Genomic DNA, 50,481 nt, shown 5'->3' with positions numbered 1-50,481 from the left:
AAGGAGATCACGAGTGCCATTTTCCGGCTGAAATTCCTCACCTGATCCGCACAGATACAAAGGAGGGGTCAGAGGGGTGGCAGCTGCAGACAGCCCTGGTGAAACCACAGCTTGTCTGTCACAGCCTGTTCTCAACTTTGCGTTTTTCGGAGCATTTTGGATGAGTTTGAAGGCTGGAAAACCTGCCCCCCAAACTGGGAAGCTCAAGGGAATCCCTGCAGGAAGGAAGGAGCTGGGCGGACTGGGGTCTGCACCTGGTGCCTCAAACGGACCTGGAATCCAGCAGCGACGGCGTAAGATCCGGCAGCTGCAAATTGAAGCTGGAAAAGTTCAAATGGGAAATAAATTACAGGTTTTTAATTAGGAGTACAATTACCTTCCCGAGGGACGTGGTAGATTCACCACCTTTCAAGTCTTTCGACACAGACGAGGAGTCTTTCTCAAAAAAAAACTCCGCTCCAGCTCAACCGCAGGGTTATTAGCTCTGACGCAAGAGCTGCAGATGCCACTGCCTGGGCTGGGCGAGCAGGAGCTGGGGGCAGAGGGGACCTTCCTGGCGTTCTCTGAATCAGTGATGAGGTTTGAACTCCAGCCCGGCTGATCCGAAGGCGTTTGGGCTGGGCCAGTATTGGGGTGCAAGGTTTAGGGGGTGCCGCTGCAGGACAGTGCATCGTTAGCACCTTTGCGAACGCCCAGCTGGACGTGGACCTGCGGGGACTGGTGGGACCGGCTTCGACGCCTGTCCTCGGCGCTGGTGGCACCTGGGGTGTCGTTGCAAGCGCAGGGCATGACCCTGCTGTCCCCAAGCACGTTGCATGCTACGCCGTTCCTCCTCCTGCGTCCCCAGGCATGGCTGGAGATCGCCGCCGGCCCCGGCTGCAATTACAGGGGTGGATGAAACAGCCGCCCGGCTTCTATTCACCCATCTTGAATCGCTGGGCACTTCATAAGCAGGGGTTTGTCGCCTGCTCCGAGGCCTTCCAGCGCAGGAGCGCTGCAGAAGCAGGAATGGAAATTTGGGTTCGCTCGGCATCAAGATCTGACAGGGTGGGAAGGCATGGGGCTGGGCAGGGAGCCCACGGACCCCCCGCGGGCTGCGAGGAAGGGACCAGAGGTCACCTTCTCTTCAGTGGCAGGGCACGGGGACCTCTCGGGAGCACATCGCCATTTCTTCTGTGACCTCTCAGTGCCTGCCAGCGTGGCTCCTCTCGCCTGCGCCTCCTCCGTCTGCCTGAGCCGCTCTCCTCGGACCCGGCAGGCTCTTTGCTGGAGGAGTGTATCTGAAAAACCAGAGGCAGCTGTAACCGCCGGGTCGAGGCAGAGGGAATCATCGCAGGTAGAGCGAAGCGTCCCGGCCGAGCCCGAGCGCTCCCACAAATGTCAGCAAGGGTACTGGATTTTTGGCACCCCTGGAAGGCCGCTCCGCGTTGCCGGGGTGCTGTAGGTAATCCTGCGGGTTTGCAGGTGGAGGAAGGCAAAGCTGGTGGAGGGAGAGGGAGGGAGGCACGGGTGCATCCCAGACCTCACCGGACATGCTGGGATCTTTGCCGCTGCAGGGCCGTGCCAGGCTTGGTTTGGAAATTCACCCACAGCAGGACGGGGAGTCCCCCGTGTCCCCAGCACAGCAATCTGGGGGGAAATCACCGAGAGAGCCAGCGGGGACCCCCTCGCCTTTGTCTGTACAAAACCTGCTTCTCCTTTCCCCTCTCTCCTGATGCTTCCCAGCCAAGAGACTGACTTTCCCCTGAGCATCCCTGTGCGCTGAAGGGCACCGGCGTGCCCTCACAGCTCCAAGCCGGGTGCAGGATCGGGCCCCTCTCTCCGCCTGCCCCGGGCTTCCCCCTTTGCCCTTGGGCTTGTGGCACTCGTTTTCCTCCCTGCAAAATGGCAGATGGACTTGGCCCTGTATGTTTGCCTTCCCCTGCCTTCCCCTGCCCCCAGGGTTTCGCTGTCTTTATCTTCCTGCGCCGCCATACAGCACGGCAGCACAGGCGGCGCGAAGGCTGCCGTGGAGGGGATGAGGAGAAGGACAGCCCCTCGCTACCGACATCTTCTAGCCTTTCATGGAGGAGGGTAGCGAAGCCCTCTCCACCAGCAGACAACTATTTCTGCGGGCTGCAGGCGCTCGTGCTTGATGGGAACGGGCGAGCGTGACCCCGATGGGCACAGCACCAGCACTGGCACCGGCCGATGGAGCGGCACAATCCAAACGAATCCAGTGGCCCGATGAATTAATCAGCCGATGGACTCTAACTCAGGAGCCAAAGGGATGAGTAAACAAAGGCCAAGCTACATGAGGCGGTATTTAGGTGCAGAGTAGCTGACGGTGAACTATTACGAGTTCCAGATTAATTCTAGGTGTTGCTGCTTTTCCTGTTGCACAGGCAGCCACCAGCCTGCCCCGCTGCGCTGCCGGTGTGCCGGCGCCTCGGCCAGGCTCCGCTCCCACCTCCAACAGCTTTTGGTTCAACTGTATTGAGGTCTCGCTGCTGCGATGGCTCCATGGACACGGAGACATCCTCCCCCCCCGTTTCCTCCCTTAGTTCTACACGTGCTGGATACACCGAGGTTACCGAGCAGACCCTGATGTACACGATGTGGTGCATGGAAGCTCAGTTTTTTTTCGGGTTTTGAGGGTGCAACCATCCCACAAATGCTGGTTGTGGCATCTGTGCATCCCCCCAGGCTTCCATGGTGTCCCGTGACAACTGATGCACAAGGTTTCCTTTGCTTTTGGGACCTCTGGGATGAGCACCTCCAAGCCGGCTGGTCACATAGCAGTGTGGCCACCCTGACGAGCCTCCGGCTGCTTTTTGGGGTTTTCTCTGCTGTAGGGGGATGGGATGGGACACGACCCCACTGTAGGGCACTGCCGGACCCCCCCCGCCCTGGGAAAGGGCCCACTGCTGGGGGGCAGAGCATCATGACCACGACCTGGGGCTTCCACCGCACCCCACACTGTCAGCGGACCAGTGACCCACTGGTACTGGTTCAGTACACTGAGGGTATTGAGTAGACCCTGATGTACGCGATGCGGTGTGTGGAAGCTCAGGCTGCTTCTGGTTTTGAGGGTGCAACAGCCCCACAAACACCAATTATGGCACCTGTGTGCCCCTCCAGGCATCGGTGGTGGCTCAGCACCAGTACACCAGTCCAGCAACAGCGCAGCACCAGTCAGTCCACCGGGGCAGAGAACCCAGTACGCGGGCAGGGCACGCAGTACAGTAACTACTGCAGAGCAGATGGCACAGCGGGGCAACACCAGTGCCCCAGCGCAGTACCAGTAAGCCAGTACAGAGCACCCAGTACAGGACCAGTGCAGAGCACCAGGGCTGCAGTGGGTGCGCTGGTGTCGGTGTCGGTGTCGGTGTCGGTGTCGGTGTCGGTGTCGGTGTCGGTGTCGGTGTCGGTGTCGGTGTGAGGCCCCTCCGCTGGGGCGCGGCGGGGCCGGGCGGTGCGCTGCCCCTTTAAGAGCCGGGTCGGCCGTACCAAAACAAAACAGCGGCGCACCCATTGGCTGGGGCGCGGGCACGTGGCGCACAGCTGGTTTCCTGCGGCCGCGCGCCGGTCGCTGGCAGCCCCGCGGCGCTGCCGCCGCCACGGCCCGGCCCCGGCCCCGCTCCCCCTCCCCCGCCCGCCGCTGCTACCTCCTCTCCCTCCCCCGCCTCCGGCATTCCGGGGCGGGACCCGGTGCTACCGGGGCTCCCCGTCGTTGTACGGCCCGGCCCGGCCCGGTCATGGCGCACTCGGCGCCGCTCGGCCTCCTGGAACAGGGCTGCCCCATCCAGGTGGAGCACGATCGGAAGAGGCGGCAGTTCACCGTGCGGCTGAACGGTAAGGGACGGCGGCCCGGGGCTCTCCGGTACCTTCCCGGCTCCTCTCTCACCCCGGTTCTACCTCCCTGTGGCGTCCCAGTGCCTACAGTCCCCCGTGCCCCCCACCCAGCCCTCCCCCCCCCCGTGTCCCACAGCACCTTCCGCTGTACCCCCCACCCTGCCACCGTGTCACCCCCCCAGTGCTCCCCCCACATATTCTTATGAGCCCCCACCCCCGTACCTTCCCCGGTGCCCCGGTTCCTGCTGGTGCCCCCCATCCTTCCTGCCCCCCTAAAAGCTTGGCCCAGGAGATCTGGGGGTCTCTTGGCTCCCTTGGTTGGTGGTGGGGTGCGGGAGTGCTGTGCTGGCCTAGGTAGGTTTTGGGGGGACTAGCTCAGCCCCCCCCCCCAGGAGCAGGTGCCTTTGGATGACACGGAGGTGCCACAGCAGGTCGGGGGGGGATATTCTCCCGTTTGGGACCCCCCCCCCCCGGTGGCTTTTCGGGTGGGATTCCTGCTGGGAAGCCCCTCAGGGGGGTGGGCGGCTCGTGGGGGCCCCGGTGCTGTGGGATCCTACCTGGTTTGGTGCTGTGAGCGTCTGTGGGACCAGGGCTGCGGGGGTCTGGTGGCATGGTGACCCCCCAACAGCTCTGTCACATATTGGACAGATTGAACGGAAAAGTAGATGCCACTAAAATTCCTTTATGGCACGCTGATTCCTTTCCAGCCATCCTCTTAATGGTTAATCCCAAATACTTAACGATCCTATGTCTCTTCCCTCTCTCTTTGTCATGCGGAGAACTCTGAGGAAAACAGGCTGCCTCGCTGCCCTATGGAAATTGCAGGGTTGTTGCCTTTAAAAATAAATAAATAAATAAAATGCGTAGTTCAGAAATTATACGGACTGTAGGAGGCATTCTCAATAAAACAACAGGAATAGTCTGGATTTTATTTTAGACTGTTCTCTCCCCCCTCTCTTTTTTTTTTTTTTTTTTTTTTTTATTTCAACCACTAATTACAAAGTGCAGGCTGGAGGCTCGGCAGTGGTGGAGCAAGGAAGGAGGAGACGTGTGCGCTGGGTGCGGAGAAAACAATTTCACCAACTGCTTATTTCAAACAGAGAGAGAGATCAAACGAGGTCCCAGGTGACGGGTCCCCAGTGCCATCGCGAGAGCGGTAACGCAGCATTGTCGCTGTCGGCAAAGTTTGTACGTGCACGGAAGAGAGGGAAGAGCTGAGGACCAACAGTTATTAGGGCAATGTAATCTTTTTATCGTGGTTTGACGAATAAAACCTCTGCCAGCCACGCCGTGGGCTGAGTAGCGTTTGGCGGCTGAGTGGGGATGAGTCGGGTCTGGAGAGGATGAACTTTGAGAGAATCAACTGTGGGACCTGTGACGGGAGTCAAGTGTGAATCGGCACAAAACCTCCTGCTTCATGAGGAGACCGCTGCGGCTCAGTGGACCCGCGGCCTTCCCGGGGTTGTAGGTGGATCCCTGTGATCAGGGTTGGCTTTTTTTCTGGGAGTTCAGGGATACTGAACACTTTTTTTGTGAGTTCAGTGCTGGCTGTGTAAGGAAGCCGAGCTGTGCGGTGTCCTGGTGTGACGGTGTTCCTGCCGCTGGGCTGACTAACATCCATGCGGGGCAGGTCATCTAGCTCTCCTCCTCCTCGTTAGGCATTTGCTGATAATAACCAAGCCCTGGAAGGTGGTCAGAAGATAACCATGTCCGTGGGAGTGCGTGGCGGGGTGTTTATTTCCTGGGCTGCTCTCTTCGTCGCTCCTGCTCCTGGCACGATGAGCATCAGTGGTACTGAATGCTCTGGCAGGTTTTCCCTGCTGAAGAAATGGGCCAGGCACAGATTATAGCTTCAGCGTGACCCACATGTCCCTCTGAGAGCACTCTTGTCCTGTGCTACTGCACTCCGGCAGAGATGAACCCACAACTCACCAGTGGGCTCCAGGGTCAGCTTGTCTCTGGTGTCTTGGTCTTAACTTCAGCTAGATGCTGAGTGTGGGTGATGCTCTGGGCAAACACGGGTGCGTCGGGCTCGTGGACCAAGGAGCCAGGCTTCGCTCAGCTCCGGTAATAGCTGGTCACTGGGCTGGTGGCTTGGTGGTTTACGGTAGCGTGATGTTGGGGAGAAAACCTTCTGTGGTGATATTATTATGGAAATCACTGTCACCAGAGGCGGAGACACCATGAAAGCTGTGAATTAGTTGTGAATGTGTTTGTTTTCAGCATCACCCTGTGTTCACCTCTGTGCCCCCATGTAACCTCGTGTCAGGACTCCCTCCTCGGACACAAGAAAGATGAATTGTGTGTGGTGTTTTCTGGGTTGCTCTGTCTTTCCCTTCTCTGAGCCCTCATTGCTGCACGTGGCTCCTAAAAATCTGATAGAAACAGCTGCTTCACTTTAACACATTCCTTTTTTCCTTGCATCCCAAACACAGAAGCATTGAGAAGCTGAAAGTACAGCTGAGTATAACCAGACTTCACCGAGCTTCATTATCCCCCTGAGAGGAGGGTAGAAAGAAGGCCAACTGGATTTGTAAAGGGTTAAGATGTGACTAACAGCACGAGCTGGCCAGAAACCTCCTCAGGCAGCGACTTTGTTGGAAAACATCAATTTGTCAAAGCTAGAAGCTTCCATGGGAATCACATAGGCCAGTTTTGACAGGAATAGTTGGAGGGGTTTTTTTGATCAGAGATAAAATTTCTGGTCAAAACAAGAAACCCAAAGAGACCCCCACACACACCCCAGCGCAGTCGGCCGGTGGGTCCAGCTGCTGGCACAGCTGCTGGGGGCAGGGGAACACACATCAGGCTCTCTGGTGGGAGATGGGCTCACCGCATGCACCGAGCGGCTCCAGTTCCTCGGGGTTGCGTGGGCTTCTTGCACACCCGCGCTCCCATTCATTCAATGCATGGGTGCAGCAAGCCACGCTTCCCAAACCTCCTGCTCCTCCCCAGCTAGGTTTGGGCAGGATCCAGTGGCTGGAAGCTCCTGCATTGCCTGCTGCCGATCCGAGTCTCGGGAGCTCCTTGTCAGGAGTCCAGGCTTGGGTTTATTAGGAAAATTGGAGCAGGTCATGCCTTGGTGCTTTCTTCCCTGCTGGGGCAGATGCCCTCCAGGAGGGAAAAGCCACCGAGTTTGCAGCAGCAATGAAGGGACTTGGTTACTGGACACCGAATCAAGATGTCCTCATTCTTCTCCTGTGCCGCAGTCGCCTCAAGAGAGCTCCTAAACAGGAAACTGCTTCAAACCAGAGCGTTCCCCCACCGCCACTCCTGTGAGTGAGGCCCCTCCGTGACGGTTGCGCCGTCTCCGCTCGATGCTGTCTGTTGTGCTCTGTTGTGTTTTCTCTCCGTAGTAACATGCCAGTGGCTCCCTGGGGAGCAAGGCCAGCCCGCGGCATGCAGCGAGCCCTGGCCTGGGATGCACACACTCCTCGGGACATCTCGTCCGCTTGGCTTGCCCCACTCGCAGCTTTTGGTGGCCACCTTTTGGCTCAGCAGCCAGAATAGCCAAGCTGCTGCCTGCCTCTGGGCTTTCCTGGGTCTGAGAGTGGAAAATGGGGCTGGCGTCTCTTCTCTTCCCCCCCGCCTTTGCTCTCGGGGAATGGCTTTGCAGCAGTGCCCTAAGGAGGCTGGAGCTCAGGGGCTGCCTCCGAAGGCTGGCAACTGAGCGCAGGAGTTGGCTTGCAGGCAGCCAGCCCTCCCCGAGCCCCTGCCCTACTCGGGTCCTGGGCACACAATTCTGTGTTGTGGGCTGGGGATGGCACAGAGGGACAGGGAGAAGGGCTCGGGCTGGAGGGATGGGTCCTGCTGTGCTGCCAGTGCTGTAGCATCCCCTCGCTGGGCAGGTACTGTGTGTGCCCTGGGAGAGGGGGCAGCAAAGGATGGGATGGAGTGAGGTGCCTGCGTCTTCCCGGATGCCTGATGTGCTCGGGGCTGGGGCTGGGCTCGCTGCTTGTCCCCCCGAGGCTCACAAGCCGCCTGGCCTTGGGGCTTGTGTCTGGTGGTGTGGCTGAGCCTGCGGCACAGGGGCCTCGTCTGCTGCCCAAAGCTGTCCACCCTGCTCGGGTGGATGCTCTGTACCACTGGTCCCGGTGGAAACCCTCCATGGAGAGCAAGTTTAGACCTGGTCCCTCTCCTACCTCCTGGAAAAGCTTCCCCTTCCCTGCGCACCCTGCGATTTGAGGGAGAGAGGGAGGGCTGGGGACCAGCTGTGCTGCCATTGCTGCCATTTCCACGGTGCAGCCTCCTCTTAACTCTTCTTTCTTGCTGCGCTGATTTGCATTGACTCAGACTTCCTCGCTTGCGGTGTCCTCAAAGCCGAGGTGCTGCGCAGGGGAGTGTCTGCGAGTCAAACATCATCGGGCTCACGGGGCGCTGCTCGGGCCGGCCAAGACCTAAGCCTGTTTTGCCAAGCTCGGTCCGTGCAGGCTGATAAAATCACTGCCCTGAAGTCTACAGGCACGAGACAGGGGGGAGGGTGTCTTGCGGCGTCCCTCTTATGCCATGTTTTGGTGTGGTTTCTGCTTGCGTGCCCTCTCTTTGGGGGAGACTGCGACAAGCCGGGGCTGGGCTGCTCCTGCGAGGAGGGGTCAACGCTGCTTCCAGTCCCCCCCAGCTTTGCAACAGTCCCTTTGCTGGGAGCAGCCCCCCCCCATGCCCAAGATACCACATATTGTAGCAAAGCGCCTCTGCTCCCTCATTGCCTCCCTCTGGCCCCGGGGAGGCTTTTTTGGTGGGAAAACATGGGTTATGCCTGCAGAGCCCAGGACCAGTCCTGGTCTGGGGGTACAGCCTGCTTTGCCCTACTTTTCCCAGAGGCTCTGGGCCCCAGTGAGGACGGTGTGGAGAGGATGTGCAGAGCAGCTGTTTGTGAAGGAAATGGGCTTTCCGCTGGCCGGTCCTTCCCCTCCCTTTGCGAGCCATTGGCCACCTCCAGTCTTACTCAGTGGAGGAAGAGGGATCTCAATCTCCAGGAGAGGCTGTTCCTGCAGGATGTGTGCTGTGAGCTGGCGTCTCAGTGCAGGCAGAGCTGCTACGAGCGCACAGCCTGACAGCAGACAGTGGAGAATCTGAGCAGAATGCTCTCTCACAAGACTGAAATCCTTTTGGATCCTGGCTTGTTCCTCCTTTGCTGACCTGGGCTTTTTCCCACCTCTGGCCCACGTGGCAGTGCAGTCCCGTGCATCCAGCTGTGCCCAGCTTATGGGTTTGGTTTGACACGTTCTTGCCTGGAGAGGCTGTAGGGTGTATTTACAGTGACCTCTATGCATAACCACTCACCTCTGGCTGTCCCCCTCCGTCAGCTCCTCTTGCAGTCTGGATGCAAAAAAACCTGATTTGTGGCTCTGCATCACCCACCATCCTGCAGGGGGGAGCTGGAGATGGGAGACTGGGAGACGCTCCGCGTAGCCCAGCCCAGCCCCAGGGCTGCGCAGGAGTGGGGACACAACAGCAATCTCCTCCCAAGCCATTGGTGTCACCTGCAGGGCCTGCACCAAACCCTATGGCACGAGTGTCCTGGATTTCACATGCTGGGTGGCTCAGGGTCCCATCACCAAGGTGAGCACGTACAGATGCATTTATGTACTTGGCTGTTTTTCTGAACTGGGACCAGTTTCCCGCAGCACTGGCTTGCTCTGCAGAGCCAGTTGTAAAATCCTTTGGGCTCTGCTTGTGTCTGTCTGTACGCTGGTGGCACCCTGCAGCTCCCATCCCAGCTGGGGTTCTGTGGTGCTACTGCAATACAGTGAATATCAAGGGAAAGTCTGTCCAGGGCAGATCTGAGATTTTTTCAGAGTGCATCATCTTCTGCTTTAAAATGCATTTTTGTGGGTGATATTTCTATATGGATCATATATATAAAAATATATAAAAGTATATTTAAAAAAAAAAAACAAAAACAAAACAAACACAGTCTTTTGCTCTGTCATCACTTGGTATTTAATTTTGATCTTACCAAAATGTCAGGCAGAGTCTATGGGAAGTTTTGGCCTGGGAGGAGAGCAGAGTGGCAGGTCTGGAGCACGTGAAAGCCACCATTATAAGAGCGTTTTACAGCTTTCGGTGCTGCTAGCTCTGCCGATAGCACCTCTAAGAGAGCTGCTGCCGAACGTGACCCTTCTGATGGGAGGGTGAGGGCACCCGGCTTTGCCTGTGCCCCGACCTGGGTGGGCTTTCTCTCGGGGGAGGTGGGTCTGTGCTGCTGGGGAAGAGCTGGGCTCGCAGCTGCTCCCTTGGCTCTTGGCTTTTTTGGGATGCCTGGATCCACACAGGGAAGTGCTGCGGTTCTCCCGCAAAGATTTGTGGCTGTAAAATGGGGCTATAAGATCTCTTGTGCACTGGTTTTGCTAACAGGGAAGAGGCAAGCGCCCCTTCAGCCCCTTCCTCACCCCTTTACCTCTGCCTGTCCCAGCAGGTCACCCCAAACCCTCTGACCTGAGACAGAGGTGGGGATCTGGGATCTGTAGAGAGACCAAAAGAGCCTGGCTTTTTGGTGAACTAGAGGCTGAGAGGGACAGGACTGATGCCTGTAAATACTTGGGGTATGGTAGGGAGGGAAATTATTTACGTCCACCCAAGAACAATGTTGGCAGAAGAATGAGCGGGTAGAAACCAGCAGGAATAAACTCGGGCTGGAAATGCAAAGGTTTCCATCCAATGCAGGAGGATTGAGTCTCTGCCTAAAAAGAGCAGAAAGAGAAACTTGAGCTGCTGCTCTCGAAACACAAATTCAAATAGGCTCATTTCTAGTGCCTCTCAAATGCAGGGATCAGGGGAACTGGGCTGGAGTTGTCAGCTGAAACGCAATAAAATAAAGGGTATCGAGCTCAGCTAAAGCATGTAGTAAATGCAGGTGAACCTCGTGGTCCTTCACCTTCTGGTAACCATTGGAGGGAAAGGAAAGGTTTCCATTATTTTAATCGAGCTTGCCTCTTTGATTGGAAGCTTGCATTTCTGAAACTCGCTTTTAAATACAGAAACCCTCTAGAAATGGAATGTTTGCTTTTGTGTTGAAGACAGTAGCTCAGGTTCGGCAGATGAAGCCAGAGGGGTGTTATGAGCTCTCCTCTGATTTACACATGTGCTGACGTTTTTTTTTATCCTGCAACTGAACTGCTGTGAGAAAGGTCAGGGTGTCACAACAGGAAGCCTGTGTGTGTGTGTGCGCGTGTGTGTGTGTGCATGTAAATGTGTGTGCACGTAAATGTGTGTGCACAAACCCCCTTCCACGCCTGTGTGCGCTTTCCTGTCTGTTTGTGGGATTCACCTCTGCCCAGCATCTTCCCCAAAATGCATCTGTGCAAATGCTCTGACACCATGCCAAGAAGTCCTTGTCCTGTTTTATGTGCCATGGCAAAAAAACTCTGTGCTGTAGAGAGGAAGGAGTTGGCTGTTACCTGGGTCAGCTTTGGCCTGTTCTTCCTCCTCCTCTTTTGGCTCACTCCCCCATGAACACATCCCACCCCTCCCCACCAGCTGCTTTCCTACCCTAAATGTGTCGTGTTGGCACCTCGGCCCTTGATTCAGAGCTGGGAAGAGAAGGTCCAGAGGCTTTGTAAAGCTGCACAGATCCACCTTTTCTTGCTCCTCGGAGGAAGGACAACCGACAGGGATGTCCATGTGTCACCAAAAGCAAAATCTCTGCTGAGACTTTCCACTGCGTGAGACCACCCAGCGCCACAGGCGTTCCTGTGGGTGTGAGGAGCCGTGCGAGGGCTGTTGTAGCAGTCCAGCGGTGGGGTGGGAGCCTGGGGACATCCCGAGCCTCACCCCTCTCTCGCATCCCCCAGGTTGCCATGACAAGGCGGTGCTGCTCTACGAATACGTGGGGAAGCGGATTGTGGACTTGCAGCACACAGAAGTACCGGATGCCTACCGAGGGAGAGGGATAGCCAAGCACCTCGCGAAGGTACGGCCTCAGCCACCCCTTCTGCCCTGGGCAGAAGCTGTCACTGTCCCAGCCGTGGCTGGAGACCCTGGCTGAAGCCAGGCCCCATTGCACTGGCATTGCCCCACGAGAACCATCCCCATTTCGATGGTGGGGCAGATGGAAATCCGTGGTCAGCTATTCCTACTTCTGGCAGCCAGAGGGGCTGGGTGAGTGTCAGCACATCCAGCCGCTCGGCCCTTTCCTCCGCACAGCGAACAGCCCTCCTGCCTACCTTGCAGGGGCTGATGTAGCGCCTCTCCCAGGGACTGGACCCCCTCACCTCAAAGATTTAAGGTCCTCATGAGCCCTTCTCCTACCTTGGGCAACGCTTTTGAGGTCTGCAGCCATGCAGGGAGAGCTGATGAGCCACGAGCACAGTGCGGAGTGGGGGGGAGGGGCTACAGGGTGGTGGTTTGGGGTTACAGCTGCTCCCTGGCCCTGTAAGCCATGGCAAATGGGTGACAAAGGTGGCCTTCACGTGATGTGGCTTGGTGTCCTGCCTCACACAGCAGGTCCGTGAGGGCAATCTGCTGCTTCCCCCATCTGTGCATGGGGTACGGGAGGCTTCTCCAGGAGGCTTCTGAGGAGAGCACAGGCTGGCGGTGCTGGTTGTAACCCTTTTGTCCTCTCTGGTTTGTTGCAGGCAGCCCTGGACTTCGTGGTGGAGGAGGACCTGAAAGCTCACCTGACGTGCTGGTACATTCAGAAATACGTCAAGGAGAACCCACTGCCGCAGTACCTGGAACACTTGCAGCCTTAAGGCAGGACTGCTCTGACACCAGCGCGCCTGTCCCTGACTGTTGAACGCGGCCTTTGCTTCTCTGCGGTCTCAGGAAACCCCTCTCCCACACTCATAAGTCCCATTTTTTTAAGAGCATCCATGTGGTGCATGAGTGTGGGCACAAACTCTTCCTCTCTGCCCATGTGTGAGCATGGCTATGGCCCTTGGGCCAGGCTGGCTGCAGGCACGCATGGTGCCCCCCAGTGCTCTTCTTCCCAAGTTAGGGGGTGGAAGAGGATGATGTTTCCACCAAACTCCATCACAAGACCAGGGGATGACTTGCTCTCCGCCTTATCCTCTCCCCTCTGCTTGGCAACAGCTGTGAACTTGCTGGGGGATGTTGGTTAGGGGTGGTCATGGGGTACCAGCCCCCCCTTTCCTCCCAGCAGCTGGGGGAGATGCCGTGCATTAAGCTTTGTGGGACAGAGGGAGGTGCTGGAGGAGCCCCAGCCCTCTGGTAGGTTCATCCCCTGCAGCATCTGCTGGGCACTGGGCCTTATCCAAGCCCATGTGGGGCACAAGTGAGAACATGTGGGCCATGGTGGTGCCTCGGGGGCTTTGCTGCACTGGCTGTGGAGATGCTGGGCTGGTGACACCTTCGAGCCTCGAGACAGGAGCCCTGTGAGGAGTGGGCTTTGGCCATGGGGGCTGTGGCAGAGCATACCCAGCACGAGCGTGCAGAGGAAGAAAGGTGGCTGAGTGGCAGATGCTGCTCCCTGGAGATGCCAGCTCCTGCCCAGCCTTCTGTACATAGCCCCAGCGTGACACCCCCACAGGGTCACCACCATTCCTGTCTCTGCTCCCTGCTATCAGTGTTGTCTGTGCTGGTGTGGACACAGCCTGCACAGGAGAAGAGCATCAGCCTCGATGGCCAGCCCTGGCCTAAGCAATGAGGGGACGTCCCATGCTTTTGCAGGCACCAGGGTGGTTTCCTGCAGCTGAAGAGGAAGGCTCCCCCCATCTCCCTTGACTCCAGCTCTGCACCTCAGATCATACGGTCTGACCTGTCAACCCATCCTTAGAGCAACGGGGGCAAGGCCTCTGTGACCTGGTCCTGGCCCTTCTTCAGGGCTTGATGCTAGCCCTGCCTTCCTCCACGTGAATGCTGATCACTTCTCTTTGTGGCCTTTGGAAAGAAGCCCTAGCTCAGGGCACTATCCGTCTGCTCACTGGCCTCCTCGCAGCTCCAAGCCCTCGGTGCTGGCAGCGTTGTGGGGTCCTCGGCCAGCAGCAGGGAAGAACACCCTCCCATTGCGTTGTTACCTCTGCAGATGATGACCTCGTAGCACAGCTCAGCATTGCCACAGTCAGATGTTGAGGTAACACTGTGATGGCAGGGCACTGCCTGGCTCCTGTCCTGCCTTGCCCAGGCTTTCCAGGGCCTGAGCTAGACCCCAGCACATCTTCCCCCAAGCTGCTGGGATTTTGCAGTGTCCCAGGGCTGGGCTGTGGTGGGGAAGGCAGTGCTGCTGGCACGCCAGCCCTGAGCAGCCACTGGGGGCTGCAGCCAGGCAGAAGGAGCTAAAGAGCCTTTCGCCTGGAGGCCAAATCCAGGCCTAGCTTATCTCTCAGCAGGGACTAAAGTTTACAATCTGCCACGGACTGAATGAAGCCCCGGCCAAGAGGCAGCTCAGCCCTCTCCTGGAGCCCAGTGCAAAGTCCACGGAGGCAAAGGCAAAAGTTCCTACAACCTTCTCTCCTGGTAGGGTTGGTCAGGGATGGAGACCCTGTGCCTGATCTCAGCCAGGGACACCCTGAGCTGTTCCTCCTGGCCACCGGCTCGAGGCGAAGCCCTGCTGCCTGCCTGTGCTTTTGGGCTGCCCACTGCCGACATAACACAGCCCTCTGCCCACAAGCTTGAGTAAAACCTCTCAAACTCCATCCCCGCCCTGCCACACCACAGGCTGTGAGACATGCCCACCACCTGCCTGGGGAGGGACCTGTGCCCAGCGGCAGACCCATCTCCAGCTTGTGCTGCTCAGGAAAGGCATCAGGCTCAGCCCTGCCGCTGCCTCGTGCTTCTGCCCTCTTGCTGCCTGTTTCGGCCTGGCTGTGACCTTCAGGATGGCTTAGAGGGACTGGGAAAGGGTCACAGGTAACAAACTGAAGAAAAGGGGCTCAGGAAGAAGACTCGGCTGCTAAATGTTCACTCTTTAACATGCAAAACACTTCAACATTTAGTTACAGGAGTGAGGCTGGCTCCGTTATAGCCAAGTGATGACAGAACCATCCCTGCTTTTGATCCTAAAGTAAAGCTGAAGCGTCTCCTCTCCTGCAAGCCAAGATAAGACACCGTTGTATCTCTGTCGCAGCGGAGCTGGGTGCCTCGTGGGAGCAATAGCGTGAGCCCAGCACCGCACGTCTCTGCCCTGTTTTTGTGCTCATTTCCACTGTGTGACAGTTCCCAGAAGTACCATGTCATGTCCAGCGCATGAGAGCGGCTTGCAGGAGGGTGTGCTGTGGTCACTGCACCGGCAGGGTCCCAGCATCCAAGCCCAGCCCTGGAGCCCTTTGTGCTGCTCTGGCAAGAACCTCGTGCTTCCTGGCGCTGGATCACAAGTGGCAACTGCTGCCTTAAATCAGGCACAGCACACGGTTTTGCTGCTGCTTCCCTTCGAGGTGCTACAATCCCTCTGGTGTCTGACCTGACGGAGACGTGTGCCAGTGTCTGTGCCAACCGTTTCACTGCTGTACCCATCTTCTGCCCCGGCCTTTCCTTCCCTGTGGTCTTTGATGTCGGTGAATAGCAATACCCACAGGTCACCAGCGATGCCGTGGTCCACAGTGCTCCTGTGATCTGGCAGTGCCGGGTGGGAGATGGCTCGGGGTCCCTCAGCGTTGGGCAGCCCTCCTTCCTGCCTCTCCACCAGCTGCCCCTTCCCAGCTCGTCTCTGAAGGATGGAGCTTTGAGTCCTGCGCTGCCCCTTGGTGCTGACTAAGCCTGGAGGAGTTGGGGATTTTGGACTCTCTCCAGCAATGGCAGTGTGGAAGTGGTTTGGTTAAATATTGAGGTCCCCAAACCCATTTGAACTACAGACCTTGGTGGGTGGGGAAATGCAGATTGCTGTCAAACCTGCTTCCACGTTGCCCAACTTGAAACACCCCCTCCCTCATCCCCTTTCCAGCATTGTCTTCCTCTGTCCAAGGTTTCCATTCTGTTGAATTCAGTGGTTACGATGTGCCTTTCCTTCTCAGGACCTGTTACAAATGACCTTTCTGCTTTTGTTTATGTCTAACGTTTATCTTTATCCCTCCCTCTGTCATACTATAAAACATGAACATATTGCATGGAATACAATACAATAAAAAGTGTGGCTTAACTGACCCGCAGTGGTTTGCTGCGCTGCACTTGGTGGGAGGCAGGAGGAGGTGCTTGCAGGACATGGAGACCTCAGGCATCCCCTCATTGTCATCACCGGGCTGGGTCGCTTTGGCAGACAGCCTGTTTCACAGGTTCTGTCAAACAACTCTTCTCTCCAGTCCGTGTCATGATTTTTGCTGCCTTGTTGCTGCGTTTTAATTTTCTACATAAGTGTAAACCATCTTTTTCTCATCCCCAAAAAGCACATCCTGTAACAACTCTAACCCCAAATCTCTCGGACAGTCACTACAATGCATGTGTCTGTGTCTTGGAGGTGAGAGAAAAGGCAGAAGTTGGCAGATGTGCATGTTGTGCACTCATCAGCTACTCTCCTGCCTAACCTTCCCCTCCAAAAAATGGAGAAAATGCTGCTTCTTTCCTTCATGAGGAAGAGGATCTTGTGCAAGAAGGACCCCATCCAGGCAGTGAGGATAATGGAGGGTCTGTAAGACCCTGGCTAGGTGCAGGACAAAGGAGTCCTGGTCCCAGTGCTGGCCATGGCTCCTTGTGACCTGCAGGCAGCCGCTCTTGTCTTTCCATCACCTAACCTGGGTGCTACCTGCAGCACCCTTCTCCCATCATGGAGCACCTCGGAGCCCAGGCAAGCCTGGCATGCTCCCATTGCATGGGCTGAAGCTATTGGATTTTATTTGAGGTCATAGGGCTGGCTGACCTTGCGATGACTGCGTAGAGCTTGGGGTGAGTGGGATCACAACTGGTTCCTCTCCTTAGCTAGTCCTGCCTTGAGATTTCAGGCCAAACACTCCTCGGGAGTTATACTGCAAATGTAGCCTCTTGTGAGCAGGCATTCAATGTTTGTGTTCATCAGTTTAAGGTGTTTGAAAACATTTTTTAAAACATTAAGTCATGAAAAGGTTTAAATAGCTAGCCAGCCGGTGGAGCTGTTCCCTGCTGTGTTGGTCCACAGCAAGGCGGGCAGGCAGGTGGCTCAGAGGAACATAAGGCACTTCCCTGCCGGGGCCAGCGCTCCACAGCCCTGGGAGCACAGCCCGAGCACTTGGGATCCCAGCACAGCGTATTTACATTGCTCCCTAAGGCCGGGTGCAAGCCAGGGAGGCTGAGGCCGGAGTTTCAATAGAGGAAAATGCCAGGGCTGCGGGGGAGGGTGGGGAGAAGGGGCACAGCTTATTTACAGTTATGATTTGATCCAACATGACAAGTGACAAGTGGCCCCTGGGCTGCAATTCGAGCAGGCAGGAGCATGGGTTTTGCTCCTCCCAAGAGACAGCACGGTAGGTTTGGGTTGTAGCACGAAGCCGGGCTGTTGCTGGTAACACGCTCTGTTTACATTCCACATTCCAGACAGTCCGATGCTCCGGCCTGTTCCAGCAATGCCGCCGCTCGGCCGCACGCTCTGCCAGCCTGGGCACGCTTCCCAAACGCCTCTTGTTTGTGTAAATGTACCGTTTACACTTCCACCAAAAGAGCTGACCCCCAAATTACTGCGGAGAAAACCGGGGTGCTGGAGGGTGCCGCAGTCTGGAAGCGCAGCCTTGCAATGCCTGGCAAGGTGGAGGCAGCCATGGGTTTATTCTTTTTAGTTACATTACATCACTTGGCAATAACGTGGTCAAAAAGAGGTATTTTCTAGGAACGGGAAATGCAGAAACGGTGCCGCTTTCTTCTGAAATGCACTGGCAGGCTGGAGGAGGGCTAGTTGTGCTGAGGACAGCTGGCAGCGCCTCGTATCTCCAGGAAAGGGGACGCTGCGGAGCAAGGAGCTGCTGTTTGTTGGGGGAAAACTAATTCCTGAGAGAAAGTCTCCTCTCCTGGGAGGCGTCAGAACTGGGAGCCAGAGAGGTCCCTGGAGAGGCCCAAGCGTGCTGGAGATACACCATCTACGCACCCACGGACAGGTCCCCTTTGGTGGCCCTGCTGTGCTGGGGGGTGGCCCCTGGGGCAGAGGCTGAGGATGAGGTGGGTCCTGGGACACCCCCCCAAAACCTCCAGCATCAACTGCCCTGGAGCAACAGCAGCTCGGAAACCTGTAACAGTGGCAAAGCTGCACTTAGTTTTCTAGTGAAGCGTTTGGCTATAAACTGTTACTCCTCAGAGAAGCAGCGGTGGCAGAGCCTCCCCATACCCTGCTCCTCTTTCAGAATTGATTAAAGGGGTTAAATTCACCCCAACAAAGCCCAATCCCTCTTCCCCGGGGAGGTGCTGCTCCGTAGAGGTCCTCCATCCCTCCTCCACCCGCCAGCAGGAACCGTGGGTTTCTTTTCGAGCAGGAAAACAAGGCGACGCTCAGGCTCTGGAGGATTTCTGCACCTCGCCAAGAGCCCACCCCGCTCCTCTCCACAGCCACGTCCTGGCCCCGGCCCAGGCCTCCTCGCCCGCGGCGGAGGCCGCATCCCCGGCCTCACCCCTCCACCACACGCCCCATGGCGGGGCCGCGGGGCAGGCCGGGATGGCAGCGGCGCTCCTCCCATGGCCGGTCCCGCTCCCCCGGGAGCGCGCCAGCGGAAGAGGCCGGGAGTAGGGGCCGACCCCAGGGACACGGGGCTGCTCTGGCCGCCGCAGCCCAGCGCCGGTGACAGGAGGGCCCCATCCGTGCTCCCGCCCTGCTCCCCGCCGCCCCCACACCCGCCCAGGGGACTACCCGTCCCAGGCGCCCCCGCGGCCGAGTGGTGGCGCGGGGTACTGTGGGACTTGTAGTCCGGAGGTGGACTAGCCCCCGCCGCTGAGTGGTTCCGGCCGCCCCTCGCGAACTACATTTCCCGTCGGGCGTCGCGGCGGGCCCGGGGTCTGTTGGCGGAGACATTTGCGAGCCGAGTGTCTCCAAGATGGCGGCGTGGGGAAGGAGGCGCGCTGGCCCCGGCAGCACCAACAGCGGTGGCGGTCGGGAGAGGTGAGCCGCGGCCGGGGTGGAGGGCGCGGGGCTGCTGGGGCGCCTCGGGCGGGCGGGGAGCGGGAGGAGGTGGGCTGCAGCCGCCCGGGCCTCCCCCGCGACCCCGGGGCAAGGGCGGGGGCCGCGCTGAGGGGAGCGTGGCCAGGCAGGGCGGGTGGGGGAGGCGGCCCCGCTGAGGTGGGGCTGAGGCGGTGGGGCTGGCCGGGGCCGGCGGTCCTCCGCTGCGGCTGGGCGCGGGGATGGGGCGGCGGAGGGGGAGCCGGGCCCGGGGAAGGTCAGCGCGGCCCGCGGGGTGGCGGCGGCGGCCGCCGCAGCCCTTCCCGCCTCGGAGATGCGGCGCTCGGGGCCGGGGTGGAGGAGGGCCAGCCCTGGGGAGGCTCCTTCCACGGCTATTTTTAAAGGCGGTAAGGGCAGCGACGAGTCCTCCAGGGTGACCTCCTCCTGCGGGCGGCCGCCTGGGGGGTCAGCGCAGAGCCGCCGCGCTCCCCCCACGGTCGGCGGGGCCGGGGCGGGAGGGAGAGGCCGGGGCGGGCGGCGGCGGCCGCCTCGGCGCTCGCAGAGAGCTCTGTAACGCTCTCTCTTTGCCTCTGTCAGGACGGAGGAGCAGCTAGGACGTGCTGGAACTGCCCGCGGAGTAGCTGTAGAAGCTTGGGAATCGTAGCTTTAAAACAGGAAAATGAGACAGAGGAAAATCTTGTTGAACTGCTTTAAACTCTGTGTGCGCAGTTCCTTACCTGCTTAAAATGTCTAGCTAAGTCCTGTATTTCCTTACGCTGGTGTTTTCCCTGTTTTGCCCCAGGGCTGACTGATGTAACCAGCTGCTGCCTTTTTATTGTGAGTTTTCTTTTGTCCTGCCGCCTTACCTAGAGACTCTGAGATCTCTCTTAATTTTTGCTGTGGCTTTTGCTTCATTTTGATCCCTTGCTGTAATTCAACAGTATTCTTTTTGATGGTGTTGAATTTACGTAGCCAAGGAGAGCTGCAAGTAGCCCTTAAAATTCTGGCGCTAATGTGAATTGCAGGAATGCTGTCTGTGCTCAGGGAATTTAAAAGTAATTGAACTGGAAGAGCCAATGGAATTACTGCATCAGTATAGTTTATATAAACGACTAAGAATACCACAGAGCTCAGTGGCATAGTGGTAAAGCTGTCTGCACCCAGTGCTGGCACCTGCCCCAGTGCTAAGCACATGAGGTGTGGAGTTTTCATGTGGTAGACCTGTCCTCCCAGCAGAAGTGAAGAAAAAAATATGGAAAAGAGCACTTAATAACTTCAATGAAAATTTTTCTACCAGGATGAAAATTGATGCAGACTTAAAAGTGAGTTGTTACCTTATAACTTAATCTGTGAACTATATAATAATCTAATTGTAGTTTGAGGTGACTTTTTGAGCTATGATTACTCTTGATCTTATGATCAAAATTACTTATTCATAAACACGAGTTACTTCATGGACCTGCTGCATATATTATTTTTCCTTTGGAGAAATGTATAGCTAAGTATAAGAAAGCACATAAGTGATATAGAACAACAGATACACCATTGACCAGTGTTTCACAATCCTTATCAAAAGATGGTGGTTCTTTTTGGTGTCATCCTGTACGAATGTGACAAAAGATCATACTTCTAATGGGTGTCGGGTGATGTCAGCTGGATACTACTTCTTCCTTGCAATTGCAGAGCTGGAGATACGCATGGCTGGGCCTCTGCTTCTCTCCATCAGTGGCTCATCTGCAATCGCACCTACCGATCTTGTTTGACTGCTGGCTACGTGAGTTGTGTAAAAGGCAGTGCTGACAGACCTGATGTCATCAAATGATGACATAGGCTTTTTATACAGTGAATACAGTTTTCTTACACTGAGCCGGATTCTTGTCCAAAGACACATTCCTTTGAACTGAATGCGCTAATCCAGCCTTCCTCATAAATGAGCTGCTTCAAGGAGTTTCTACAGTTGTCAGCCAGCTAGTCTAAAAGGCATCTATGTGTTGGAAGGTGGTGTGAGGAGTCTCAGTAATGAATAAAATACTGTCTGCTATTAGACTAGACCAGTTTTCATTAAAAAAAAAAAAAAAAGACCCAGCAACTTTATCTGTGGAGACTGTATCCCTTCATAAATGACTTTATTGATACAAGGAAATCTGTAATTGGTCAAAAAGTGCTTTCCTCAGTAGGATTAAATGTAAGGACGTTAATTTCAAAGGATGTTGGCTGTGAACTCCAGCTGGTGCTCTAGTGGTGAAATAATAAGGTTAAACAAAATAACCCAAAACACTGAAGAGAACCAACTAAATGTTTGTTTTGCTTCATTCTGGATAGACTCTTTGATGGAGACTGTCTAAAAGGAATTGTTAATCTGTAGACCAAAACAACTTTTTTATACAGAACAGGCACTGAATTGTACTTAGTGTTTTTGTATAAAATTCAGCACGATGACCGCCAGAACACAAGACAGAATGCCACTTGTTCCCCTGGGAGATGTTCTAACAAACTCCAGAAAGAACAGCCTTAATGTCATCACTGCTGCTTGTATTGGCTTCTCTGCGCCCTTAAAGAGGTCTCTCCTTTCGCTACCTGCACTGCTCAGATTTCTGGTACTCTGTTTGCTTACAGCAATGATTGACCGATTTCCATTAGCCTGGCTAATCATTAGTTGACTTAAAATTGACACCTCTTTTTGCTCTAGTGGTGGGAGCTTTTTGTTATGGTCTGGTGATGTTTTCCTTAGTGTTGTCTTCCCTTGTCGAGGCTGTTTGAAGATCTCACCAATGTTCTCCTGCTCTCTTTTCTATTTATATTTAAGGTACATCTTTTGAACAGAAGTCTTGCTTTATTGCTGCAATTTTACCGTTCTTCCTCCACTTTAACGCATGCATTGACAACCTGTTCAAAATGGCCTTTAAGAAGCCATAGGCCTGACAGCTGTGCCTAATGGCCTGACACTGGTAGATTGGGTGGATGTTCAGCAGAGAAACCATTCTTCAGGTGCTTAAGCTTGGATGTGTTAGTACGTTCTGTATGCCATATCCTGGAGCTCTATTTGAGTAGGAAAATACACTTGAATATGACTTTGAGGTAGAGTATTTCCACTGAGAATTAAAGCCAGAACACAGCTCATTTCTTAATCTTGAAATTAAATTAAATTTCAAGAAGGATTTATGTGGGGGGTGGGAAGTTTAGTTTTTTAATTTGTCATGCCTTGACTTTATTGACTTACTTAAGCTTGGCTGAGATGCTAATAACGACCGCAGACGCTGCGCCTTGGCCATCGGTAACGTCCTTTTTGTGCAGTTCACTTGCACAGCTGGCATGGAGTCCCTCTGTTGCATTGCTAAACTAGATTTTGTGTGTGTGTGCGCTGCTTGTGACAGCTGTTATCACACTGCTGCAAGCTTCTCCTTTCTTATTTTTTTAGCTACTAATCAGACTGGTCTTCATTGACAGTTAATCTGAATGTATGTTTGGTGCTCTGAGCAATACTGTTGTTCAGGAACGTTCTTCTTTGAAAAACAACAAACAAAACTTGACCTACCTGTTGTGTGGAGGGGTTTAAAAAACCCTCTTTTTGCACAGAACTGTACCTGTGCTTTGTGCAGATTGTGATTCTTTCTAATTGTGATTCTGAACATTTTGCAGAACTGAGATAGTTGGATGACACTAAACTTTCACCAAAAGTCTATCTGGCAGACCAAGGAACACCATTAGGCTGAGGGCAGCAAACTCAGTCATTCTCCCCTGCAAGTGGACAGTGGTAAAAGGATATTGGGGTTTCTTCCAGGATGTTGTCTGCCCTTTTTTCAGCACTCTGGTCATTTGTTTCTCTTTTTGCCAGTTGGCACCTGGCAAAACTTAAGGTCTTTTCACATTGAGTGGCATTGTGCCTCCTCCTTAGAAGGGTATTTATTTCTTCATCCATAAAGACTATCCCATTGAAACTTATATTTAACAGACAGGCTGCTGCTTTCAAGAGGCAGCTAGGAGACCTCTTCCAAGTCAGAGGCAGAGAAATGGAGCTGCTTTGAGGGCTGTAACTGGGAAGCTGATGGAGTTGCTATTGTTCAGCCAGTTGCAGCACCCCTCTCCTGGTGCCCTCTGATATTCCCATGTTAGGAAGATAATCCAAATGTAATTTGAAGCTTGCCCTATAGCTAAGACAGACACTTCTGCCCCTCCTGCTGGTGGTAGCTCTGCTAACAACCAATTCCTTATTTATAACTTTGGCAATACCCAAATTTTACATGAGTGATTTTAAATGATTTTCGTCTTGCTATGCTGAAGAGTTGAGAGTACTGTCACGTTCCCCCATCTATGCATTCATTTGGCACCAGGAATGAGGCACTTAAAATTTCTGAAGTATAGAATGCGTGAAGCTGCAGTACAATCAACTGTTTGGATATAAGGTCCAGAACTATTCTTGCAGAACAGCTGTACAACTCTTTAACTTAGTCCTCTTTTTTGGGGTGGGGAGACAGATCTTGGAAAATCATTTGACTGAATAATATTAACAACTGCTTTTAGGTTCTGGTCTGCCTAGTAAATAACACGCTGGGGTTCTGCACATGTGGCAGCATTTTATGACTTCTGGAACTAGATCCTCTCTGACACTGGTTATTTAGTATTCTTTTAAGTAAAATGGAATTTACATAAAATCATTACACTTCATAACCAGTGGATGCCAGCTTGGAGTTGTTTGCATAGCTCTGCATTTTTGTTTGTCATTGCTGAGGGGAGGGGGACAGGCTCCAAAAAGCAAACTCCATAGCCTCCAGCGTTTGAGCAAATCCAATTGCTTTGACTGGATTTGTTCATGTGCAGCTGCTGTGTTCAATGGAAAGGCTGTGTCAGGAGAGATTGCCTCTGTGGATTGAGGTCCTCAGTCATTATCTGCATGCCAACAAGGTCTAAAACCTTCTCAAGCCCACGTATCTCATCTGTGTCTCTTTCTATTTTGTCTGAAAACAAACCAGTTTTCAGCTTTTCTCCTCCAGGGACAGCCAGTTCTTGTGTGGAAATAATACGTGATAAACCCTGCTTCCTCTGTTACAGAAATGGAGGCTTTCTGCTTGCATTGCTGACTCTTCATGTGTCCTATTGTTCGAGTAGCTGATTTTTCATTCTTTGTTTTTTGGATTACCCATTTTGCCATTTGTAGCTTCAGCACTGTGATAGAGATTTATTCCCATATTACAGGACTAATTTAGAGAAACAGCATGGTTAGGGGGCAGACCCTATCAGAGATGAAGCCTTTGTGCGGTTTATTTCTCCAGTGATTTTTCAACAGAATATATTTTAGGTTCTGCTTGTTTTGGCTTAGAAGGACTGTGCTTTTCTTGGTTTTGTTATAAAGCCCCAGAGCCTGGCAAGCCAAAAGAGTCCAGAAGAGATGGCCAGTACTGCCTTAGGCCAAAGTCTGTTGGATTTCTGCTCACTTTGACAGGTGGCTGTTGCTTGTGGTATGGCTCTGTTTGTGTACATTAACAGTGAAAGGAAAGAAGGGGTATTCAGAGGGAAGAACAGGCAACACCTGAGCGAGGAGAAATGAGGCTGATTGGTTAGTGCCACCTGTCCTGATGCTGATCCTGGAGAAATCCTGTGAAATGTAGTTACTTCACTCAATTCCTAGAATTAGAAGCTCAGTTCCCCATGGCTTTTCTACAGGCAGAGAAACAGGCTTGCTTCAGCCTTGTTTTCCCAGTGATGGCAGGGAGACCCTAGGGTGACTAGGCTATTGTGTTGTTCCTAAGCCTCTGCGGAGTTGAGTTGAATGTGGATTCTGCTTGTCTGTTTTGCAGATCCACGCTGCGTGTTCTTAGGTGTTACAAAAGGCTGAAAATCCTCCTTGGTAGGAAATACTAATTGTATCTGGAGGGTTGTGTTAGCATTGGGTCAGCTTTCAGCTTGAAAATGCCTTTCAGCAATAGCTTTTCACTTAAGTCATTATGCATTAGTAAGTGGTTTCATATAGTCTATTGGTGTTGTTTTACAGAGATACTTTAAATCTCAGCACATCTTCTGTAATGAAACTGGAATTTTTGGTTTGGAAGAAGCTGCACTTGGAACAGTTGTCATTAAGAAAACAATCCTTGGCAAAAATCATTACTAGCTGTGTCCTTAATGTATCAGAGTAACACCTGGTTAACGAATTCTTTGTTAGAAACTCCCTAATGTTAACTGATACATTTAGTTACCTACAGATGTAGTGCTCTGTAAAGTTTTTATATAGGTGCTGTCCTTCAGAATTTTTAAGTAGTTGCCAGTTCACTACAGAATGTCAGAGCCCACCACATCCTGTGCTGAAAGGCTTAATAGTAATTTCCCAAACAATGTCTGACAACATGATAGCGTTAAAGAAGCCCCTGGCATACACAGCATCCAGGTGGAATTTTATTTTTCTTTCAACCCATAAACAGGCCAAGGGGGAAATGCACTGCAGAGAACTCAATAACTAGCTTGTGAGTTTTCCTTGTAGTTTATATAAATTCCAGCCAGACTTTTAATGAAACTGCTTATTACTCTGCTTTGAGAGAGGCTGGTGCATCTTGGGTCCTGCTGTTTGATCTGTTTGCCGCTGTTCACAAAAGCAGCTACTTCTGACAACAGCTTGTAATTTAACAATATTCTTGATTACAGATGGCCACTGCACAATACCCTTTGCAGCATGAATGGAGCTGCACATTAAGGGTAATGTCTGGTAACACAGCAGCTTGCGAATGTGTATTTTTCTCCCTTATTTTCCAGTGCCTGCACATAAGTACCATGGTACTAATGGAGCAAAAAGCACTAGTCTCATTCTCCGTCTCAGCAGTGTCTTGCCTCCCAATATTGGAAGGGTCTCAATGCTGTGGGGATGAGGTTGTTTTGTCTGCCGTGATTAGGTCAAATATGTGTGCGATTTGTTCTCCTTCTGCTAAAGGAATCTGCTAGATATTTTTATCCTTGAGAGGCCACGTGTTCAGTTTTGCTCTAGTTAAGCACAAGTATGTCAGAAATAGTTATTTCTGCTTAGAAGGGAGGATTTTGCCTTGTTCTGATGGATGGGTTTTTACCCTTTCTCAGCACAGGTATATAGTCATATTTCCTAGTCGTCTGTTAATGTACATTAATATAGCTGCAGCTAAGGTGATGTGTGTGAAGGGGCTGGAGGGAAGGTGGAAATGGATGTGATTTTTAGGTAGCTGAAAGCTGTTATTCAAATAAGGGATGCACAAGTCTTGTGAATCCCCTGTCAGTATGGAGCCTCCTCCAAGGTACCATGAGCAGATCCTTCTTCACTGTAAAAGCCTGCTTAGGTTTAAAAAAATGTTCCTTTCTTGCTTTGCTGCACCCTATTTCAGCAGAGGGAGTGAACTGTTCTGTAACAAACTGAGTGCTCTGCTGTTTTTTTTTACCTTCACTTCCAGCAATGTTTCTTGGCCATCCTTGTTGGATTTACTACAGAGGACTAAATAGCAAACTGCATCAGTGGCAAGGAGGTAGTTACTGTGCGGAGAAATCACACATCTTCATTTGAAGGTGCTTCCTCTCCTAAATCCTTCTAGCGCAACTTGCCCTCTTAATGGATGAGTTGCTAGTCTTACCTTCTGTGAAAACTCCTGAAGTCTGTATGGTTCATTCATTGATCGGGTGTGGTTGCTGAGGTGTGACATTTCCAGGATGTATAGAGAAACTGCTTAGGTGTCAGTGTGAGGAACCACTTCAGGATTGCTAACAAGATTCTATTTTCTCAAAATGTTCTAGTTCCTCCAAGTTAGGAAAAGGTAAGGAAACATAAGTTGCCTCATTTTGAGATGACTTCATGTACTGCAGGCATAATCAGCTGATGTGACATAATCTTGAGTTGAAAAAGCTGCTGCTTGTTGAACAGAGGCAGTGACTGACCTTGAGGGGCTGCCCTCAGTTCAGGCATTTTTCTCTCCGTTTCTCACAGCTGGGTGGGTGAAAAGTCTGTCTTTTAAGCTCTGTAGTTTTAATTCTCTTGTTTCCTGTTAACAGGGTCACCTTGTCCTCCACGGACTGTTACATTGTGCACGAGATCTACAATGGAGAGAATGCTCAGGACCAGTTTGAGTATGAGCTGGAGCAGGCCCTGGAAGCGCAGTACAAATACATAGTGATAGAGCCCACCCGCATTGGGGATGAGACGGCTCGCTGGATCACTGTCGGGAACTGCCTGCACAAGACCGCCGTGTTAGCGGGCACCACCTGTCTCTTCACCCCTCTGGCACTTCCAGTAGATTATTCTCACTACATCTCCCTGCCTGCTGGTGTGCTGAGCGTGGCTTGCTGCACCCTTTATGGTATCTCTTGGCAATTTGATCCTTGTTGCAAGTACCAAGTAGAGTACGATGCCTATAAACTTTCTCGCCTGCCCCTGCATACGCTCACCTCCTCCACTCCAGTGGTGCTGGTGAGGAAGGACGACCTGCACAGAAAGAGACTGCACAACACGATAGCACTCGCTGCCCTGGTGTACTGTGTAAAGAAGATCTATGAACTCTATGCCGTATGACTTCAGCAGGGAAGAGAAAAACCCACAAAGACAAGTGTATTAAGACTCCCACAGTAACATTTTGTTTTTCCTCTTTGAGAAGCAGTGGAGACTGGGAAGGATTTGGTTTAATAGAGCTGTTATTTTTAAAATAACACATCACTGGTGCACCAAGGTTTTTCAGTTCTTCGTTACACTTAAGATGTGGATGTGTGGTGACTTGAGAGCTGTATGTTAGGCCATGGGAGTCCAATCCAGCAGCGGAATGTCGATGAAAGGAAGCTATAGAAAGAGGGGGTGTGAGAGCTTCTTTTTTTTTTTTTTGGGAAACATTTAAGTATATTGTTTAATTGTATTACACAGAACCAGCCAGAATTATCATTGACCATTAAAGGATGAGAATTTCAAATGCTTTTGCTCTCTTGTTACTGTTACCATAGTTCCCTTTTATAGTGTGCTTCCAGGGAAAGGAGGCTTTGCTATGAGAACTCCAGTGATGGTAATTATGCATGCTCACACACAGACCTGATCTTCCTCTTGTCCATTGCACATGGCAGCAGCGTCCATGTTACTTCACGGCAGCCATCTGTTGAAAGAATAGCTGTAGGGTGTTGCTTTCCCTCTTGCTTGACTAGTTGTATTTGTTGGAAGAGGGCTTACTTGTTACCCCAGTGTTTATATCTTTTTGGTAATTGCTTAAACATTGATCGTTGGGGCTAAAGGTGTCCAAATCTGCTGCTGTGCTGCCACCTCCAACCATTACTTCTCTGCACAATGTAGGTAACACTGTAAGTTTCCAGCCACAAACGCATTCTGCTCAGTTCCTGTACGTGTTCTTTCTAATGTGGATCCATCTCTACTGAAGTGCGTTGTACTGGGTGCAGCTGAGGGCTGCTGAGGTGGGAGTCCAGCTGTCTTACCTCTGCACTTTGTTACTGCTGTTGGCATGTGGACGGCTGTGCCCTGACTATGCAATTCCACTGCTCTTGCTTGCAACAGGCGCTTCTGCAGCTGCCTGCTGCCGCTGCTGTAAGGCATCCACCCCATTGTATCTTGTAACTGTGTTATCTGAAATTTTAGAATTCAATCTTGTGCATTAATTCATCTTTCAACTGTCAAAATCTTGTTCTTAGAATGGGAAGCATTTACTGTTTTGCAAGATCTGCCAGTTACTTTTAAAAGATAGGGGCTTGCTTTCTATAATCTCCTCCTACCAGATGGCACACAGGCGTGGCTTGCATTTACAAGGCCAGCTTGGCACAGCCTCAAGTGTTACGATCTGAATACAGGAGCAAAGCCCTGCAATAAAAAAACTGCCTGCGCGCAGGTGTACCGCTTGCTTCAGTGGTAGTTGCAGTCTGACCTCCATAGCTGAAGCACTGACCTTGGAAGGGAGTCTCATGAGGTCAGAAACCAAATTCAGTAGTTCTATCTTTATCTTTCCAAATTGCAACAGTGGGCACCGAGAACTCCTCCTCTCCTCCAGACTGCAGCAGGCTTTTCTGACCACAGTTCCAACTTGTCCTTTTCTGCTGATGCAGCTTTTGTGTTAGCGGGGTGTGCATGCCAGTCGTGTGCGTGCCGGGCAAACGGGGTTTGCCGGGTGTTCTCAGCAAGTACTTTTACCAAGCGCACAGGCTGGAGGAAACTCCTGTGGCATCAAAACGTTTCTAGGTGGCAACAACCCTTTGCCTCTTTTGCTGGTACAGTGGCTGAGTTGTCTCCCTCCAAGGTTAAAAGAAGCTGGGATCCAGAGCGTCTCTATTTATAGCAACAATGTACAGTTGCCTTGGCAGAGAGGAGGGGAAGAAATGCAACTACTTCATCCTGCTGTGGTTAGTCCAAGACTGCTGGGCAGGCTGCCTTTCGAGCCCTGACATTGTTTGTTTCTTAAGTCCTGTCTGCTGGATGAATTTTAAACTAGTGGCAGGTCTGCCATAGCTAATATGTACTTGATTGCTGCAGAAGGCCCGGAAATATCCTCGTGCTAGCCACACAGAAGACATTCCTGCTCTTTTTTAAGCAATGCATAATAATTGTCAGGGCTGTTAGTTCTTTTTCATCACCAAACCTCTGTGGTCCTGGCCTTTTTTTGTCTTAAGCTTTCCCTTGCCTGGAATGATCACTGGCAGAAGGACTAACCCTTGGTAGGCTCCCTAAATGCGTGGCTTGCATCAGAGACTCTGGAGTTAAAAGATGAGCAAGTTTCCTGTCATCTCTTATTGCAGGAGAAAAGGTGGAAAGTCAGCTTAGCTGTCACAACCGGTAGGTCTGTTTTAAAAACACACCCTTCACTCCATTGAGCTGGAGAGGACATAGATGGGTGGACAGGGGGGGCAGGGGGGCTTGTTTTCCAAGAAATGTTAGGGATAATCTAGCTAAAATGCTTGGTGACGTCCTGGCTATTAGTAAGTCAGTGCTGTATCTACACAAGGTGACCTGGGAGAATGAGATGGGTCTTGAAGGTCGTGTGTTTCGGTGCGTTGCATGAAATGTTTGCTGTATCTGCCTCCCCCTGTGCTGGCAACTGTGGGTTACAGTGGCTGGGGACAAGACTCCCTCTCAAAAGCCCCGCATGCTTTGCTGTCCATCTTGACCGTTGTGGAGATGCTCTGAAATGGGAGTGCACTATGTTCCTCTCATCAGACAGGGAATTTAGTTTCAAAGGGGAATGTGCACATGCTCAGTAACTGCTGACTTGGAGCTGTAGTTCAAACAGAAACTACAGTAACTCCCCACATGCAATTTTTTTCCTCAGGCCTGATGTGTTACACCCCTCAGCTTCTGGGATGATAACACAGAAATGCAAAGTGGCCCCTCAGTCCTTCCTGGGTGGCCATGACCTGAAACACTAGAAGACAGAGCAGCTGGACGAGACTGGCAGGAGTACTGTATTTTGCCAAGAAATGGAGGGCCTGAACATGCAAAGCACGAAAGGAAAAGCACAGCTAACGCTTACAAAAACTCCCCTTGTGGCGAGGGAGAGAAGGTAATGCCTTGCTTTCCTATCTTAACAGGAAAAAAAGATACATACACCTGAAAGCTTCAACTTGTAATTTCAACCCTAGGCCTTTATGTAACAAATTTACAACCTCAACCACAGTGAAAATGGTAGAGGATGTCCTAACTGAGCAGCAGCACTGTGATCGTTAAACGTGGCCTGGTCATCATCTGAGATGGATTCTCAGAGATCATTTATAAATCTGTAGTGGTCAGGAAAAGGCCTTGTGAAGGAGAAGGTCCTGCTGAGCCTGCAGACCTCTATCAGAGTTTGAGTGTGACTAATCCTCTGTGTGGATCCAAACTATGTCTGCTGTAAGCTGGCAGATGATGTAAAGAGGGCTGAGATAAAGTATGTTGTTCTGCAACTACTACTGGTACAACAGTACCTTGCAGGAATGTAAGAAAAGAAAAACAAACCCCTCCTGCTTTCCCATTCTTTAATGTTACCTGCTTTGAGGAGCTGAAGTAGAACAAAGGATTAATTTCATAGCAATGTAATTTATTTGGCATCAGATGTGCACTCACAGGCAGGACATACAAGGCAGTACACATGGAAAATGCTGATAAGTGCATGGAGGTGGCAGCAGGGGTCTGGCTCTTGGTTCCTATTAGTAGGCTTTATTTCAATTGCAAGTTAAAAAAGATTATATCTGTCCTTACTGAACTATTTCTATGCAGCCACTACTTTTGCATAGTGGTGCTGGTATCCCTCACAATGAGGAGAAGGGGTGAAGCATGGAATATGGCACTCCCTCAGGCTGCGATAGGTGAACAGGCAGGTATCGTTCCCCCACTGGACATGATCCCAATTAGCATCCACGATTGCTTTAAAACAGATGAGAACTAAGGGTCTGTCTCCTATGCTGTCCACCCTATGTGCTCAGATTCTCCTCTGCTTGCTTGGCATCTACGGAATCGCACCTACTCTGTGCTCTAGGCCTGCAGGTGGACCAGGTGTGCTGCTATCAGCTGCACAGTATTTACACGCAACAGCATACCTTGCTGTGCCATTTTCTATCTGTTCAGTGCTTCCCCTGCATTAACTTGTGCTGGGGTTAATGCTCTACTGTCCGGTAATACAGAGTTAAATGTCCCTGTACATCAGTAAGGCATGATTCAGACAGATAAAATAATTGCCAAATAAAACTTAGATTTTACATCAGTTACTTCTTTAAAAGTGACACTGGACTTAACTTTATATTAACATATCAGGTGATTTGGCATGTTAATGAGCAGAGGCTCTGTGAAGTTTCCCACTTCAAGCAATATGTTCTAGATCAGATTGAAAGGAGTGGGAAGGAGACACCCATCACGAGAGCTCCCAACTGAGGACTGTATTTCACAGGGGCCATGGGGTGGGCAAAGCTAAGATCTGCTTGTGCGAAGGCAAACCAGGTGGGTTTTATTTCTGGCAGGCCAATAAAGCTGAGCATGCCTGGAGTGAGGTGAGGTAAGGTGCTGTCTTCCAGCACGTGGGGCCTCCCCTGCTGCAAAGTGTGTTCCCTTGAGTTCCCCTCCCATGCAGCCTCAGCTCCCCCCCTCTGTCCAAGCACCCTTCTTCAGGTGAGGTTTAGGTGCTGTCTTCCAGCAAGTGGGCCTGCCCCGATGTGGGGGAAACTGCTTCCCACTCTCCATGCAATAGTGAATTGCAGCATTTTGAGAAAGGTTTTTCCTGCAGGAGCAGCTCCACTGATGTACCAGCCAAACTGCAGGGGGTTAGTCTCTCCCTACAGTTACTGCTCGAATGAGCTGAGCTCTAAGAGTCCTTTGCTTTTTTCTCCTTTTTTGCTCTAGTTGCCATTAAGGTGAAGAACAGCCTGGGGAAGAGGTTTCGCAGGTAGACAGCCAGGGAGGGTGTTAGGCCAGCTACAAGTACTTCCTTCTTCTTCTGTCCCACCGCATTGAGAACCACCTGAGCGACCTCTGCGGCTGTCTGTCCTTCGGCGGTGTTCTTGTCCATAACTGCCAAAGGAAAGCCGAGTAAACACCAACGCCAGCAGGTAAGCCCACGCTTAGGTACCCTTTCTAGGAATGTTCCGTTCTAACGGTACATGGCTGCTTGTATGGTTTTTTTACACCAGTTGTGTACAGGAGGAGCACAGGCAGGTATAATTCATGGTTGGGCTAGAAGTCAGTAATTGCTGTCTAGGAAGGCTAAATTTTGGGGGTTACTGTTCCTACCCTGCATCCAAAGTTGTCTTTTGATACTGTGTCCCCACCAGAGGCCATGTGTTGCAAGCACACTTTGGAGTAACTCAGTGAGGTGGACATGCTCTAGATATAGGGCAGAAAATCATATCTCACCTCCATAGCGAGATCCGTCTGCTGTTACAGCATTGAGAGAGAGGTTTGTCTGAATGTATCCAGGGCTTACAACCGTCACATCAATGTCGTACTGGTCTACCTCTGCTCGTAGACAATCAAAGAAGGCCTGGGTAGCATGCTTAGAGGCAGCATCTGAAAAAGAGGAAAAGGACTATGCACTAAGGAGAAGCAGCAGGGTTGAAGGAAGATTCGCTCCCCTGAATGGGTTTTTCACTGCAATGCAGCCACTTCTCAGCAAGAACCCAGCAGCTGTTCTCCAATTTCTAGGTTTGGGTTTATTTTAGTGAATGGCAGCAACAGGTAGTGGGAGTAAGAGGCAATTTAGGAATGCAATATGTAAATACTCAAGTTGGAAACTGGCTAGGATCCTGAGCTTAATATCAGAGCCATGCTCGAGCACTACAGAGTGAACCTAAGCTGCCTCCCACTTGCAATAAAGAAGACATGAATCCTGGCTTGGGACGCATTCGATAGGACGGGCTGGGGGAATGCAATGCCAGTACAGGAGGGCAGAGCTGACATTTGCTGTCGATCGCCCGCTGGCCTACTTGCACTGAGCGCTACAGACTTGTAGAGCAGGTTCAGACCTTGGCTGCACACAAGTCAAAACCTGATCACACAAGCAGACAGGAGTAGAGAAGTGTGGCCTAGGGCAGGACTTCCCCCTGTTAAATGGCTGAGTGACTCCTTTTGCTCGCTCCCTGTCCATGTATACTTGGTCACTACCACCGTGACTGCCGTCACCTCAACATGGCTGCAGGATTGCCACCGGCAGCACAGAGCTTGGCACAGGCTGCATACCCTGTCTGAGGACCTAGGCAAGAGCTGAGCTCTATGCTGCTGGGCCCACGCGGCTCTGGTCAGTGCAAGCAGCCCAAAAGCTCTTCGGAACACACTTCTTGGTGCAATCGTACCCTCATCATCTGCAAGACCAGACTGCCCAGATGTTCCAGGCTCTCCTTCACTCTACATCATGTCCTACTACTCTTATGCCATCCTCACTGTACTCTTCCACTTTTATGTTTATTTTCAGTGATTTACAGATGCTTGTATGCCAAATGGTCTCTTTTTAGTTCCTCCATCTTTTATAAGGCTTTTTCCAGTAATCTCACCAATATTTTTTCTTGTCATAACTGATTTAGCATGAAGAGATTGCTGGGTCAGGATAACTGTTTAGGCTTTTATTTTGGCATTGGTTGTACTGTGGCACTTCACAAATTATTAAAACAAAAAGTTCCTGCTTTCTCATAAGAGATTACCCAGGCAAACAGCAAGGATGAGATGCAGTAAAATTATGGAATTAATCAGAAAGTTTATAGGGTCTCTCAAGTGTTAAGATAGGAATTCCAAGACACTGAAAACATATACTCCTTCCCTATCCCTTAACAACCTTAAGACAGGGCTAAGATTTTGGTTTTGAGTGCCTTCCTCAACAGCTGTCAGTGATTTGTGACCACATTACAAATGATGCACAGCTCTGCCTTCCCTGCATGCAGCCAGCTCTACAGAGAGCTAAATGTGGCAGCAGCAGCCAAGTATTCATTCAGTCTAGTGCCCCAAATATGTCTTCCCCATCTTCTGTGGAGGTACTTACATGCAGATCTGAAAGGAATGCTTATTTTGCCTTGAACACTGCTGATGGCCACAATGTGGCCTTGTCTCCTCTTGATCATGGAGGGGAGAAGTGCTAGCAAAAGACAGAAAAGACCCATTCAGAATAACAGTCCTGCCATTACTGCTGTCAAGAATCAATGCTTTCACAGCATTCAAAGATGCCTAAGTGAATTACAAGATCCTCATTCAGTGCAGGGGTTGGGCAAGGGATAGTGCTTAGGATGCCTCTAACTGAAGTTGCAGTCTCACTGGTTTGTTCACCTTTCAGGAGATTCCTTGTGCCAGGGAGACTGCACAAAGGCTGTTATAGTTGCTATGATATCCCACAGGCATGGTCAGCAGGACTTGCTCCTTTCTGCCACCAGTACTCGCTCCAGGCTGAAGTTTCTTGTAACCAAAACTTCCTAGGAAAGCTACAGCTTCACCTAGAACCCATACTGCGTTCTCTAGGTCTTGATCAGAGCAGACAGCCTAACCGTATCCCTCTTCATAAGTTTCTGACAGTCAGGAGGTGTTTTAAACCAGGTGGTATCTCTAACCAGGTACTTCCCACACAGTCATGCCCAAGCATCAACTTCAGGCCTGCCCATAAAACAAAACTTTGCTCCCCTCTTACACTGTACTGTACCAAATACTATTACAAACGGAAGTTAAGCTGTGCGTAGTTGTGTTGGCCTGCAGAAGGTATCAGCCAAATCCATTGTCCCCCTGTAATCCAGATCATGCATACCTTTGGTGAGAGCTATAGGACCAAAGTAATTTGTTTCCATCACTTTCTTGTCCACATCCAGTCCTGTGTCCACAATTGTGCCTCGGAAACTGATGCCTGCATTGTTGATCAGTATGTCCACATGACCCAAGTACTTCAGGATCTCTTCAGCAGCATTTAGGACAGTTTTAGTGTCCGAGAGGTCAAATACCACAGTGTGAGGTTTGTGTGCCTGTGAATAAACAAAAGTTGGCAAAAGACCAGTTCAGGCTGTGCTGAATGTGCTGTACGTTCACACTTATGGTGGGATTTCCTAGCCCTGGAAGCACAGAAGCAGGGTCATCCAAACCTTGTGTGATTAGAGTGCAGCAGTTCCATTTGGTAGGAATACATGACAGAAGCCCGGTTGTGCTCTCATCTTTTTCTGCTCCTGTAGCCTGTTCCTTACACCAAAGCCAAGGAAAGGGGCAAGTGAGATCTTCCTCTAGTACTAAAGTTTACCATTGTCTTATTAAAGAAGATGCATCTGAAATAGTAAAAAACCTAAACAATGTGTCTTCTTCAGAAGCCAGCAATAGCCACTCTCAGCAGAATTAGACATTAAAAATAAAATACAATACAAGGAAAGTAATTTTTCCAGATTCACTATATGCCATACAGATGCAAAGGGGTCTGGGAACTCTGCACTCTCAGATGCTTTCACTTCTATTACAAGGTAAGGAGTCTTTCAGCTGGCTTATTTTTGTAGGGTTTTTACAAGGTATGACATGTCAGCTCAGTGTACTCCTATAGCAATTTGTATCCCTAACCACAGAGTTGCATTTTTCCTGTTGCTCAACCCAGAAGCAATTCTGTAATTTCTGTAATAATCTGTAATAACGTGAACAGAAGTCCCAGCCACACGAGACAATAAGCCTCTCCTTCTCCCACACTTACGTTCTTTCGGTGATTGGTCATGCTAGAAAGCTGCTGCACCAGGTCTTTGAGTTTCTCGCTGTCTCTGCCACAGAGCACCAGCTTGGAGCCAGCTGCATGGAACGCTTTTGCACATTCTTTAGGGGAAACAAGGAAGAGAGAAAAGTAGGTATTTGAATGATGGAGACAAACAGCAGATCCACATCAACCCGGTGATAGGCTAAAACTTCTTTTAGCTGGTGAGGGTCTAAGGTGGCTTTATTAGACCTGAGTGATAGGCTGATTTACAGTGAAGTCACAGCAAGATGCCACTTTCCCGTGACTGACAGACACGTGACAGCGGTGAGGCAGCTGGTGTGCTCACAGTTACTGTGCTGGTTATGCAGTTATTGTATCCTACCCCATCAGCTGGTCAAACTTGACCGTGCCTCTTAATTTTTCACTATATGCCCCTCTTAAGAGGGAGTGCGGTTCCCTTGTGTATGCCATCTAATGCAGGGGGGTCTGGTCTTAGGAGTTTCGGTTTTAATGAACACCTCCAAAGGTTTTGGAAGCCTTGGAGCTAGTGGCTTCATCAAGGTGACCCTCTTCATCAGGAAAAGGCTGAAGAAGGGATGCCATACTACTGTCCTCCTTTCAGTGCTACCAGCTGCTGAGGCAATGGCATGTTCTTCTACCCTACCCCTCTGTGATCTGATGAGACAAATTGCTTATATGTGCAAGAGATGACAGTGGATGGTAACGAAGGGTGTTTAAGAACACATAGTCATTAGAGGTGGTCTAGTATATTAATAACAGGGAGTGAGGGAAATAGTGTAAGATTTTGCCAATGAGTCAGTAAAGGAGGAAACTTCACTGTACAATGGTGGCAATCTATACCCAACAACACACAGCGCTTCATCCGCCCAGCCTATGACAGCTGAAATGACAGTCTCTCCTGAAATACTAATTCTATCTCTTCTTGATGTGAAATACAAATTCTTTTACCACTCCAACTCTTTGGTTGTGACAGGCAGGGAGGACCACTTCATCTCCTTTGGCCATTAAGGTACTGAACACCCCTGTCCTTAAGGACAAACTCACATGCAAAGACAGCATCGATATAAGCTCTATTAGTTCTATAAATGTACTCATCCTAATGAAAGGCCTTGATAGCAGAGAGCACCTTGTCTTCTCTTAAGAAGCTTTTAAAGCAATTATAGAAAGCAGAATTAGAGAACATATCCACTCACGCAAAGAATAAATTTTATTTGGGGGAAAAAAAAAAACAGGTGTTTTTATTTAGGGAAAAATACTCACTGGTGTTAATGTTGTGAAGAGTTTGAATTTAGAATGGATGAATTTGTATGAAAAGAGAAAAGGTACCTTATCTTGGGGGTGAGGGCAGGGAAAAGGAGGGGAAAGTATGGCAGGGTATCTGGAAATACAACAGACATGAATGTAGAACACCAGTTCTGGGAAGTTTTAGAGAAATAATTTGACTTCCTGGCTTTTTCAGGATTTAGAGAAAAGACCCCTGACAGCACAAGAACAGCATAATTTGTTCCTTGCTTTGATGAGCTCCATTTTATAAAACATGATTAAAATTTTCCTCAACAAATTTTGAGATTTTCTTGCATCAAAATTTGTGCTGGCTATAGTAGGGCTGTGCAAGCTATGTCTCTCAAACTTCAGAGCAATAGGAATTTTCTGCTCATTACTGCTTTATTCCAATAGGTGCCCCTTCCACAACCCTCTCCTTGTCCTGCTTTTGGGGCCCTTCTTTTGGTACATACCTTTTCCCAGGCCAGAGGTAGCCCCTGTGATCACGACCACTGCTTCCTGAAGGTAAGCTCGCATCCGCATCCACTGCAGTAGTCGAAAAATGGCAAAGATCCCCAAGCTGCCAAAAAGCAGCGGGATGATGACTGTGCTTGTGAGATCCATGAGTTTTCCTTTCTGAACAGTCTTCCTAGAGCCACAAGATGAAAGGAAACAGGCCATTTCATCATGAAGAAGATTAGTGGGGGCTTGAAAACTAGGAAAATCCTTTTTCTTAACCCTGCCTTAGACCACCAATAAACCAATCCCATCTTCAACAGATTTGCTCATCCCTTCATTTAGACTTTCAAAGTATCACATCAGTATCACATTTTAAGCATTTAAATGCTAATCTGGACATCCCAGCAGGACACTTGGTAGTGGATCTTGTCAGCAGTCATGTAACCAACTTGGGTTCAGAGATCCTGTTCCCACATTTTGCTCTAGATTCTCTCTCTTGTACGAAGTGTATTTAGAGTGAAAGCTCCTCAGAGCTGGGATATGTCTCTGCATTCTCCTGTTTGTAACAAAACCTCTTAGATTTCTCTAGAACAGCCAGTACCATGGTATCTACATGCCAGAGACCAGTTACTGTGTATTATCCCAGATGGATATAAGCCAGGCTGTCTTCTGGAGGCTCAGAGTAAGTTTTTTCTCTGAGCACATTATTTGCTTTATGCACTGAAATCTGTGCTTCCATCTCCGGTGTCTTTCACCACCTGTTAGTAGAGACGAGTTATCTGATTTAAACGAACCACATGTCCAATCTAGTGGGCTAAAGCCTACATTCATGCTCTTTACTTTTATGCCAACATTAATTGTGCAGTTTAACAGCATGAACCTGTGTTCTAATATACTGAAATTAAACCTGTGAATGAAACCCAAGCTAAAGGTATCTACAAGACCTAGCTCACCCTGGAACTGGATTCTGATACCAATGCATAGCCCTAATCTCCTTGCTAAGCCACTGCCTTCAAGAGAGTAGTTTATGTTACAGCTTACTACATGGCCAAAGAGTAAGCGATACTTCTCCTGTAAAAAAGGTCACTAATTTTCCCAGTGTATATACCCCCAAGCTTTTATGCTTGCTGTCACAGTAAAGTCAGTTACAATCCCTTCCTGGAATCTATACAACTTTTGGGTCGCACGTAAAGTCAAACCCAAATATTAGTATATATTCCCTGTTGTTCAGATAAGAGTTTGAACTCTTGCAGTTTGACCTGCAAGATAAGTCTTTACCAGGAAGATACTGGAAAGGTCTGGGCATGCAACTCATACGCTGCTTCAAACAAAAGGACAGCATGAGAAGCGGGAAACAAGAGGTAATTAATAATGCTAAGCCAGAATTCAGTGTCATTAAGTAGGACTGAGCTTGTACGGAGCTGAGGGGATGACAGAGGCTCTACATGCCGTGCAACAGAGCTGATGTCAGGCTCTTCCAGATTTCCATTAGGGGCTTGGACAGAATTCCTCAAGTAGCTGGTCAGTGAACAGACTAGTTTGCTGAATCAGTAGTGAACTGTATAAAAAAAGTATTTCTGGAGGTATAACTAGAACACAATAAAAAAAAAAAAAAACACATAAAGATAGCTGAGCTAGCTCTAGATAAGCTTGACAAGGTCGAAAATAAAACGATCACGCTAGTACATAGCTCTTCTCAAGGTACTGTGGAACTTCTCATTCCTGAGCTAACTCAAGTATCTACAAAGTACTTCATTGTGTAATACACTGTGTATAATGCAGCTGGGCATCCAGGTAGCAAGCTCCCCCGGACATAGGGAGTATGCCCAAAGTGGGAAATCAGAAATCCAAAAGGAGGATTAAACTCATTCTGTTGCAAAGCAGTGCATGAGCACAGCACCCACCTGCTCAGACCAGCGTCTTATTCTTCCACCTTTGTGCTGAGTGCGCATAAAGAGCAAGTATTTTGTACTGATTTACAGCAGACGACTGGTAGAGTGGATTTAACACAAGAGGTGTATATCACCCCTGAAATAATTTCTGTGACACTGGCCTTTTTTAGGGTGAAGCAGGAGGTTCTCCTTACTGGTTTGTGTTCAGCTAGTCATTTAAAGCAGCTGCCCTCTTGATTTGTCCTTTTTTCTTTTTCTTTTTCTTTTTTTTTTCTCTCAAGGGTCTCTTGAGATTCAGAAAACAAGATGTGGGCAGGGGCAACAGGTGCTGTGCGGACATTGAGCAGCATGGCTTACAGGACACTTTGGAATCAAAAATCTTCGGCTCCCATTTAGGACCTTTCGTTATTTCCAAAGTGGGAGCTGACAGGTGGAGTGGCACTTCCTTTTTGAGCCCATGTTGAAGGTGAAGCATTTTAAAGATCTGGCCCTGACCAGCCTTGCTTCTGATTTCAGTAAAATGCAGATGAAAAGGTAACTGGGAAGATGATGGGGCTTTTCTGACACTTTTTCTAACTAAACCCCCCTAGGAGATCCGAGGGAGTCCCATGTTTGATTACAGCACAGTTCTTTAACGTTCTTTGGCAAAAATAAAGGTTGACTTTGCAAGGACTGAAGTCTCTGCCACAGGGGCTGGTGGAAAAGAGACCCAAACCAACCAGCTGAAAGTTAACTGTGTTTTGGTCACGTAGCATCCATTGCTCATCAATATGAACTAGTTATCCCTGCTTAACTTATTGCTTAATCCTATCACTTATTCTTCTACTTTCTAAACAAATAAGGTCTGCCTTAAATCCTTTTTCATTTGAAAAATCTTAGCTTTTTATTATTTTACTTTCTCCCTCCACCCATATTATATACAGGAACTGGGCAAATTAACCAATCCCTGCCTTAAGGCTGCAGCAAGCCATGAACCCACTCGGCAGCAACAACCCACTTTTGCAGCTTCCAGGCTAGTGTGAATCAACAAGTTAACTCCCTCTGATATACAGGGAGGGGAAATACAGAATGGGGAAGAAAGAGACTGGATGAAGGAGGGAGGGGAGCAAGAGAGAGAAGGACTCTGATCAGAGATGTAGATCCTTTTTCATTAGGGCATACAGTTGCAGTACCTTCTTCCAAGGAAGGTACTCAAATGGCCCTTTAAAAAGAGCCCCTGACAAAGAAAACCTCAGTTCAGTCAGGGTTGAGAAAGAGAACCTTGTTGAACTAAATCATTTTGGAAAGAAGAAAGAATTCCTGTCGCACTTTGGACATACAGCAATAAGTTTTTCTTTGATTTCATAGACTAGCTTATATCACAAACCCACGACTCCTTATTTTAGCTTGTCATATTGAACACGCTGAAAAAAATCATTGATAAAATAAATATCAGTGGAACAAGAGAACATGGAAATCAGCTCAAGCCACTCTGCAGTATGTTCAACAATATCCATCTTACAGACCTCAGTGCCAGGCTACTGACACAACAGGGTGGCAGTTCTGTTCAGCTTTCAGGGTTATTTGGTGGAAAGACCAAAGGAAAGAATTGCTGCAACTTGAAGGACAAGTTATATTCTGTTCAGTATTCGGGTTATTTGCTGCAAAAGCCAGAGGAAAAAATTGCTTCAATCTGAAGGAGAATAAAATAGATCATAGGAAAAAAAAAAAAAAAAGACAACTTGATTCACATCAACAAAAATGTTGACAAAGGCTGGGAAGAGAAGATAAAAAACATAAACCCCAACTTAAGATGGGTAACACTCTGAAGTAGCTAAAGACATCTCGGGGCAGATAATGGCATGTCACATTAGAAACATGGGGGAGGGCAGGGAAAACATTTCCACACCTAGTTCAAGATGAACTGGATATCCTCAGACCTCCTGCTCAAAGGTCTGAGACCCCACTATCACCTTTGTTCAAAAATTTGGGTATTCATGCTAAAAAAAATGTTATTCGTTCTTAACAGATAATGTTTACGACACCAGGTTATCAGCAGAAGAGAAGCCACTGCTCATAATTGGTTCAAATAAAGTCCTGTAATTCTCAGTTCTCCATCCCAAAAGGCAGAATTGGAACATGGAGGTTATTAGACAGCAGAAATAAGAACACTGATAATGTAAGCAAATACAGGTGATTGGAAGCTTTTTGAAAGACTTACCATAAAATAAATCACATAAATACATTTTTTTAAAAACCTTTAACCTTAAAATAAAACCTGGATGTTATCCCCCGAAAGCCAGGACAATGATTTCCGAAGGAACAAGGATCTTCGTTAATAAGGTCAAGAGTGCACTAAAAGCAGCAAAGATGAGATCAACTCCTAAAAGAAACTAAAAACATGACAGTTTCCCTGAACAACACCTATTCTCTCTTAGCTTCAGCCACCTAGAATCACATTGTCCTCTACATGACAAATGGCAGCAACTGGGAGGCTATTTTCAGAAATCAAAAGGTGTCATTTAAAAGGTGGGGGCATAAAAGGAAGGAAAAAAATCATTTTTTTCTAAGAAAGCCCTTGTCCAGAAGCACAGCAGCTTTAAGCTTGATTAGCTACCAACTTTAGTCTGAAGAAAGCACAATATCCTACCTTTGAAAAGAACTGACTTGCCAGTGACTCTGTGAGATCGTGTCTCCCTCTGGTCTTTTAACAGGACAGACCTGACTTAAATTTGGCAATGGCAGCAGTCCAAGCAAATGCGCTCTGTCCAATGCTAGCACAGCCAAGAACTGCCTCTAAAAACAAACCTCAGGAATACGGTCTGTGACCTACGAAATGTGGGGGTAATTTAACACCCCGATTAAAAAGATAGAGGTGAATTCAAAATGACACAAAATTTACGATGCCTCTCTGATTATTTCTAGTACTAAGCAAATAATCTCTAGTATTGAATCCAGAGCATCCATAAAGACCAATACCAGTCTATACACAATCTAGATGGGGGGCGGGGAGTGAAGGCAGCTGCAATTCTCTGTTACTGTAATTAGTTTTGGGGCATATGCTGATTTTATACAGCACGCTCTAAAATGGGTATCGTGCTTATTAAAAGAAAACATGCTTTTAATTTCTTCTCTTTGGATTCTTGAGAACTTTGAGCACAACAGAACAGACAGGTGAGTTTCTCATCACACACTGTATCAAAACCCGGTATCTACTGGGGAAATGGGCATTGCCTCCAGCAGACCAAATTCACTAAATCCCTTATAAGCGATGTTTGACAAGGAGAAAAATGATCATTACTTGCATTTTATATCAGCTAAACAGTTTTATTGACCAAACTGCTTTGGAAAGAAATCAAATTTATAGACATCTAAGCCAGAAAAAGAAAAAAAAAAGTCATATAGCATTGTCTGTTAAATCCGTGATTTAATATAAGCCAGTGGGAAATTTGCTGGCAATTTCTCTGATGCAAACATCCCCATAAATTGTAAGTTAAACTTCAAAAAACTCATTCAAAACCCAATGAGAAAAAACAGTGATTACATTAATTCAAACAACTGAATTACTGAAAGGCCAGTGTGCACTTACATACTTACATAATCAGCTTTCATTCCAAACTTTATGAGCAGTAAATAATGTAAAGAATACACTGAGGTCATCAAAAACCAGTAAAAATCTTAAGAAGGAATGCAGGGACAGAGCTCCTCGCTACAATACAACCATTTCAAACAGAAAACAGAGAAGGGGTTCAGGAGAAGGAATACAATAATCCAACTGGAATTCTCAAAAGAAATTATGGCATCTGGTGTTATGAAGCGTGACACAGAACTGCTATGCCCCAGTAGCTGGTAGGCCCCATTCTAAGTAGTTGACAATGAACAAGTGTTTGAGGTTTGCTGAGGGGTGGGCAAGTACCAGTTGTAATATTTTGAATTAACTTTTTCTAGTGCAATTTGAACAAGCTAAGCAATATCAAGGAAAACCATCTGCTCTATTTCATTCAAAGCCATCCTGCTTATGTTTTTAGATAATTGTTATGCAAAGCAACCACCTCGCCCCATGGTACAGGGAGGGGCGAATGTTTCTAGCACCCAAAAACCAGACTGGACTTGAGAAACCATCTTAAATCTTCCTGCCACTTTTATTCCGTTACAACTTCATCTCCAAACCTCCCACTCGAAAATCCTTTATTGGTGTGTCTGTGACACAAACAAAGATAAATCAAAGTGGTATAGCTAGAAAATTAAAATATTTGCTGTGCCAGAAAAAGTATTTTGCAGACATTTACCAAATCAATAATCACCTAAAACACAGTCAGAAAATAAGAGTTGGCTTAGGGTCTCTCCCCACCCTGATTTATATAGAGATATGTATTTAATAGCTGTACAGTGTTGAACTATGTACTTGAGAGCCCAGGATTTCCCTGCACACAGATCAGAGCCACGTTCGCCCTATCTCATACGTTTGCCGGACTTCCACCTCTCGGAAGACCGCACCCGCCGTCCCTCAGCACCTCCCGGCGGGTTTCCCCGGGGAGATCCCCGGCGGGCGGGCGGGCGGAGGCGGGCAGGCCGCAGGGGCGCCGCAGGGTGACAGCTGGCTGCCAGCAGCCCCGCTCGCTACTGAGCGGGACCCTGAGAGAGCCACCGGCAGAAAGGGGCTGCCTCCCTGCCGGAAAGGCACCGAGGCGGCCGGGGCTGGGAGGAGCGGAAGGAGCGGGAGGCCTCGGAGAGGGGAGACGGGGCCCTACCTGGCTACTGTCGTCACCATGGCCACCGCCGGAAGTAACCAGAGACTGCGCATGCGCCTGAAGCGCTGCCGGGGGAGAGGCGGGCTTTCCGCCAGGGCGCCCAATGACAGACAGCTCCTCCGCCACTCCAACCGGAAGTCCCTCCTACCGCCGGTCTGGCCTTGCCGCCCGGGCGAGGGGCCTGCCCCTTCCCGCCTGTGGCAGCACTAAGGCCGGGGCTCATCACCCCGGGCGGGGCTCCGGCCCTCCGTACGGGTGTTGCTTATCCCGTGTCTCCTCCCGGGGTCGCTTCCAGCCAAGCTGCTCGGTGGGATATGCCGGAGGGGGCTGGGAGTGTCCGAGCTCTGTCCCTTGGGCAAAGGAGGGCCATAAATGGGGGGGGGGCGGGCGGGAAATGGGTAGGTGGAAGTAGTTTGGCTTCACCAAACCTCTGCGGTTGAGGCTGATTTTTACCATCATTTTTACCATTCAAGACACAAATTTGGCTGTTCCAAAGTAGCTGAGCTGGTCAGGCTGTATCTGTGGCTTGTTTTGGGGGAATCTTACGTAATTACCAATTTGACCTCCAAACAAGATCTCTTGGAGTGGACCCATTTGCAGTGTCCACCATTTTACGTGCACATTGCTAATTACACTGACCTAAATTGTGTTCTTTTCTTTGACACGTCCACATGAAAGCTGAAGATGGAGAAACTGCTTGCAGTGAGACTGTGTGGCATTATGTGACTGTGAGGAAGAATGAATGGCAAATTCCTGTTAAAGGAGAAAAAGGCATTTCTGCAACGTGCCTTTCAAAACCATGATCAGGGGAGTTCTGATTTTTCCATTTTTAAATGAGCTCTTTGCAGTGATGCTCACAGACTGCAGCAGTGGTACAGAAACATTTCAGTTTGTTTGTGATGAAATGGGGCCTGAATATGCTACGGGTTCTGTAGCTTTAAATCTCCTCGTTGAGGTAATGGCACTGAACACGGGCAATAGAGTGTGCACAGGCTGTAGCTCAAATCTGACCAGGCCTTTGGAAACCCAAGGCCCCAGTGATCCCAAAAGCCCAAAGTGCAAATGGACTCAGTGGTGTAATGAGCTTTTGCCCTGAGGCAGGAAAGGCTTCCTCCCAGGACAGGGAGCTTTTCCACCTATTTATTATGGTGTTCGCAAGCAGAAGATACTGGAAATACTTTAGTGTTATTCAGAGACAAAAGCGGTTAATCCCAGATGTTTTTTCTCTTTGAACAGCAGCGAGAGAAAGCATAGCTTTTTATGTCAGCTATATGAAAGGCAGTTTTATCGTAAATTTTTATCATAACAGTGTTCTGCTCCTCTCTTCTAATAAAGAAAATACACCGAACCTGTGAATTCATTTCAGTAAGTTTGCCATTAGTAAGGGATCGATATTTCAGGACAAAGGAGAAAAGAATTCAAGGTCTTCCTAAAAAAAATCACATTCTGACAGGTCTGAAGGTAATGCCCTCTTTTGGCTTTAGGACCAATATGAAATGAAAGGAAAGAATCAAAAATTTTACACAAATGATACTGAAAAACAAAAACCAGAAGAAGGTCATTTATGTCATGGCAACCTTACTGGAGGCTGTAGTCAGTTCAGTCTTCTGAAAATCAGAGCTGGAAAAAGCCATTTCGGATCATCTTTCCCACCAAAGCAAGGCAGGATGAGCTGTAGTCTAATACATTCTCTTTCTTACAGGACAGTAGTTGCTTGACAGCTCTGTCCAAGCTCCTGTGATCATCTACCTGGTATCTGCCAGCCTATGTATTCTAACAGGGAATAGTCTGTCACCAGACTGGCGGGTGCTGGCAAAGTTGATTGAAACCAAGGGCCCTGCAGTGATTGTTTGAGTAACGAGTCATATAGCAAAGGGTTAGACTGGAGTCGCAATTAGAGAAGAAAATGCATTGAACTAAGGCTTGACTTTGTCGCTTTGATTGGGAGCCTATTTTCTTAAGTTAACTTAGTGTAATTAGCAACAAATTCACTGTTGATTTAAACCTGCTGATTCACACATTGCACATTGGATGGCAGTTGGGTGACTTACTTATGCGGACATGCCTTTGTTCTCAGAAACACTAGAGAGGAATCTATCCTGAATTGAGGACCTTTGTTTTGGAGACCATACAGGCCTGACTGGTAAATGCTGGTATACTCTTCTAAAACTATGCCTGTTGTTTTTATTAGCACTCAGTCTCCTCTTTTCTTTCTCACTGTGTCAAGCCAGGACTGCAAGGGGTGGAATCCTTTTAGCATTTTACTTCCTTGACAAACATCCTGCTGCTCTGTCGCTGCCCTCCTGAAGTGTAGGAGCTCTTTTTTTTTGAGGGGAAAAATATCTCCAAACTCCAGGAACTATTTGCGCTTGTGTTTGGGTGACATCTGCTTTACTGCGAGCATCACTGAATGCAGATCTACAGCCTTTTAACCCTGTTCTCTAGGGCAACAATTTTGTGCTCTAGTTCTTCCAGGCTCTTATTTGTCACCTTTTTTCAAGGGATGTAAGATGTAGCTTCTCTCTTAAAGAAAAGCTTTGGTTGCTTACACTAAGAACAAAGATCTGTGCCGAGATCCCCACAGGGTAACAAAAACCTTCCCCAGGGAAAACATCCTTGAACTAGTTTGAACTGAAAGCTCCCAATTGCACTGTGCCTTTGGCTGGAAAATGTAAATGTTCAAAGGGCTGTGGCATGATTAAAGATTTTCTTGTCTCAGGCTCTGATGCAAGAGTGCAGACTCTCCTCCTCCCCTCCGTGCTTGCACACATTGGGTTTATAGGAGCGAATGGAAACAGACTAGGGTGTTAGGGGAAGAAACGGGACCTAAGGTAGAAAATGGAGAAAGAAGGGCTTCTTGGGACTTTTTCCATTCTTTGCCCATGCAGCTCTGTGCAGATGAGTCACCTGTGTCCTTTCCAGGCAGTGGACCCAAGAAGATGGTCTTGATTTTTGCGCCAGTTGCTGTTGGAACTGGGCTCTGGCTCAAGGACATCAAACTCCTTTTGGTGAACTCTTGCTGGACACCTGGTCACTAGTCTCTCAGCTCCTCTCTGGGAGAGTTTTGCTCTCTCTAGGTTCGGTTCACTGCACTCACAGGTTTTTGTACCACCCAGGTCTTTTTTTTTTTTCTTTTTTTTTTTTTTAGTTTCTGTGAGGTTTGGTTCCAGTTTTGTATAATTACTGTCTTGTCCAGACCCTGCACTGCAGCACTTCCAAACTCAGTATGAAAACAGTGTAGACTTAGTGAGACTGCATTCCTGATGTATTATTATGCTGCAGATTCCTGATCTTTGCAGCTAACCCAAAAGCCGGGGAAGAGGGAGCAGTATCCTCCTGCAGCTAAAGCTCCTCAAACATACACCACAACCATTTCACTTGAGTTCAACACCTCCAGGGGAGATACTGATGTTTTGTCAGACACAGAGGTGGAGACACGACAAAGCTGAGGTTCCATTTCCATTGCTTTAATTGCTGAGTGGACAGCTCAGGCCCAGTGTATAGAAATGTCTCCTACCTGCAGCTTTACTGATCTCAGGATATCCAACCCTGTCTTTCCCTGCTGCCTTCCCTCTTTGTTTTAGAGTGGGAAAAGCAGGTGAGGGCTGAGGGCTGGGCCCCCAAGAGCTGTCAGGCAGCAGGCACATATGCAGAGAAGTGTATATCTTACTCCTCTTCTGCTTTTTGGTGGGGTAGGAAAGAGTTAAATGACAATAGAGGGAGAGGCTGTGCTATTGTTCAGGCATCCCTGGGTCCAGGGTGGCTGATCTCTATTCCCGGATCTGCCTCTGGCTTCCTTCGTGACCTTGGCCCGGTCACTTACCTTTTCTTTTCCTCAGCTCCCAAATTATAACATGGAAATCATTCCCTTCCTGCAGTGCCTCGTTCCCTTTGGGTTGCAGGGTGGCTGAGATGATGGGAGGAGGAGAACACATTTCCACTGGAGAAATATTTACACAGAGGGTAGCAATTTTTGGACATGTTCTTGTTCATTCAGATACAGTGCGGGCTGTGCATATGGTGATATTTGGGTTTTTTTAGTAGGCAAACCTGTGGTGAAAGTCACATTCCATTTGCCGTTGATGCAGCTGCCCCAGAGCAATGCCAGCTGCAGTGATCCTTTTCTTCACTAGATGGTGCTTTTGATCAAAGAGTTGAATAACGGCAGTTCTTTCCTGCACAGAATTTCCTAATTTTTCTTCCCCAGTCTCCATTCCTTCCCCTCTTCTTTCTGTGCTTTAACACTACGGGGGACACTTAATGATGCTGGATATTGAGCAAGGCTAATCTGGTGGTAATACAGGCTCCAAGCCACCCGCGCCCACCAGCCAGCTCGTCTTCTGGGCTTTGGGTTTTGAAGCGTGTATCAGTGCTGCTGGGCTGTGGCAGAGAATTGAATTCTTTCCGTGTTTTCTATTCCCATAAGGAAAAGGCTTCAAAGAGCGGGTCCCCTCCCCCTCTCTGCTGGTGAAGGGCATTTAGGGAAGCTGGGAAAAAAAAAAAATCCAGCTCTGACAGAGGCATTTATTTAACAAACCAGTGCTTTTCACTACCTTAGCAGAAGATTGGTTGGTTTTTTTTGTTTGTTTGTTTGTTTTTTTTTTTTAAAAAAAAGGGAATTGCTGCGTTTATATCCATCTTTGTATTCGGGAGATGGTTACCTAGCCAAGGTCATTGCTGCTGCCTGCCAATATCAAGCAGCGAGCCAGCCTCCTCTTCCTTGAACGAGCACTGATTTCGGCAAGGCTTCCCCAGGTAAAGAATGGGAATGGGCTTCAATCTGCCAGGGCAGGGTCCCAAACCGCTGCCGGGGAGAGAAAGCCACAAGAACAGCCTTCCCTTTTCTAAAGGCAGCAGAAGAGATGAATGAAATTGTAATCAAACGTTTCCTGTGCAGACATGCACGGGGATGGGTTATTAGCTCGTACAGCGTCAGGCACAGCGGGGTGTGTGGTGCTGTGCTGTCATCGTCCGTCACAGCGTGTGCGGGGCAAATTGGGCTACAGACCCCCAGCACCCCAGTCTAGCACGCACAGAGGATAACCATCCTGTGCCAGACCCTTCTGACTGCCCTCAGGCTCTCGCCCCTCTGGCTCTCACCTCCAGCGATGACATTTGTTCGGGTTCATACGCTCGCAGGGCTACCTGCAGCCTGCTGTGCCCGTGCCTCTGTGCCAGGCTGCCTCGCACGCTGCAAACGTGCATCCGGACGGTCCCATGGGGGAGGCTGCGAGGTTACATCACTTACGGCTCCCTCCCCGTGGAATTTTACAAACATTAATGAATGGGGCTGGATTGCCGCTATGACGCCAATCAGCCATGCACAGATTTATAGTCTGAGGCCAGGAGAGATTATGCTTCTGCCTCTGGCACTGCACCAATGACAGCGATTCCGTGTGCGTGCTGACAAGCCCACAAGGCCGGTTCCCGCAGCAGCCCTGTCCTCACGTGCTGGATGTTATGCTTATGGCAGTGACGTCCTCACAGCAGGGACACGAGCTATGCTAAACGGCAATGTGACACAAAACTCCTCTCGGGACTGGGAGCTAACAGTGATTTCTTTGTCATTCCCCTGTCGTCATCTTCCCACTGCACATGCGTTTGTTCATCATTAGTAAGATATTGCTGATGACTAAACCCTGGGTCTGCATCACAGAGAAACCGTTTGAAGGAGCAGCCCAGAACTGTAGGGTTCAAACTCGTAAAAAGAGTGAGAAGTGGGGACAGTGCATTTCCTCACATCTATTAGATCTGGAGAGCAAACCACTCTCCCAGTCTCTCCTGGCTGAGGGGGAATTGCATCACCGGTGCCTGCAGGTATTTATTTTTTTTTCTGAAATGTGCTTGTTTTATTGTTTTCCTCCGATGGAATTTGCCAGCGTCTCCCAAATTATGTGGTTCTGAAATTTAAAAGCAACCTACCTGTGTGGGGGAGAGAATGAGTGCTTTTCACTTTGCAATCTGGCTCTTCCCTCCCTCCTCCCTTTTCCCCACATCCCCATGTGTTATGGAGCCAGCTGCTCCCGGAATAGTTTGGGAATGAAATGTCACCGTTTGAAAGTGGTGAGTCACACTTTTTGAAGGGGAGAGGGGGGGGAAAGAATATGAAATCTTGCGGCGTGGCAGAGCGTCTCCTGGTGAGTACAGAGAGATTTTTAAAACCACAGACTCCCTGATGATGGAGTTGAGGGGCTTTGAATAAAGGCTGCTGGGTGTGTCCGTGCTGCTTTTTTGCAGGAGGATCTCAAAACCCTCTGCAAACTTTA

The 50,481-nt window shown here is 49.6% G+C and overlaps 3 protein-coding genes across 5 annotated transcripts; 2 read left to right on the top strand and 1 right to left on the bottom strand.

Moving 5' to 3' along the window:
• The first annotated feature begins 3,691 nt into the window (after positions 1-3,691).
• Positions 3,692-13,952, top strand: NATD1 (N-acetyltransferase domain containing 1). Its single transcript, XM_082490303.1, has 3 exons — positions 3,692-3,834; positions 11,628-11,746; positions 12,411-13,952. Exons 1-3 carry the CDS (start codon positions 3,738-3,740, stop codon positions 12,525-12,527), a joined length of 333 nt encoding a protein of 110 aa, XP_082346429.1. The 5' UTR covers positions 3,692-3,737; the 3' UTR covers positions 12,528-13,952.
• A 4,738-nt stretch (positions 13,953-18,690) lies between these two features.
• On the top strand, positions 18,691-27,672 carry TMEM11 (transmembrane protein 11). The gene is made up of 2 exons (XM_082490302.1): positions 18,691-18,778; positions 26,771-27,672. Exons 1-2 carry the CDS (start codon positions 18,714-18,716, stop codon positions 27,285-27,287), a joined length of 582 nt encoding a protein of 193 aa, XP_082346428.1. The 5' UTR covers positions 18,691-18,713; the 3' UTR covers positions 27,288-27,672.
• A 4,137-nt stretch (positions 27,673-31,809) lies between these two features.
• Positions 31,810-44,225, bottom strand: DHRS7B (dehydrogenase/reductase 7B). Of its 3 annotated transcripts, none has more exons than XM_082490299.1 (7): positions 44,216-44,225; positions 37,608-37,783; positions 35,854-35,969; positions 34,939-35,149; positions 34,189-34,281; positions 32,574-32,726; positions 31,810-32,231 (listed from the first exon to the last, which is right to left on the bottom strand). In XM_082490299.1, the coding sequence occupies exons 2-7, from the start codon at positions 37,756-37,758 to the stop codon at positions 32,026-32,028; spliced, it is 930 nt and encodes a 309-aa protein (XP_082346425.1). In that variant the 5' UTR covers positions 37,759-37,783; positions 44,216-44,225; the 3' UTR covers positions 31,810-32,025. The 3 variants fall into 3 exon arrangements, with proteins under 3 accessions (XP_082346425.1, XP_082346426.1, XP_082346424.1); XM_082490300.1 differs by lacking the exon at positions 44,216-44,225 and adding an exon at positions 42,115-42,142; XM_082490298.1 differs by lacking the exon at positions 44,216-44,225 and having other exon boundaries at positions 37,608-37,847.
• Positions 44,226-50,481: the final 6,256 nt, after the last annotated feature.

Source organism: Vanellus vanellus, assembly GCF_965231255.1.
Source record: "Vanellus vanellus genome assembly, chromosome: 14".
NCBI classification, from domain to species: domain Eukaryota; kingdom Metazoa; phylum Chordata; class Aves; order Charadriiformes; family Charadriidae; genus Vanellus; species Vanellus vanellus.
This window is presented reverse-complemented; position numbering and strand designations above follow the sequence as displayed.

Excerpts from the sequence above, each read along its gene's own strand:
- NATD1 (XM_082490303.1), top strand. The coding sequence starts at position 3,738 with ATGGCGCACTCGGCGCCGCTCGGCCTCCTGGAACAGGGCTGCCCCATC. Across the intron at positions 3,835-11,627 it reads GTTCACCGTGCGGCTGAACG|GTTGCCATGACAAGGCGGTG; the intron begins GTAAGGGACGGC and ends CGCATCCCCCAG. Across the intron at positions 11,747-12,410 it reads TAGCCAAGCACCTCGCGAAG|GCAGCCCTGGACTTCGTGGT; the intron begins GTACGGCCTCAG and ends GGTTTGTTGCAG.
- TMEM11 (XM_082490302.1), top strand. The coding sequence starts at position 18,714 with ATGGCGGCGTGGGGAAGGAGGCGCGCTGGCCCCGGCAGCACCAACAGC. Across the intron at positions 18,779-26,770 it reads AGCGGTGGCGGTCGGGAGAG|GGTCACCTTGTCCTCCACGG; the intron begins GTGAGCCGCGGC and ends TCCTGTTAACAG.
- DHRS7B (XM_082490298.1), bottom strand. The coding sequence starts at position 37,815 with ATGGCCTGTTTCCTTTCATCTTGTGGCTCTAGGAAGACTGTTCAGAAA. Across the intron at positions 34,282-34,938 it reads TCCTATAGCTCTCACCAAAG|CACTTCTCCCCTCCATGATC; the intron begins GTATGCATGATC and ends GTCTTTTGCTAG. Across the intron at positions 32,727-34,188 it reads CATTCCTTTCAGATCTGCAT|ATGCTGCCTCTAAGCATGCT; the intron begins GTAAGTACCTCC and ends CCTCTTTTTCAG.